At 41.1% G+C, this 72089-nt stretch overlaps 4 protein-coding genes across 5 annotated transcripts in view; 2 read left to right on the forward strand and 2 right to left on the reverse strand.

Moving 5' to 3' along the window:
• The first annotated feature begins 16598 nt into the window (after nt 1–16598).
• LOC110514668 (hepatocyte nuclear factor 6-like) lies at nt 16599–28426 on the forward strand. The gene is made up of 3 exons (XM_021593955.2): nt 16599–16941; nt 17367–18750; nt 24163–28426. Exons 2-3 carry the CDS (start codon nt 17715–17717, stop codon nt 24471–24473), a joined length of 1347 nt encoding a protein of 448 aa, XP_021449630.2. The 5' UTR covers nt 16599–16941; nt 17367–17714; the 3' UTR covers nt 24474–28426.
• Nucleotides 28427–28578: 152 nt separating this feature from the next.
• On the reverse strand, nt 28579–36689 carry LOC100136261 (cathepsin S). The gene is made up of 8 exons (XM_021593956.2): nt 36588–36689; nt 35645–35769; nt 35050–35172; nt 34162–34314; nt 31602–31826; nt 31275–31440; nt 30947–31049; nt 28579–29027 (listed from the first exon to the last, which is right to left on the reverse strand). Exons 2-8 carry the CDS (start codon nt 35765–35767, stop codon nt 28928–28930), a joined length of 993 nt encoding a protein of 330 aa, XP_021449631.2. The 5' UTR covers nt 35768–35769; nt 36588–36689; the 3' UTR covers nt 28579–28927.
• An 828-nt stretch (nt 36690–37517) lies between these two features.
• On the reverse strand, nt 37518–46101 carry LOC110514697 (cathepsin K). 2 transcript variants are annotated; one of them, XM_021593963.2, is made up of 8 exons: nt 45954–46101; nt 43405–43531; nt 42478–42600; nt 41381–41533; nt 40366–40584; nt 38507–38672; nt 38253–38361; nt 37518–38117 (listed from the first exon to the last, which is right to left on the reverse strand). In XM_021593963.2, the coding sequence occupies exons 2-8, from the start codon at nt 43528–43530 to the stop codon at nt 38018–38020; spliced, it is 996 nt and encodes a 331-aa protein (XP_021449638.1). In that variant the 5' UTR covers nt 43531; nt 45954–46101; the 3' UTR covers nt 37518–38017. The 2 variants fall into 2 exon arrangements, with proteins under 2 accessions (XP_021449638.1, XP_036828496.1); XM_036972601.1 differs by lacking the exon at nt 45954–46101 and adding an exon at nt 44691–44977.
• A 17342-nt stretch (nt 46102–63443) lies between these two features.
• LOC110514708 (leucine-rich repeat and immunoglobulin-like domain-containing nogo receptor-interacting protein 1) overlaps nt 63444–72089 on the forward strand; it is a 19723-nt gene continuing 11077 nt past the window's right edge. The window contains exon 1 of the mRNA XM_021593968.2: nt 63444–63710. The gene's annotated coding sequence lies outside the window, so the exon portion shown is untranslated. The remainder of the gene's footprint in view (nt 63711–72089) is intronic.

A 72089-nucleotide genomic window follows, 5' to 3' on the forward strand; every position in this document is an offset into this window, starting at 1 on the left:
GACACCATATGTGAATTGATTGCCCCCATCTATTGTCAGAGTTCGTACTGTTAGGTGACCTAAACTGGGATATGCTTACCACCCCGTCCGTCCTGCAATCTAAACTAGATTCCCTATATCTCACACAAATTATCAAGGAACCTACCAGGTACAACCCTAAATCCGTAACCATGGGCACCCTCATAGATATCATCCTGACCAACTTGCCCTCTAAATACACCTCTGCTGTTTCCAACCCAACAAATCAGCTGGGCTAGACAATCTGGACCTACTTTTCCTAAAATTATCCGCCGCCATTGTTGCAACCCCTATCAACCTCTCTTTCGTATCGTCTGAGATTCCCAAAGATTGGAAAGCGGCCGCAGTCATCCTCCTCTTCAAAGGGGGAGACACTCTAGACCCAAACTATTACAGACCTATATCCATCCTGCCCTGCCTTTCTAAAGTCTTCGAAAGCCAAGGGAACAAGCAGATCACTGACCATTTCCAATCTCACCGTACCTTCTCCGCTATGCAATCCGGTTTCCCAGCTCGTCACGAGTGCTCCTCAGCCACGCTCAAGGTCCTAAACGATATCATAACCGCCATCGATAAAAGACAGTACTGTGACAGGCTTTCGACTTTGTCAATCACCGCATTTTTATCGACAGAATCAACAGCCTTGGTTTCTCTAATGACTGCCTCGCCTGGTTCACTAACTACTTCTCAGATAGAGTTCAGTGTGTCAAATTGGGGGGCCTGTTGTCCAGACCTCTGGCAGTCTCTATGGGGGTGCCACAGGGTTCAATTCTCGGGCTGACTCTTCTCTCTGTACATATCAATGATGTCGCTCTTGCTGCGGGGGATTCTTTGATCCACCTCTACGCAGGCGACACCATTCTGTATACATCTGGCCCTTCTTTGGAGACTGTGTTAACAAACCTCCAAACAAGCTTCAATGCCATACAACACTCCTTCTGTGGCCTCCAACGGCTCTTAAAACCTAGTAAAATTAAATGCACGCTCTTCAACCGATCACTGCACGCACCTGTCCGCCGGACTAGCATCACTACTCTGGACGGTTCTGACTTAGAATATGTGGACAACTATAAATACCTAGGCATCTGGCTAGACTGTAAACTCTCCTTCCAGACTCATATTAAGCATCTCCAATCCAAAATTAAATCTAGAATCAGCTTCCTATTTTGCAACAAAGCCTCCTTCACTCATGCTGCCAAACATACCCTCGTAAAACTGACTATCATTTACAAAATAGCCTCCAACACTCTACTCAGCAAATAGGATGCAGTCTATCACAGTGCCATCCGTTTTGTCACCAAAGCCCCATATACTACCCACCACTGTGACCTGTATGCTCTCGTTGGCTGGTCCTCGCTACATATTCATCCTCAAACCCACTGGCTCCAGGTCATCTACAAGTCTTTGCTCAGTAAAGCTCCGCCTTATCTCAGCTCACTGGTCACCATAGCAACACCCACCCATAGCACGCTCTCCAGCAGGTATATTTTACTAGTCATCCCCAAAGCCAACAACTCTTTTGGCCGCCTTTCCTTCCAGTTCTCTGCTGCCAATGAACGAATTGCAAGAATCACTGAAGTTGGAGACTTATATCTCCCTCACTAACTTTAAGCATCAGGTGTCAGAGCAGCTTACCGATCGCTGCAGCTGTACACAGACCATCTGTAAATAGCCCATCCAACCAACTACCTACCTCATCCCATATTTGTTTTTGTATTTCTGTTCTTTTGCACACCAGTATTTCTACTTGCACATCCTCATCTGCACATCTATCACTCCAGTGTTAATTGCTCAATTGTAATTATGGCCTATTTATTGCCTTACCTCCTTACTTCATTTGCACACACTGTATACAGATGTTTCTATTGTGTTATTGACTGTACGTTTGTTCATCCCATGTGTAACTCTTTGGTGTTGTTTTTGTCGCACTGCTTTGCTTTATCTTGGCCAGGTTGTAGTTGTAAATGAGAACTTGTTCTCAACTGGCCTACCTGGTTAAATAAAGGTGAAATAAAAAAAATTAAAAAACAGAGGGTTCTGTGAAGAACCCTACATAGAGGGTTATAAGTAGAACCCTCTGCAAAGGGTTCTACCTAGGACCAAAAAGGGTTCCCCTATGGGGACAAACCGAAGAACCCTAAATGGTTCTACTTAACTCCTTTTTTCTAAGATATGGCTTTGCCACAAAGGTTCTGTCTAGACAATATATGGGGCATACAGTCCAATCTAACCATTACAATTGACCCCATAACATGTGGCACAACTACAACTAAATTGTGGCTGAATTATTGATACAATAGTATATACAGCATTAAGAGGGGGCATGAAAGGAACCAACATGGGAATGGTCAGCTAATTTCATATGGGAGCCTGAGGGCGCATTCCACCCAGTGAAGACCAAACATATTGACATCTCTGTGTGGGGAGAGACTGTATATATATCAGGTTGGTACTGGACAAGAAAAAATAAGCAGCACCAGTCCACTTACAAACTTACAAACCACCGACAGCCCGCTTCTATGAATTCTATGTTCCCTTTTTTTTTGTAAACATTGACATCCATAACCTACTTTGACTGACTACATGACATGCTGGAAGTAAAAAAGGCCATATTATTTTACTATATTTTTCAAAACCTAATACCACATCTGTCTGTTTATTAGCAGCCTCACACTGAATGAAACTGACACTACAATAATAATTTGCCCCCCCATCTCAATAGGTCATGAAAAAATGTTGGTTTGGAGACCAGATGAATTGTGAAACAGTACAAGCCTATAGTGTATTGGTAAGGACAAGGTGTTTTTATTGAAGGTGGTTGACCATCACCAAGCTCATTGGCTAACATTTCTAGAAGTGTCCAAAAGCCTTTGTCCACTCTGCACTTCCATTTCCACCTATCTAGGAATTGTGATGACCGTGCCTCGGGGCGACAGAGACACCTTGAGGAGCGCCCACCTTTAAATCCGATGCTCCATGACTTCAACCATGACCCCTAGCTGGGGGGATCCCTCAGGCAGGATTTAAACGAGCTCCCCCAGGTCCGCTGCGGCTCCTCTCACACCATTACGTTTACAAGAGATGAATAGACTTTTATTTAGCAGTTGGTTAAATATACTCATTCGACTATAGAGAGACGATTTGGGTAAATGGCTACAAATTTGGGTGAATGCACCCTGACTGTAGGCTATGCGTAAATATTGAGACTAAAGGAAATGGGTGTTTATGGAGTGGCTGTGACAGAATGTTGAGGGCTGTGAGAACATTATTCTGCCCCCGAAAACAAACACATTTTTGGATAAAATGCATTTCAATGCTCGTTTTAATGTACATTAAAGCATTTCAGTTGATCATTAGAGTTTTCTAGAAATAGTATCTCTGACATTGTCCAATTATTTGTTCTATCTTTTGCTATTATGGAGGACGGAAGGCGAGAAAAGCATACAATATTGGGATATTGATCCACGCCCATCACTGCAGAAAAAAAGTCGGTTCAGAGGGCTACACAATTCAGACTGGACACCCAATCGATAAGATACTCTATCAGCCGTTTCCATGGAAACTCGCAGAGCAAGGACAGAGACTGCCATGTATTTATTTACACCTGCCTATTTCATATACCTATGGTGATAATGAAAGTGTCCGGGAAATTAATGCAACGATGTTGGAATTTATATATATTCCACTTTTAAATAAATGATACAATGTGTAATAACTTTGAGTAGGCCGAAATAAAAAAAATAGTCATGGGACAGATATTTAACGATAGGGGTTTCATGTGGCAATAGAAAAAAACGAAAATACATTTTATTGTTTCAGAAAAGCTAATAATGCACATAGTACTGTTGAAATCAGCAGTTGTTTCCTGACATTGGAGAGGGCTTCTTTCGTCGTTGACCTCAATTTGGAGGTCGAGCAAGCATGATCAATGTGCTGGCCATTAGCTCACCATGAGCAAAAATAGGGGCAAGGCCAGAGAGCAGAGAGAAATAGGATGAGAGAGAGGGAGGGAGTGGTTGAGGGATTGCCTACGCTTTCCTCTTGGTCAGCACTGAAGATCAAAACGCTGCAACAGAGCCAGACAGAATGTCAAGAGAACTTGACACCAGACATACTCTTGTCTGTCTGTAGTGTGCATTGAACTTATCACACTTTAAACAAGGGACTCATTGGCTCCTGGTGCTCCACTGGTCCGCCCTAAGTGAGGGGGATGGATATCATGATCTGGCCTGTGTTGATCATGTGTTGTTGTATTGATTGGCAATCGAAGCTACTGCTGAAAATGCAGGAGGAGAAGGGAATTGGTTGTGGGGACTTGCTACAGTGGATCTGGTGTACAATGCTGCGGTCATGGACATTGAGTCGGAGGAAACAGTGGTGGAAAACCATGTACTGTATTTTGAGGGCCTTTTTTAAAGATTTTTCCTTCAATCTAGTTTGGTTTAAGTTCATGCAGCTTTCTGTTAATGAAACTTTTATCAAATTAAATCACATGCAAATTCCTAAATGATGATGTATTTCCTGACACTATTACATGATCTATTTCGGTGAAAACAACTACAATGTAACATTATATGCTACATTTGTATTGTACAGTGCCAGGTAGTCAAGTAGTGGGTCAGAGTGCACCATTGCATTGTATTGCTGAGATGGAGGGAGGGAGCAGGGTAGGAGAGGCTGTTCCTGTTTTGTAAGCTGTGACATAGTGGTGTTGATGGGCACGTGGCTCTGCAGAGTTGTTCAGGGGCTACTGGCCACTGCCTTGACCTTTGACCCAGGCCTTCATTGTGGGGGTCGGGTTCTCGACTCCTCGTACTTCCCATCCCAACACCTCGGTTCAGCCCCTCAAGCCTTCTCTCCTCCGCTACACCTTATTCCGATCAATGACAGTTTCATGTGGCTTCTCAGGCCTGCAGTGACGTGTGTCCTATTGATTTATCGACATTACTCCAGGCAACCAAACCCAAAAGCTTTCTCTCAGTAGGCAGCCAGGCTCCAGCTCAGTAGAGCTACCACCCCCTGTACAGGATGGGCCCATGCCAAGTCATCGAACTAGAAACAGCACTGGTCGTAAGAGCATCACATTAGCAGCAGACACATCCAAAAGGAATGTGTCGCTTAGCCAATGCCTTTTCCAGAGCTCCTCCATCCATTCTGTATCATCCACCATTCTATCCTCAACTGGACATTGAACAGGGACAATGGGAGCCGCACTCTCACACAAACACATACTGTCTCACCAGTTTCCAGAGGCGTCTCCTCAGTTTTATGGTTTAAAGGTTATTTTCTCTTCTCTTGTCATGCCCATGCTTCATCCTTGTGGCTGTTGCTTTCATCTGCCTCTCCTGTGGGACCCCACCCCCTCAGGCTCTATGGTGTCCAGTGAAAGGCCGGGGAGTGGGGTGCAGCTGGACACTCCCTGTGGCCTGGCCTCTGAGGGGGAGGGGTTCACCATTAGCATGGCCCGCTGGCAGCTGGCTCAAAAGGAAGGGATTGGAGATCAGTGACCTGTCCACAGTGTCCAGCTGGGGGGTCATTTCACGGCCCACCTCCGGCCACGCGCTGGACAGCCATCTGTGTGTATGCGGCATCCTCTTATCGGGATGACCAACAAAAGTTACGAAATCTGTTTGCCTAATCTGTGGAGAACCTCCAAAAGATGGCTACTGCCACAGCTGCCTCGGTGTGTGCATCTGCAGTCTAATACAATGCTTTGTTGCTTTCAGCATTACAACTATTACTGTGCTCCATCTGCACGTAATGACTGTGAATACTCTGTCCTATGAAGATAGTTTCTGTTTGTCACACATGTATTCCACATGTGAGACATAGATATGATCAGAACCATATTAAAATGTTCAACATCGGCTGCAGTGATTTTAGGGTGAAATCTCTGAATCGTGAAATAATTTGTACAGGGATGGGAAAAATGGTGTTCCTCTTTTTAGTGTGGAAGACAATGGAGGTAAATCATCACAGATGGACTACCAGATCTACTTTACTCTCCCCATTCAGTTTGATGGCTCTGATCAGGGAACAGATTAGCACTGGTTTGTTACCCCTCCTCCCTCCTCCTCCTCCTACTCCTCTGCCCTCCCCCAACCTTTCATCATCCTCTCCTTCTCTGCCCTTCTGTCTTAAACTGTTTAAGGTGATCGAATTTTGCCCATCCTCCCAGTATGGTCGGAGGGGATCAAAGGTGACTGACCCTTGCCTGAATATAAAGGTTGGGGACCTTCATAATAAATAGGGATCCTGCAAAACAGATCTGGGTTGCTAGATAACACTAGCTATATGCCTAAACCTCAGCTTCACCTTTATTTCCGAATCCAACATCCTATTAGTATTTATTCATTCTGCTTTATTGGTGTGTTCATATCAGAGAGTTGTTTAATACGATTTCATGAATCGAACAGAAAAGAAATGTGAAAAAAATGTGCTTTCTTTGTCCCTTGGATGAAGGGACAGATACATAGATAAGCATCCTCGTTGAAGGCCGTTGGCAAGCAGAGCCATTTCTTGTCCTGTAACAGGATATCCTCACAAATAGAGGTGTAGAAAAGTGAGAACTGCCTCGTCTCATTTGGCCATAATAAGGGGGGGAAGGGGATGAGCCGAGTTTGGCTGAGGAGTATCGATTAATTTCCCAATAGCCTCTGGTCCATGAGCCGCGAACCCTGGCCTCCGTTGCTAGGTGACCACACCATCCAAGATGGAGCACAAGATGATGAAGGGTGACAGCAGAGCTGAGGGTCACTGGGGCCAGTGGTCATTCTGAGCCCCTGTGGGAGGCTTCGGACATGCAGATAATGCAATGAAACAGGATTTAGGCTATATGGGCTATAGAGGTATCCTGCAAAGCATGAATTTGTGTTATAAGTCGTTTAATGCCTTAGATGTGATATCTCCCAGTGATATTCACAGCTTTCTGTACATTAGGCTCAAATCAATTGAATACGCATTGCAGTGTTTATGCAGCATAGGTTTTCCACCCTGGTCTAATACCTTTGCAGAATGGGTTAGGGTACATCAATACAACATGGACTCCCCCCTCTCAAGTAGATGCTTCCAGTTTTCTGAATCAGACATGAATGTGCAGGTTGTTTGTAAGCAAGGATATTGCATAAACATGGCTGAGGCAGGTTTGATACCTACCCATTGCCTGGATTCTGTTGATCAGCCATTTACCTGGAAACTGTTGATATAAGAACAATTCCCCAAATGTACACGCAACCAGAAGGTAGCTATTTACTAGACATTTAGTAATGTTCTCTTCAGCCTTTTAAGGTTTCAAACATGCATGTTTCAAATACAATATAAGTGCATTTCTATCCAGACTAAACAGTGGCCACTGTTTATTAGAAATGCACTTAAAATGTCTCAACATTATGGGGACATTATTAGGCTTCAGTTTCCTTTGTGGTGTTTCTAAACCAATGTAATAACAATCACCCTCCATCCACATAACACCACAATCTGGAGTGGGAATTTAAAATACCTCAATTCTGTTCTAAAATGGTCAAAAAAACGAATAAGACGAGACCCTTATGACAGGTTATTTAATCATTTAAAACTCTAAGCTCTAAAATACATTGTCCGGTACAAATATATTTTACCCAACTAAAAATAGAGTTATTATCTTGACTCAATGATAATAAAAAATATTTACAATAGATTCAGAACACATTGTCAGTTCTAATTCATACAATAGGTACCATTGCAGCCTTTTTCTTATTGATTGCACACCGTGAGGGGGTAAAATGATACGGGGGGGGGGAAGGGAAACATTTCAACTCACAGACAGATGTAAAAGGATCTACACCATTCTGGCCTCGGCAGTGAAGTTACCAGAAGGCAAAACCACATTGGGTTAAGGTCAGGGGGATAAGCCCATACTGTCAGCCATAAAAGGCCACCTTGTATTGTAGAGTTGCCAATGTAGCATTGCCTCCTCCCTGCATGAATCCTTTCCCTTTATCTTCTGCCATGTCTCTCATGTGAGCCTCAGTAGTTGCAGAGACATGTTTTATTTCTGTGTTTGAGTCCATATCCTGAGGACGGTTTGGAAGTTTTTCTTTCTATTAATAGAATTGGGGGGTGGGAATGTGGTTATGCATTTTGCTTTGGTACAAGGCAGGATGTTCTTTACTCTTTTTTTAAAAGCCCTGAGCTGTATGAGTAGATTTTCTCTTAAACATTTGTATCCCTTCTGAGACCAACCTTTTTCTGCCCTGAGGATTCTGTAGGCCTCCCTGCCCGAATAACTGAAACAACACTACAGTACCAGCCTACAAAAAAAAGGAAGAATATGGGCAGTTAAGAGCTACAGTACGGACATCCAAATGTGAAGTTCACTGATAGGGAAGAGAAAAAAAGAAACAGTGAGAAAGAAAAGTCAGCCTTTCACTCTGTGTAATTAGATTGATGTGATAAATTTGCCCCAAACAGTTGGAAAATGATCATTTATTATAATTACCACAGAGAGCCCCTGTTGCAAGAGTGCTTGAACTCTTGTGTGTTTGTGTGTGTGTGTTTGGCTGGGGAGAGTGAGGGGGGTGTTTGAGATAGTATCAATCGCCAGGCCAGGCCATTGAATGTATTGATTAGTTACCTTTCTTATTAACATGCTGATTAAAGAGAGAAGGGAGAGAACCGGTAGGCAGGAGAGAGACGCACATATGCAGCTGGGACACAGAAGAGCCCTGCCGCAAGCAGGGAGACAGAGCTCAGGCAGAGGATGCAGAATGGATTAAAAAAACAGGACAAGGAACGGAAAGCAGGGGATAATTTGAGGAGAGGAGAGCTCCGGAGCAGGCTGCGGAACGGAGGATGGGAGAGGAGGGGAAAATGGATGCAGGTGCTGACCTGACAGGCAAACAGACGAGAGAGACGCTGATGGCTTGAAACCCTAAACAGCACCGACTGGACAACACTGAGCTAACCTGCAAAGACTCATACACTCTTGGCTGTAAGAGACACACACTCTCATGCTGACAGGCCTAGGCAAGCATCATAATGATAGAAAATAGAACAGTACGTATGATGTTAATCTACATGTAAATGTTTCATAAGTGGTATCTCTAATGCACAGTGGCAAATGGTCATACATTGTTAAGCAGTTATGATTAGGGCATTCATAAGATGGTTATGAATGTTTCTGAGAAATGGGTTTTTATTCCAAGCGGGACTGAAAGGTGTGGAGGGCATCTAAGGAGGGAGATGATAGAACGGCAGGGTTTGTTTGTGTGAATGTGTGTGTGTGTGTGTGTGTGTGTGTGTGGGGGGGGGGGGGGGGGGGGATAGAGCATGAGAGAGAGACAGAGAGAGAATTGAATTGAGAGAGAGAGGGACAGAGAGAGAAGAGAGAGGGATAGAGAGAGAAGAGAGAGGGATAGAGAGAGAAGATACGCGAGAGAAGGAGGGGGGTCAGGAAGAAAGAGGGGGAGAGGGGGTGTTCATGTGAGTTTGCTTTGGAATCAAATCTGTTTAACTATAGGTAGAATAGAAAATAAAATAGAACATGCAAGATCCAAAAGATATCGCATCAACATGGTCATAGGTATCACAAGACAATCAAAAGGCAATAAAACGTGTGGTGTTGCGCAATCAGAATATTTTCTGATATTCTATTAGATTTGTTGTAGAAGAATCATAAATAGGTATTTTTTAAATAATTTCAGTAGGTACCATGCATGGATTCTTTAAAACTATATTCTGGGATTTGAAAAATAAACAAAGTGGGGTCCCTGACACTTGTTTTGGTATACAGCTGAGGGATGGGGCTAGGGAAATGTAACCCCTCTCAAATTCAAACAGCGCTCAAGACACAAGAACTGTGACAGAGTGGGATTATGGGCTTTCCATGGTGACGTCATACATTGGTTTACAGACAAATAATAATAGATAATAGACAAATAAGAAAGAGAGTTCCAAACCTCTCTGCCAATAACAGCTAGTTTTCAGTTTTCCCCTCCCCACTCAGACCACTCCCAGACAGACCTAGCTAAATTCTTGCTTGAGAAATATTTTTTTGCTAAAAAAGCTTTGCCCATTTTAATATATTACAGTAAGGTACTTAATTGTTAATCAGATTTTTTTAGATTGATACGAAAACGGCTGCATTAGGCCTTTAAGCTCATTAAATGACTGGTGAACAGCTTCCCAAATCCCAGACTGTGGCTTTAAAGTTATGCAACTAAAAGATGCCTCTAAATATTTTATTGACCAGGAGGAATACGGTGAGATTGTAACCATGACCTAAAGGCAATATTTATATCACATTACCTTTGACAAGATACATTTTTCTTCATACAACTTTGGGGGTTTTAGTTACACAAGACCAATTTGACTGTGTTTAATGCTACTGCACTCATTTGTTCCTGTAGGCCTATGTTGCCAGCTGCAGAAACTGCACAAGGAAAGTCAGTTGTTGAGTAGCCTAATGCTATTGTTCAAACTTGACAGAACTCCTACAAAGTTAGTTTAAGATGTGTACCAGAGCCTATGGAGTAAAACAAAGCGCAACTATATCGACCCTTCTAACCCGTCGAGTAGAATGTTGCATATTAAAACATTTTTCCCTCTTTCGGGAAGCAAACATTAGCAATAAGATAATGTCATTAACATAAAGAATGGATGCCTGTAATTATTCTAACTATAATAGCGTTGTGATTTTAAGGTCTACATTTATAAATATGCAAGACTCCTATATTGATTAGGCTAAACATCAACAAATATGCACACACGCACGAACACACACACGCACGCACACGCACACACACACACACACACACACACACACACACACACTGAACTAAGCTAAATGAACTAAGCTAAAACAACTCCAAAATGTTGTTTTATCGAAGACCCTTGTGTTGATAACATTTATGCCATAACTTTAGCCAACAGCTGCACCTGGCTGCACACGTGTGTTTTAATCTGAAAACTCCATGCATCGAAAAGTCGATACTCTTCAATTGTTAGCCTAGGCTAGGGCAAAATCTATCTGCGATGTATTATAATATATTGCTTTAATTGAATTGAGACCAGTGTGAACAGAAGTACAGTAATTTAGGCTAATTGTTTATCTTATTGGGCGTTTGAATCTAAATGTTTTTTAATTGTTTGACTGGTTACAAATAGCCTACGTGCAACATATTCTATTGCCTATAGGCCGTCCAAGTGTAATATTAAACTGTCAAATAATTCAAAACTAAAGTCAAATGACTAGAAAATTGTGTAAGCCATAAAAGCATAAGTGCACAAAGTGGTTCTGACCCTGACATTTAGGATGTCATTACTTGCATTCGTAGGCTAATGACTGAATAAAGTTAATGTAAGATATGCTGCTATACTTTTAGAATAAAATAAAAAATATTAGGACACAAAAAGATTCATTTCTAAATGGGTAAGTATCTTATATACGCGCTCTTTTGGCACCTAAGTGAACCCCTGGGCTACATGTTGAGCCTCTGTTGATGTCAGCCTGTCATTCAACGCAGTTGATATGTTTTTTGGACCTCATCAAAATATTGGATCAAAATTGGATCGCAAATATGAGTTTGCTTTCCAAAATGACACATTTATTAGGGAAGTATGGGTTTTATTGACAGGACTTCAGCAAACATAGGCCCAATGCGCGGTTAATGACGTTTCGCACACAATGCGTTTGATTGAATTCTAAAGTATGCGTTATCCACAACTAAAAGTACATCCACAATTGATTATCAAGTTATATGACTATCGGATTTATTGGCTCGCTCATGTATTGACTCACTAAAAACACCTGTACTGTCTTAAGTTGTAAGTTACATGAATATGATCCAGACTTTTCATTGATGAATAGATCAATAGCCTAGAATTTTATTTTCTGAAGTTAGAAATCTAATCCAGTCAAATTAATTAAATTATTGATTATTCTCTTGCATCAAGCGTCATGGTAGTAATTTATTTATTGATTGGCTGATGGGTGTGTTTTCATTTTAAGAATTAATATATAGGCCTAATGAAATAAAAACAATAAAATGAAACATCATACAGTTTCGGGGAGAAAAAGACCAAGAAAATATATATTTTTTAGAGACAAATTAGTAATTTCTAGGTATTACTTTTAAAAATGTTGCTTGAGGTAGGCCTAATCATTTGATAAATAATTTGAATAGATAATTGCTTTCAAATTATTCTGCGGTTTAAAAAACACTCAGCACCATGGTTACAATGAAGGCTATTTCGTAATACCTTTTTAGTCAGCTATCTTTATTTACATTTTCTCTTGAAACTGACAAACAAATTGCACACCGATACAAATAAATATCTCCAATTTACAAGTTGGCCTGTCACCTCTTTAGCCTAACATTTGTCTATTTATGGCATTAGGCGTTTATACTTTTCCAATAGGCCTATTGTCTACCATTTATAGGCCAAATGCACCACCATATGTGACCAAATATAAGATAATTTATGATATAGTTGGAATAAACACATTGTGAAAGGAACAGATAGCTTACAATATGTTACGCAAATCCCAAACTCAACCCCAAATGCCATCCATACACCTCAATGTCACCGCACAATGCCTAAACAGACCAACAAACTGGCGACATTTTCTTGATTTAAAGCCAACTATTGAAACTATTTCAACTTTTGACATGCTCTGCACGCCTATTTCAAGTAACAGACATGTTAATGACCTTATATAAAGTGGAAATGCTGAAGTTCGCGTAACTGGGATTGGTGTAATGAAAATGACATTTCAGTAAGAGAATAGACAAAAGGAAAAATATTGTTTTGTGCCTATCAAAATATATATCAAATGGACTGAACAATGAACGTTTGGAATAGCTTTTATAATGCAAAAATGTCAAGATCTTTCAGTTTATTAGCATATGGTTTGTTAACTCATTAAAATACAAGTTGGTGTGTCCTATGCATATGGTGAGATAGGCCGACATAAGCCTATACTGACACAACGAAATTGGAAAGTAACTTCTGGTTGCAAGGTTTTGTTACAGGAGAGCAAGCTGTTACAGGAGAGCAAGCTGTTACAAGAGAGCATGCTGTTACAGGAGAGCACGCTGTTACAGGAGAGCAAGCTGTTACAGGAGAGCACGTGACGTTTGTATGGTTTGGTTACATTTACGAATAAACATAAAGTAGGCATGCATAAATAATGAGGAAATAAATACTGTTCATAATACAGAGTAAAACGTTAATAAATGTAATAATCTCGAATGTGTTCGTTTTTATGTTTCTCTTACAGGAATAGGCTTAACCCGAGTGTTTAGTGATCGGCAGAAGTATAGGGCAAGGTCTTGTGTTTTATTCTTGTTTTATGATTTGCCTGTAAGTTATTCGACTTAACTAATCTATTCAGTACATAAATATGGTCAATTATGTTTTCTCAATTAAGAAACAAAGGGAATCTGATAACTCTGAGACAATATGCCTACAGATCACATGTTCCGCGTTAACATATTCCACATAACATCTTCACTGTCTGTGTAGGAAACTTGAGGTTAGCTTAAAAGTAGATGTGAAAATGCAAGCCGTGTGTGTGTGTACATGTGTGTGTGTTTGTGTGTGTGAGATTTCATTTTCATGCATTTGCCTAAAGCTTACTAGGAAGCGTTAGTCTGGTAGTAAGGAGCCTTGGACTATATGCTTAATGGCTAAAGCAGAGGAAACATACATGGTCTCAAAGCCCTGTCGCTTATGGGCTAGAAGGTAAACAACCAAGGCACTGGACACGGTTTCGCTTTCAGGTTTCACGTGTTCCATCATTTGCGCAGAGAAATGCCTCTGTTTTCAAGTGAAATCATGCCGGATTTAATAATGCATGAGGGTTCTCAAGATGAAATCACCATCAAATCAGATCATAATGCCACAATCCCCAAAACTCATCTCAAACTCAGTAGGCTATTGTGTAACATATCCTCTGCTTCAAACAATTATTTGAAAACATTTGCCGGATATGTTGACTAGCCTACATTAGGAAATATAAATGAATATAACGGAAACTCTCCCTGGGTAGGCTTATGTCTTTTCCTGGTGGCTATGCATCATATAGTCCTTACTAAAAATAACATGTAAAGCAAAAACTGATTCGTATGAAGGTCTAGAGCGATTTGAAGCTAGTATTAAGATTGAAAATGAATTTACAGATATAGATTACCAAGGGAGTTGTGGCCTACTTTTCCTTCCTCGTAGATTCCATGCGTCCATTGAGGTCAACTTGAAATCTCTCATACAATGGCAATGTATAAGCTTATGATAAGAGTAAACTTTTTTTTATTTTTTATTGTGTATCTGTGCCTCAACATAGCCTGATTAAACTCATCATATCTTTGCGTCAGGTATGATATTTGATATTTTAATGTTCTACAAATATAATACAGTGACATCTTTTCCTCACGTTTATTATTGTCATCATTATGGTTGTCATTGTTGGTATTATAATGGAAATAGGCATATGTAGAAGGGAATAGGTCTGTGTAGCCTACAATAGGCCTATAACATAATATCTTGTCTTAGATAAATGGCTAAATGTTGTATGATTGTGTGCTATCTGAGGTGAAAGTGGCCTCCAGTTTGATAGGCCTTCAAAGCTAGAGCTCAGTCCGTGAAACCTATCGGCTTTGTGATTATTATGATAATAAAATGTAGGTAAGGACAGTGGGTAGATTTGGATAAAAATCTATGAATTAAGCATTTTATGTGAGCATTAGCCTTTACAAACTAAAATCATTAAAGAAGATGACATTAGGCTGGTGTTTTAGTCCTATAGCAGCGTAGGTCAAAAACAAAATAATGTCCACATGACGATATATAGGCTATTGATTTGCATCTTGGCAAAGAGAGAAATAACCGGACAGTCTCTTTTTCGAGTCGAGAATAGCCTGGTGTTGTTTTGTAGTACCTTAATCAACGTGCGGATTTGACAACAATGAAAACAGTAGCCTACTGTTTGTCTTTCTGTCAATTACATATATTGTTATACGGATATAAAGCGAAGTTGAGGGCCACATACTCCAGGCCAGCGTCTGAGTGCTGAAGCTCGGGTGTCAGCATGCCTACTCAGAGTTTTCCAGCCACAGAAGGTGATCTTTCACCCTGACCTCCTAAAATACCTTTTAATTTTCGTTATGTAGCTGCTGACCATTTTACCTCCAGCTACTTGCTATCCATACATGTATCTCACCATCCAGGCTTTCTCGGCGCGGATCGATAGGGCAGCATCTGCTCCAGGAAGGCATCGGTCCCACCGCACACGGATTTTTTTCAACGCCAGAATTGCTCATCTCTGAAAATTAAACTGACAGTTAGATATGATTAGTATGCCTAGTATCAACCACATCTCCTTCTCTCAACTCCCAAATCTCTCGATCTGACACACACACACACACACACACACACACACACACACACACACACACACACACACACACACACACACACACACACACACGCACACACACACACACACACACACACACACACGCACACGCACACGTACACGCGCGCACACACACACGGACAGACTGACACACAGTGGACTCACCAAATATGTGCTGTGTTAAATGAAAAGCCAGAGCAATATCTGCTATAGGTCGAGTATCTTATGTAAAAAGGTCGCATTTAAACGAATGGCCTCATTGATTTTGTTTAGAACTACAGATTGAAGTGTGCAGTCTGGTGTCAATGGGCCTGCTCAACCGTGGTTTGAGTGCTGATTAAGAGGTTCCCTAAATGAATCAGCTACAAGCGTGTCACTTGACAACGTTTAGGTGTAAAGAGGTTGGATTTACATTTCCCTCAAATCTCCAAAATAAGAAAAAAAAGAAGCTTTAAAGCAGGAGGACATTATAATATAATTCAGATGAGCTCTATGGAGAGATACCGATTGAAGTATTCCAAAATGGGTGGTAAGAGTCTACACCACGTAGTCAATATAAATAGTTTTTCAATAGTCAATAAGACAGTAATGCGATTCTTATAATTGCATATGCATGACTAATAACATTTGTTATTATTAATAGACCACTGTGACTAATAATAATAGTAACAGGGTAATGTTATAATAATCACACAATAATAAGAATACAACCACCACTACTACTACTACTGCTACTACTATTAGTAATAATAATAATCAAAATAAAGGAAAATATGGACAAAAACAATTGTTTACAGTTAAATCTGCAGTCCGGCATCAGGTTAAAGATAATAATATGGTTGTATAGCATGGATGGACACAAAAGCACAACACAGTAGGTTATCTCAGTGAGCTACAGTAGACAAGCCGTTGCAGTCCAGGATCAGGTGAATTAAATAGCTGAACCATGGTCAGGATGTTCGCATAACTCATAAACTCTGCATGCTATTAGATACAAAGGCTTAACTTTGGGGTTGTGAGAAAGGGTTCGTCTTCACCTAGTTGGTAAAACCCTGTCCCCTCCCTGGAGACGTTGGCCGAAGCGAAAGGGTTAATTGGAGTTGGAATTTCATTGCACATCTGTCAGATTTTTAAGACTGTGACGTAGCCTACTGAAAGGAGCGAGTGTGAGCGGGGGAGGAAGAGAAGCGAAAGAGTTGGTGGGGCTGAAATCGATGAAGTAGCAGGCTGAGGGAAGAGGAGGAGGAAAATCTCACGAGATAATGAAAGAAAAAGAGGAGAGCTGCTAGGTAGAGAAGAGCAAGGCTACATATGGACGTTTGACTTTAAAAAAGACCAAAAGGACAGGGAAAGGACGTATACCTAACCGCCAATTGTTTGGCCTCTGTTTTATTGTATGTAGCATCCCTCGGTGCATCTGACCAATTGTGTGAATCTGCGCGGACAGGCTGGAAGACAAGAGACAAGCGACACAATCGGAGAGATGCAGAGGACCGACAACAGACGCGGATGCGCTCATATAACAGAATAAGGTAGGAATAATACAATTGAGGTCACATATCTGTTAATTTTGGGTGTCGTTATATCTCAAAACAACTTAAATGCTCAGACATTTCCTAAACAGAACATATGACCACCATTCGTTGTCCGAATTGTGTTGAGAAATATGCAAGAACGTTAATGTCCAAAGAATCGTGTGCGCGCTCATCGAGTATTTAGAACTTTGCTTGAGAGGCAATAATGTGATTTGTAAGAGTGGATTTGCCTGTGAAGACATCGCGATGTCATTTATTTGTGTTACACATGCATTGATCGGCTCTCGTAGGAATGAAAAAAATTACACTTAATGTGTGAAATGCTTGTGACTGTGGTTATAGTCTACAATAGCCTAGACGTCACTATTGCATGAGCAGGCTATAACTAAAATACAGACAAGTAAACATTTGATCTCCCGCAGGCAAAAGAGCGACGATTCTGCGGTGGAACACAGTTGAAGCCCAAAGAAAGGATAAGAAGAGTGTTGTAGCACAAATCCAAATAATGTGATAGTTAATCTTACTGACGCTGCTTCACACTTGATTTCCTGGAGTTTGAAGGAGTTTAAAGAGATTACTTAAGTTGTTATCAGATAATTAATTGGACAGTATAGAAGCACATAAATCAATCCATTCAGAAATCAATAAATCCATAGTATTGTGCAACAGGAGAAGGGCCATCCAGACTGTTAGTCTACTGTTAAACAACAACTAGGCTACTGAAACAACACCATAAAGATAGAAAAAAAGGGAAATTCACTAAATTCAAAATGGATGGAAGTCTAGGGGAGATGTCTGTCCAAATCCACTCTGAGCTCCATAGTCAGGATGGCAGAGCGATGCTGCATTCACGGGACCTTTCAGCTGCTTTCCCCAGGCCCTCCCTTGGGGGGCACTCCATGTCCCTGGAGCCTGAGCACCGACCTCCAGGTTTCGACCACTCCATGTCAGCACTGGGCTATGGAGGAGATGCTCCATCTAGCTGTGGCAGCACGTACACCACACTAACCCCCCTGCAGCCTTTTGATGACAAATTTCACCACCACCATCACCACCACCATCCCTGCCTGCCGGTCAGCAATGTCATCGGGAGCTTTACTCTCATGCGCGAGGACAGAGGCCTGGGTGGCAACTTCTACAACCCTTACGGCAAAGATCTGGGGATGACACAGAACCTTTCACCACCTTCTACAGGCTCTGGCTTGGGGACACCCATGCATGGTTACGGGACACTGGGAAACAGCCCCAACGGCAATGGTGGCCAGATGCTTCCAAGTGGTTACGAGGTCCACGGGGGCAACATCTTCTGCAGGACGGCAGACTTCGGCAGGGAGATGTCCCCTCCAGGGCTGGGCGGCGACTCGTCAGTCAGCCATCAGCTGAACAAGATGGAGGCTCACCAACACGCGCCCAGCCACCATCCTCACATCTACAGTCAGCACTACCAACACCACCACCCCAGCCAACAGTCCTCAAAGGCCGGGGAGCTCCCCCACTCCTCGTCCTCTTTGCCCAGCAGTGAGGGCATGCTGCCCAGCTCCCAGGGTGGTGGAGGTGGAGGGGCTGGAGAGGAGATCGACACCAGGGACGTGGCCCAGAGGATCATCACTGAGCTGAAGAGGTACAGCATTCCCCAGGCCATCTTTGCAGAGAGGGTGCTGTGTAGGTCACAGGGCACTCTGTCTGACCTCCTGAGAAACCCCAAGCCCTGGGGCAAGCTCAAGTCTGGCCGCGAGACCTTCAAGAGGATGTCCCGCTGGCTGCAGGAGCCCGAGTTTCAAAGGATGGCCTCACTGCGTCTGGAGGGTAAGATTTCTTTCCATTTCTCTCCACATCTGTCTTTCTCTCCATGTTTTTCTCCAAAAAATCCAACAAGATCTGTATGCTGATCAGAGGAATGAAAAATGAGTTGTGCCTTTCCTATGTTCCTAAAGGATATATTTGAATGACAGGACCATAGTTTGTACGGTTACAGAGTATTCAAGGAGCAGGGTACACAATGTATTGTGATCTAGTTAAACCATTAGAGTGGACATTTTTCCTTCATAAATGAACCATGGAGATCATAATTACAAGGACTATTGTTGGTGAAACCACCATAAAATACGATTTGTTTGTGCATGCCTGACGTTAAGAGTTGGGGAGATAGTTAGGAAATGTTGTTTCTTTTGTGGAAAGATACACTTGTTTTTTTCACCCACACTTCATATGCAATCCCCATATCTAATAAATAATATAGGTGAAATGGGAGTACAAGATATAACAACATTATGAAAAAAATAGATTTTTAAAAGGCAGTACATGATTTGTTGGTTGACATCGGATATTCTTTAGGGATATGCACTAAAGAAGATAGCACACTATACAGTGCAGTGTTACTGCGTTGTCACTCCATAGGGACTGAGAACCCATCTGAAACACGAAGCACAGAAAGAGATCCAAGTGAACACAGTAATATGATATGGGCTGAGAGGAGTGTGCATATGTCGGCAGGGGTCTGTGAGCTGTGCAAGCAAGCACAGTTGATCACAGCTTTTCGCTATCTGTCAGCAGCACAACTGATTAAGCCCAAAAGCACAATAGGGCTCATAAGTAATGATTGTGCACTCTTGCAATCCTCTCACAATTATTGATCTTTGATTGTGTAGCTCTCTGAACACATGTGTACATCCTCAGTTCGAGAAAATGTTACAATTATCATACTCAACCCAGTTACAGGTGATTCTCTTTTAGATTTCCAGAGTTTCTGTTATGTGACAGCTTTGTTGTCTACAGTATATATTCAATGCATCCAATCTTTACTTGAAGCAGTGTTATTGTGCAAGGAAGGAAACGTTTTCCCCCTGCCGCTGAGGTGTGCCATCTGTAAACTTTAGCATTTTTTGCATTCTGAGAAAACACTACCTTTTTATCATAGATGACACAACCATTTGGATTGTCTTGCAGTATTCTTGTCATTTTACCACAATGCTCATAGATTTTTTTTCTCACAACTCACTGCTCAAAATTCAAGGAGCAGATCAATCCTAGTCATAAAAAATGAAGGAGCTTACATGGGGGATGTATTGCAAGCGTACTAACATTTGACAATGCTTCTCCCCCACACAATCTAAACTTGCATATTTAGTTATTGGCAAAGGCACAATTTGGACAGCTTTGCACTTTTCTACATAACCTACTTTCTGAGAGGGTTGTTTTTCCCTTCCCAGCCAACCCCCTTTTGTTTAATTACAAGCCTCTATTGATTTCCATGGGAAAGAGCAGCACGCCATGCCCACACATACCTCGACCGCATCAGCAGATCGAGACAGGAATTAGAATGCACAGTGCCCTGTGCTCCCTAGTCTGAAGATAGCTCAAGTGTTCTTTGCTTCACGCCTCAAGTTTTAAGATGATCCACCTTAATGCAGCACTCCCTTTAAATACCCACCAGCTCCTTCAGCATCTCAGTGTCTCAGCCAGCTCTCCATGTTTATTGTTATCATGCCAGTTATCTTCCCTCGACATCATGTTTCATTATGCAAAGCTTTAGGATAAATGGTGGACCTGATTATGTAATGTCATCGTCTTTTAATATTCCTCTTTATGTGGAGACATTCTGAAGCGCTTACATGGAGAAGGTTATTTTATTTTCTCCTGTTTAGTGGTTATGCTCTCTGGATTACTGCACTGCATATTAGATGCATCTTCAGGCCAACCTCAGGCTGTGGAGGAGGCAATCAGGCTTTAGTCAGAGAAGAAGGCAGGGTGCAGCTAAAGACCACGCAGTGGTGCTTGAACACTTTAAGTCGCGAGGGATCAGGGAACCTAACTTTAAAGATGATGGCTGAAGCCCTTGACTGAAGGTCTAAATGAATAAGAAAGGTCAATGCGGTTTATGTCTCAGGTCCAGTGGCTGCGCCATCCCCCAGTAATGAAAGCCATGAAGCCAATCCACTGTATGTACGCTACTATATTCAGTTCAGTTATCCTAGCTCAAAGGTCACAAGGGAAACATTTGCATATCAAAAATGAGTAACATTCCAGTATGGTTTTAACAGCCCAGTCTCCCAAACAAACAATGTTGTTTTTATTGGGTTGTTGCAGCTCCCCATTCTGGCGCTGAAGGGGTTAACTAGCCTCTATGGGTCGAGGAGTCTGAGCTGCACAGATTTAATCAATAATTTCTATCAGCCCCTGGCCCAAGAAATCAGCAGGGGGTGGGCTGGGGCTGGAGGGGGGACAGGGAGGGGGTCGGCTAGGAGGGGGTGGAGGTTCAGACGCCGGGGGGTAGGGAAAGGGCTTTCGATCACGTTTCAGCAACACGAGACAAGGGCATACATCATGATCAGGGGCTGTTCCCACGATCATAAGAAGCCTATAGGGGAATATTTATGTCTCCAGGAGTAGCCCCAGTGCCAGGGATTTATAACATGGTAATTGCAAGCCTTTTACACATGATTACAGCATAAGGAAGCATTTACTTAATGGCTGGCGTTATGATCGCCAGCCAGGGAGGGAGAAAAGGATGGGATGGAGGGGCAGAGGAAAAAGGGAGGTGTAGGACACCCTGACTCCTCCAACAACCCATAATTCCACAGTACAAGCAAGCTAACCACTACTTTCATGTCATTGCTTTCATTACCATGTGTTTCTGAACACAGGATAGTATGGGTTCTATAGCTGCAGTCTTCGTATTGACACGGTAGGAATATATAATGGCAGTAAAACATGTAGCAGTTGGGAAAACCTATTTCTTTTAGTTGTGGTAATATTGACATGCTTTAGGAATTTCAGGCCGTTCAGATTTGAATGAGAAATGGTTCGATAACTCTCAGAAATGTAAATGAGCTGTAGATGCCTAAAAGGTAACAGGCCCTGTAATCTCAAGTTGACAAGAGGTTAGACATCCCAGAGTCTAACATTTCCTTCAGATAATGTTTCAGAGTAAATATACAGTGGGAATTACAGCACAATGTATTAAGGCACAACATTCACATTTGCTAAACTAGACCTCAGCTATAGGCTAGTACATTTGAAATGTTGTCGTTATGGTGGCACAGCTAATAAATGTCCTAATGATAAAATATCTTTCAGCTGTCTTTGAGTTGCCATTTAAACCCATTTACCGTGGGTTTACAGCAAATATCAGGCCTATCAACCCTCAGTGTGTGAGATGATTTTCAATGGGGAGATATACAGTAAGCCAATCTATCTATTGAACATCTCAGCGCCTTTCTTGGAGACTGGGGGCAACCTCGCTGTGTGTGTGTGTGGTGTGTCACTGCTTACGCTTTAAAAAGACCTTCACCATCAGCAAAAAAGCAATGCAACCACACGCTGCTGATTGAGGTCTTAAAAGTGTGCATTTAGGTAATTACAAGAGTCACCCAAATATGTTTTAGTCTACATAGGGCTTCTGAACACTCGGAGCAGTGCAGACTCTGCTTGTTTCAATCCTCTCTGACGTAACCTATTTAATAGAAAATAAATTAGTTCTCCCTAAAGTGATTATCACTCACTCTCTCCGCCTCATGTAAATGACTTTTATGAGAAACTAATGATGTTGGAGTGTCCACTAAGACAAGTCAGCGGGGAAGAGGAGGGAAAAGGAAGAAGAAGGAAGGGGGGGGGGGGGGGCTGTCTTCGTTTATGAAGACAACAGTGGGTGTAGTGTTTCCAGTACATACAGTATCTATTGTAGGCCTACTTGTGTATGTGGTCAAATGTTTAGTTGTGGGCAGAGTAGCCCATACACCTTGTATTGTCTAATCCTCATATGGATGCACTGCAGACACAGCCCATAGCCTCTACCATTTTCTCTCAACACTCTAATTAGGCCACATGTAAACATTGAACAATATACCATTTTAAGTGGGTAATTTCAAATGACTGAATTTTCTCTCAGAGACATGATGTTCTTTTACCTTGCGAGGACTGCACTGGCTGCTCTATACTATGATCCTGGACTGCAATTGTGTGTGCAATTGCCTACGGAGCATAAACACTTTTCACCCTCCTGTGAATGATGCACAGACTTGCACATACTGTAAGTAATTTACCATCCTAATGCAAAAAGCCTTTAGGGACCTTAATGTAAAAATTCCTTGCAGGCTACTTATAGTCTACATTTGGGTGCTATTTGGTTGGCATGGCAAATTTGACCAACCTCAAGTTGGCTTCTCTTTTCTGCCTTGGAAAACGTCTGTTATTCCTGTAGAATGGTAGCCTCTGCCCCCATTGCTACATCTCCGTCCTCTGTCCTGGATAACTGTAAACGGAAAACAACCACTTGGAATTTAGTCAAACTGAAATTCCAAATGAAAGCGAGGTTAAATTGTAGCCGAGTCTTACCAGTAAATGTGTAAAAATGTTTAGGTAAAAATGTAACACTAATTATTAAACAAAACTTTGATAATCAATAATAACAACAACATAAGCCAGAACTGCAGGTAGGCCGATTGAAGTAGCCAATGTTGTTGTGCAAGAGGTAACATTTACATTTGATTCCATGCTCTAGTCTAGCGTAGGCTAATTCTGAAAACTCTCCACTTGCTCATGTACATGCTCTGTGTTAGTCTCATTTTCCCACCACACACAGGTCAGGTGTCACACAGGCGCACTGACTTGTCACAGGTCTGCACATGCCAACAGAAAACAGAGCAGGCTAGCCCAGTGACGTGCACACTGCATTTGCCTTTCGTTAACTAACACTCACCCTTTACTTTCCCCCCCGCTACTAGCACTGACTTTGCTGATAGCTACTTTATTGAGGAAAAATATACTTACTATGAGTGAGATATGTGCTTGTCCCACCTAGCTATCTGAAGATGAATGCACTAACTAATCTGGATAAGAGTGTCTGCTAAATGACTCAAATGTCAATGTCAAAATTCATTAAAAAACTAAATGCATGCCAAGAGGAACTTGTTAATTTGTTATTTATCTGTAGCCTACTTTTTTGCTGGTCTAGTTGTCTAGTCAGCATTTATCCAAGTTGAGTGGCCTACTTGTATGTAATAGTGTGACAGCCTAATGTCTTGATTTCTGGTGGATTAGGTTTATTTGGCCAACTGTGCAGTGAAACAAGTTGCTGATTCATCTCTTTTAGCAAATCAAACTTGCTTAGCTAATCTGTTTTCCTTCAACAAATCCACTTTCTCTCAGCTAATCCATTTGTCCTAGTTAGCTAGCCCGTCTGTATTAGCTAAACCATTTTTCTACTTCTTCTGCCTACAGCTTGCAAGCGGAAGGAGGAGGAGCAGAGTAAACTGGAGCGCAACCAGGGTCCCAAGCGCACCAGACTGGTGTTCACGGACCTCCAGAGGCGTACCCTATTGGCCATCTTCCGGGAGAACCACCGGCCAGCCAAGGACCTCCAGGTCACCATCTCCCAGCAGCTGGGCCTGGAGCTCTCCACTGTCAGCAACTTCTTCATGAACGCCAGGCGCCGCAATGTCAACAAGTGGGCGGAAGAGGGCCGCCCCTCCTCCACAGGCTCCTCGGGCTCCAGCGTGTCCTCCTCCGCCGTGTCCTGCAGCACGGCCTGATGGAATAGAGGTGGGCTGGGTGGGCGTCGTGGCAGCAGAGGGCACATAGGCTGGTCTAGGTAGAGATCAGGCGTAATAATGTACTCCTCATTATCAGAGGGAGTGATGGAGTTGGCGTAGTTTAGTTTTTTATGAAGAATTATCACAGAGCATTTCAGACCAAAGTTGATCTCTCCTTGATATTGAAGCGGTGATACCCAGAATAATATGAGCACTTGTATGAGACAAGTTCCTATAATTTGAATGGTCGTGGGTGAATAGTTTATTTGAATTTTAAGAGGGTAACAGTGAGCATCCTTGATTTCTATAATTTTATCACATTCAATTTTAATATGATAGGTTATGAAATCAAATCAAATTTCATTTGCCACATGCTTTGTTAACAACAGGTGTAGACTAACAGTGAAATGCTTACTTACGGGTCCTTTTCCAACAATCCAGAGTTAAAAGATGAAAAGTTATTTTTTTTAATAAAAAAAATGGCACAAGGAATAGTATGGTTATGAGGTTATTAATAATCAGGAGGAGCCATACTTTTGTTTGCCCTTAGGGCTAATTTCATCTCCCTTACTAGAAACAGAAATCAAGAGGCATCGCTGCGTTGCATAACACCCCTAATTCAAATTTTCACCACCCGTTACATCGACAGATCTCCATCATATGTCCTTTGTTTCTCTGAGGAGTCAAGATGAAGGTCACAGAGAATAACATGGGGATTGTGACAAAATCAGAGCTCCATCACGTTTTCTAAAGAATGCGGCATGTGTTCCCATATAACATGGTTCGCAGGACTGCAGAACTCTCTGGATGATCAGGAGGTTATTTCTCACTCCACGATTCTCAGTTTTCGATCATTACCTGTCACGAGAACCTTGACTTGTCTTTTACACTTCTTGACAACGGTACCAGCTTGAATGAATCACAGTTTTCAAGGAGCAACCTTGGTGTGTCTCATTTTAAATCGGGACAGAATCTGTAAACAAGGGCAGAATTTCAAGGGATGCCAAGTCAGAGACGTTTTGATGCAACCCTCCAGCTTTAAGACATTGACTGACCTACCAAACAAACGCTCTGTAGCCATTTTGACTCAACCAAAACACTTTGAACACGACGGTCGCAAAGGAAGAAGTACTTGTAACACAATGTATAGTAGTAGTGTAGTATTTTTTCCACTCATGTTTCAAAACACTTAACTGAACAAACCTCGGCTCCATTGCAAATCTTTTTTTTTTTTTTTTTACAGACGCCTAGAAAATGGAGGAATGTGATTCTTTTAGCCCTTTTGTACAGATTTCAAGCACATTGCTCTATTTATAGAAATCCAATGGAAGTATGAGTTGTTGTTGTTCCAGTCCTGCTACGTACACCAAGGTCATTTTAGTTCCTCGAGGAACGGTTTTAACATGCCTCTTTATAACCAGTTTCATTGGAGCAAGAATTTAAAATGCCATTGCTGAACTGATCAATGTATTTATTACTGCATTTGTGTATTTATTGTTTTTCTTTTGTTTTCTCTCTATTTATTTGGTTATTTATTTATGCTATCTATATACTGTAAGTATTTATTTAATAATGCTTTGTATGTCTGTGTGAAACTGACTTTTTTTTCTGATGGGCACTTTTAGTTGTAGAATCCCATCGTAATACCAAAGATTAAGATTGTCCTCCCTGAATGTATGGCCTAAACCCCTTTCCTCTCCCCCTCGACTCCCAGTGATGTTACGTATCTCTCTCTTTAAGGCCTTTTTTTTATAGAATAATGGGGATTTCTTTACTATTGGCAAATGTCTCTGTGGTCAGGTCTTATGCCGAGGCTAAGCTTGTTTGAATGTTGTGGTAATGTGACATCTCATAGGCTCACAGGTTGCTTGTAAAATTGTGTTCAAACATCATTCGGCAGAGTGTCTGGAGTGTCCAGGGTTGCACTTACAGAGCATTTCAGGCTCTTAAGTGTGAATCCTTTGAGACCCCATGGAAACATGCATGCTGTGCATCTTCCTGGGGTTTGCATAGCAGGGACTCCCCTTGCTGCATTTCACACACTCCTGTCTATGTCCTGCTCAATGTGATTTCACCATCCTCCAGACTCATCCCTTCTGCCAGTCTTCTCAGTTCCACAGGCTCCTCTAGCATTTTCTCATTTTTGCTTTGGCGGGTAGTGGGGAGGGATAGCTTGTCCACCAGCTAACGTGCGCTTCTCCTGTCTTTAACCTTGGGAGGGGCGTGTTGTCGGGGCCCCTTCACAGCGTGCACTTGAAAGACGGGCGGTCATGAAAGAGGCCATCGACTTTTGCAGACTTCAAAGGGAGCCTTTTTATCCGTCTCCTCTCTGCGTATCTGGTTTAAGGGTCCGCTCCTGGCCAGACCCGTGGGCTTAGGGGCATTCAAAGGGGGCGGGGAGATCAGAAGGGTGGCTGAATCACCCCTGAACAGGGTGCAATGTTTTGGGAGAGGGGGTGGAAAGGCACAATAGAGTAGAATTAAAGTTTAATGAGCAACAATTGTAAGCATGCTGGGACCAAGGGAGGGGGCCAGTCTGGTGCAGGGAACATGAAAACCCCTACCAGTTTTGATGTTCCTTTTTTTCAAGCTTGTCATATGGTGTTCTATCAAAGACAATAGGTCCCCATGACACCTTTATTTTTTTTTACACGGACCATATTTTAGAATAGAGTCTGCCCTCAAATGGGGAGAGACTTTTCAGTCATTGTCTGCTCTGTCTTAACTGAGGAGAGAACTCCCCTTTGTACGGAGAGTTGATAGAGTATTGCAGGTGTCATCAGTTTACGCCTGTTGCACCCCCTAGTGGAGTGTAAAGAAATGTCTCTCTAGATTAAAGGACATTTTAGGCGAGGATGTTTTCAAGCTCTTCTGGGGCTTAAAAACACAGGTACATTATATACTAAAGTATAGCTGAATATGCATGGATACCCTCTGATATTGTTTTTGTACTATAAGTGGGGTTATCATTCCATCTTAATTAATACACCAGAAATCCAAAGATAGTGAAGTCCAGTGAGATGTGTTAAGTAACACAGTATTTTTAGGTTCAGCATTTGAAGTTGGAACTGAGAGATTGACATGAAGTTGTGACTGTAGAGGAAGTATTTTGACTCCGTAACCCCAGTGTTCCCTTTGTCCCCCTGTGTACATGAATACTTACCCATCTACCTCAACTGTGTGAGATGTTGTGTGGCAAAGAAGTTTCTTAACCAAAGATTCCATCCTTTCAGGGTGTCTGTCTATCTGTCTGTCCATCTGTCTCTCATGCTTTTTCAAAACCAAATGTGCTGGAATCAATCTGTTACAGGAGCAACCAAGCCCCATCCAGCCAAAGCGTAGTCCAGTGTACTACAGAAGTCATATTTACCAATAATCTGTATATAATCATTTTCAAGACCAAAAAAGTAGGTGACAATCCAAGCAAGGAGGATCTTGCTGTAATCAACGTTGCCTATTCCTTGTACCAAACTAGAATCATGTGACTTACTGTAACAGTTATGAAAGCCCAAGAATCAAGAGTTCAACCAAAAACAAAAGGTCAAGAGGAGACTAAAGCTATTTTTTCACATTTGTAAAACCATTATTCCTTTTCCAATATGTTAGTGTATTTGAAATACTGTTTGATCCCACTGTTGGGAGCAGGAATACATGACTCCATTCAAAAGCTTAAACGAGGCCAAATTGGGGGAAATATTGTATTTGACATGGGTTTGTGTCTGGGTTCCTGAACTAGGACACCCACCATACTTATCGTGCCATTCTCGTCCATGTGTTAGACTAACTAATGAACGCGGCTAACCAACCAAAGGCTTAAAACACAACACTTTACATGTCAATCATGGTGGGACATTTTGTAACAACAACTAAAGAGAATCCCTTTGAATACCTCATGTGAAATTGTTTGTTGTGATGTTGCACCAAAAAATTAAAATGACTCATTTGTAACCCAATTTAGTGTGTTGGTCTGCTGACTTCATTCACGCTGCATGGCAACACACAGGATGTAGGTCTACATACACTGTGACTGAGGAAATGGAAATAAACACGCATTGCAATTTACAGTCACTACAGTTTGGAGGTAGAAGTATTCATTCAATTCAAATTGTTCTTTAAAAGTTATTTTTATTTGATGACAAAATATACTTTGATTTAAATAAGTATGTAGCCTTGCACGAGCCTTGGCATGCATCTCCTGTTTCTGTAGCGTGAGGCAGCTTGATGTACAAGTACACCCCCTGGATGCTAGCTACGGTGATAATGTAGATAATCACATTGGACTTATATATGATTTGTAAAAACACTTCTAAAGAAGTACTGTCTATATAGACATGAAGTGATAGAAAGTGAAATGGTAAAAACAACACTAAAACAATGGAGGAAGTAAAAATGAATTACATTAAATTAATAAAAGGGCTCAGCTTTTCCAGTTAGACCCCTTTGATTGGCAGGAGTTACATGACAGGGTAGCAGCCGTACAAGGCGATGCCACACTGGTTGTCCTTGTTGCGTGACATCCGTATATATCCCTGGTCTCCCCACGATAAGCCCCAGCTAGACAGAAGGTGAGGAAGATTGAAACATATTTCCAATGAACATCAATACTTAATAAACCAGGAGTCTTCAAGCTTTTCTTGCCCAGGCACAAGGCAAACCGGCGACCCAGGGCCCCCCATCATATGTTAGTTACAAAATAAATCACCTGTTCTTGTCTTATCATCAGGTGAAACATAATGGAATAGATTTGGTAGATTGTTTTTCAGTATTTTGACCTCCCCACATTATAATTGTAAGAGGAAATGTAAACTCTAACATTGCCTATTAGCTAGAAAGGTAACTCTAAACACATTTAGAGAGACGTGTTTAGAGATTATGATTATGAGCAGCTATTTAGCTGGTTAAACAAAGGTTAGCCAGCATTGTATGTCCAAGTCAAGAAAGTTTACCAGCAGCTAGCTGACTAAACTCAACTCCATGGTAAAGGACGATTCTGAAAAACTCCACCAACGGAGTTGAGCAGAGACCAGGCTTTGTGAAATTCAGCTCCAATTACATTGATTTGCTCCAGGTCAATACTTTAAAAAAAGTAAATTATGAAACGCTTACCTTGTACCTATGTTCGGCCTCTGTAGTTGCGGGACTTCCTTTTTCAATGAATGTTAATCAAATACAACCACCGACTGTTTGCTCGTTTCTGTTTCTCGAAGATGGCAACTCAGCTTGAATGTGCATGTGCCAATTGAATCTCTGATGATGTTGGCCTAGATTGTGCAATTGGATTGGAAATGAGCATTTGGAGACCTAGGCCTAATTCATCTGAGATTCAACTGGCACATGCGCATTCACGCTAAGTTGCCATCTTCGAGAAAACAGTCAGTGGTTGTATGTGATTAACATTTACAGAATAAAATATGGATTTCATCAAACAAAGAAAGACACGCAACTACAGAGGACAAACATAGGTAAGCGTTACAATTTTGAAGTATTGACCTTGGGCAAATAGATGTAGTCAGAGTTTACAGATGTAGTCAGAGCTTAAATTCCCCATAGCTTGTTCTCTGCTCAACTCCGTTGGTGGTGTTAATCAGAAACCTCCACCATGGAGTTGAGTTTAGTCAGCTAACCATCAGCCAGCGGCACTTGCCGTACTGTTAGCCTATTCGCGGGAGCTTTTTCAAAGCCTATGTTCGATACTCCAGTGAGTGTAATTGGCTCCAATCAGTGTAATTTGCTCAATATTAGAAGTTAAGAGATAAAGTTGACATTATTACATTAAACAAAAATACAAGAGAAATGGTGGTCACACCAGATACAGACGGATTTCCATGCCCCTACTTTTTTTTTTAAAGGTATCTGTGACCAACAGATGCATATCGGCATTCCTAGTCATTTGAAATTCATAGATCAGGTCCTAAGGAATTGATTTAAATTGACTGATTTCCTTATATGAATTGTAACTCAGTAAAACCTTTAAAATTGTTGCATGTTTCGTTTTTATTTTTGTTCAGTGTAGAAATAAGATTTTCTCCTCTTTTCTACATTCGGTATGTTGTTTATTCTGTTGTTGCTAGAGAAATTCATAAAAACATTGATATTAAAATTATTATTTTGGCGGACCCCCTGCAGTACCCCTAAGGGGCCGCAAACCCCCGGTTGAATAACCCCACAATAAACAATCGCATTAACTCCCAAACGACCAAGGTTCATTTGTCTAAAGCCTAATTTGAGTTTTACGTTCTCTTTCCACTTCCCTTTTTACCCTTCACCATGGTCCTGTTTGTTGGAATGAAACAAAGGAGCAGATGGAGGTTTGAAAAGGGGAATAAAGTTGGATACTAAGTCCACTTGGAGGATCTTTTCATCTCAGCTCTGAACAGTAGCCCTGTTTGACTAAATATCTAGATACAGAACAACAGAAGAGCAGATGGAGCTTTGAAGATGGAAACTCTGAGTGAAGTTCTAAATCCCCTTACCTGTTCTTCACCAGCCAGTAATCCTGCCCGCCCAGGGTACCGTACCCCACAGCAAGGACAGCATGGTTTATCTTCTTTGTGCAAGTTGGATCATTGTAAACTCCTACAATGATACATGGGTTGGACAATGACAAGTCAATCCTCAATATATATGCATTTCTCCACAAGTCAAAGCCCAGCAGTTGACCATAAAGTGGACAATTACTCAATAAAAGCCACATTGTTTCAGATTTAGATATACATGACCAATGACAAGACCATACTATCCTTAAAATGTAAAAATAAAAATAAAAATGACCCAAGAAGTTGAAATGAAGTTTTTCCGTACCACTGCGGTAGAAGGTAAAATGAGGTCGGGTGGCATCAATGGCAACAGAGATGGGTCCGATGGTGGCCAGGGCTTCTTTCAGTGCCCCCTCATCCCCCTCAGGTAGAAAGCTGTACTTGGAACAGTTTGCAGCACGCTGAGCAGGGTTGTAGCTGCACTGTTGTTGCTAACAGGGGATACAAGACAACAAAAGGGTCAGATAGTGCTGCACAAGGCTAATGTGGCATGGGAAATAAGCTACAACCAGCTAGTTACTGCAGCTACTTACCAAGGGCAGCTGACCCCAGCTACACACTATTAATGCTGTTAATACTAGTTTATACTCACCACTCCCTTGTAGGGGTAGGATTGGTCAGAGTCAATGCCCTGGTTGTCGATGACATACTGGAAGGCCTGGCTCATGAAGCCACCATTGCAGCCCTTGTTGCCGTATTTGGAGGAGCAGTCCACCAGGTTCTGGGAGCTGATGTCTATCAGTTTACCTGTGGTCTTCATCAGCTGGCCCTCCAGGGCTCCAACAGAGCTGAATGCCCAGCAGGAGCCACAGGAGCCCTATGGACGAGACAGAAGCAATCCCCATCTAATACCTGGATAAAGTTCATTTGAGAGTCCTATTAGTAATACCTTATTTTACAGTACTGTTTCATTATTATTGAATCTACAAGAAATGATGTGGTAGCAATGTTTTCTGAAACGTGCAATATAATCAAAAGGAAAAGGTGCAATATAATTCACAACTTGGTGTCAAATAGTGCCTTGTGGTGCTTGATTCAGTTCTCACAGTACCCCAAAATAAATTATTTTACTATGTAATACAGAAACATTTTACTGGAACAATAAAGTGTAACTGAAATGTTCATGTTATGCTGTGCTGTGCTTGTGCTTGTCATTCAGTGGTTTTAAACTTGCACACCCTAGCACTTAGGCCAACGACTACCTCACAAAAAAAGGAACTGATTCAACAACTGAGAACAAGGAAGAGGCCTACAGTAGACTAACAGAGGAAGTAAGACCTGAAAAGAGACAGCGCTGTGTTGAACATCCTGATATCAGTTATTATCCTGTAGCAACAACTTTCATTAATCCCAAGGATATTTGCCAGTAGTTAAAAAGATAATACATATAATTTATGATATACATACAACAGTACACATGTACACAAATGTTATTTTATATATTTATTAGGATCCCCTTTAGCCGACGCCAATGACGACAGCTAGTCTTACTGCTGTCCAACACAGATGAAAGACTTTACAATTTGCCAGTCAAAAGTTTGGACACAGGTCCTCATTCCAGGGTTTTTCTTTATTTTTACTATTTTCCATATTGTAGAATAATAGTGAAGACATCAAAACTATGAAATAACACATATGGAATCATATAGTAACCCAAAAAGTGTTAAACAAATCTAAATATATTTGATATTTGAGATTCTTCAAAGTAGCCACCCTTCGCCTTGATGACAGCTTTACACACTCTTGGCAATCTCTCAACCAGCTTCATGAGGTTGTTACCTGGAATGCATTTCAATTAACAGGTGGCATTTATTTCCTTCTTAATGCGTTTGAGCCAATCAGTTGTGTTGTGACAAGGTACCATAGTAGTGATATACAGAAGATAGCCATATTCGGTAAAATACCAAGTCCATATTATGGCAAGAACAGCTCAAATAAGCAAGGAGAAACGACAGCCCATCATTACTTTAAAACATGAAGGTCAGTCAATACGGAAAATGTCAAGAACATTTAAAGTTTCTTCAAGTGCAGTCGCAAAAACCATCAAGCGCTGTGATGAAACTGGCTCTCATGAGGACCGCCACAGGAAAGGAAGACCCAGAGATACCCTCAGAAATTGCAGCCCAAATAAATGCTTCACAGAGTTCAAGTAAGAGACACATCTCAACAGACTGTGTAAATCAGGCCTTAATAATCAAATTTCTGCAATGAAACCACTACTAAAGGACACCAACAAGAAGAAGAGACTTGCTTGGGCCAAGAAACACGAGTAATGGACATTAGACCAGTGGAAATCTGTCCTTTGGTCTGATGAGTCCAAATTCAATATGTTTGGTTCCAACCGCCATGTCTTTGTGAGACGTAGAGCATGTGCATGATCTCTGCATGCGTGGTTCCCACCGTGAAGAAGGTAGGTGTGATGTTGTGGGAGTGCTTTGCTGGTTACACTGTCAATGATCTATTTGTAATTCAAAGCACACTTAACCAGCATGGCTACCACAGTATTCTGCAGCGATACGCCATCCCATCTGGTTTGCGCTTAGTCTGACTATCATTTGTTTAGGATAATGACCCAACACACCTCCAGGCTGTGTAAGGGCTATTTGACCAAGAAGGAGAGTGATGGAGTGCTGCATCAGATGACCTGGCCTCCACAATCACCCAACCTAAACCCAATTGAGATGGTTTGGGATGAGTTGGACCGCAGTGAAGGAAAAGCAGCCAACAAGTGCTCAGCATATGTGGGAACTCCTTAAAGACTGTTGGAAAGTCATTCCAGGTAAAGCTGGTTGAGAGAATGCCAAGAGTGTGGAAAGCTGTCATCAAGGCAAAGGGTGGCTACCTTGAAGAATCTAAAAAGTAACACTTTTCTGGTTACTACATGATTAGATATGTGTTATTTCATAGTTTTGATGTCTTCAATACTATTTTACAAATGAGAAAATAGTAAAAATAAAGAAAACCTTGAATGAGTAGGTGTGTCCAAACTTTTGACTGGTACTGTATATTTAAAAACATTACCATGCAGTGTGTGTGTGTGTGTGTGTGTGTCTGCATCTATCAGTTACACATACATGTCAGTACATAAAGGAGCAGCATACAAACCGCACTGACTGCATCTGTTTACACAAACCGCAGCTGTTCGTCATTACCTGCATTTTGACTTTAGTGACGTAGCCCTTCTTTCTCCAGTCAAAGGTATCAGGTATGGGGGCACCGGAGGATCCTACAAATGCAGAGGGCTCCCTCTTGAGGTCAGCAGGAACACGCAATGAGGCATAAGACTGGGCAATCTCTTCTTGGGTCTGAAAATGTTTGACAAGAGGCAACACGTTGACCAGACTGAGCATTTAATTTAAAGAGCACTTACTGTAATCAGCATAATAAATCCATCCCATGAACCCAATGCTACATCAACTGGAGGAAGATACACATTGAATCAGGATCACAAATACATTTAAAGGCACATACTGTAGTGCAATGGAATGATACTTTTACTTGTGTATTTACAGAAAACAAATCAGATGCGTACTCATGAAAGGGTACATCCACTTGTTATACATACTAGAGGCATAATGAAGTATATTTGCAGTCATGCTCATTAATCACTAAGATTAGGAATGAATGCACACACTGTCTTGTCTTCAGGAAACCAGTTTAGCAACATTTCAACACCTATTGGCCAAGAAAATCGAACGCCGGAAAAAAATGACAAAGGAACTCAACAAAATTAATAGTCATGTAGGTCAAAATCTAAATGTCTGACTCTTCCTTCATGTATACCAGGCCTGACTGCAATACCTACTGAAAGCATACCATATTCTGCATGCCAATACCTACTGAAAGCATACCATATTCTGCATGCCGATACCTACTGAAAGCATACCATATTCTGCATGCCTTTTTTGGTATCATATTCCATACACACACTATCAAACTTTTATGGAATCAGGCCAAGGTAGGTACTAAGTTTACCTACAATTTCAGATATCAGAGTTCCAAAATGGCCCTTGGCATTGTCAGTGACCTGAGGCCCTCACCATGTCCCCCATGTGATTCATGCCCAGGTCATAGGTGTGCATGTCCATGGACGCCTCCAGGTTGTGGAGGCTGATCAGCTGAAGATTCCTCTCCCAGACCTCCCTTCGGCCCAGCTCCTCAACCTACACAGTATCCACACACACAGGGGTAGAAAAATCTCAGTCAATGACTTGTAAAACAGTACACTTTCAAATATGTAAACCACACAGGTTGAATCACAATGCATTCAGTGTTAGCTAGTTAGATGTAAGAAATGGTGTGGCAGGTAGCCTAGTGGTTAGCACGTTGGACTAGTAACCCGAAAGGTTGTAAGATTGAATCCCCGAGCTGACAAGGTAAAAATCTGTCATTCTACCCCTGAACAAGGCAGTTAACCCACTGTTCCTGGGCTGTCATTGAAAATAAGAATTTGCTCTTAACTGACTTGACAAGTTAAATAAAGGTTAAAACACTTTTTTTTTAAAATGTATGTGATAAAGGTGGTGGTGGTACTTTCAACCTATACAGCAAATATAATCTGTCTAAATGCCACTATAGTAGCAGCTTTGCCTTATCCTAGCCAAAACATATTGTAGTGATGCTGGTTCATCTCACCTCAGTCTGGTAGTTCTTGCCATGTGTCTTCTTCCACATCTGCCAGTGCTGTTCCAGCATTGGGTCAAACAGGGCAAATGCTGTGCCACATAGTGCAGCGAGCAGCAGGCTCCACAACATCATGCCTGCACAGAAAATAGACAAGTATTATTCAACCAGGAGGCAATTCTATTGTACTGTTTCATTGTGTATCCAAATAAGGAAGTTCTAGTGTGTGACTCAATTAAGTTTAAGTTGCGCAAATACGTTTACTGCGACAGGAACTACTGTAGCCTATACACAATGAGTCAGTTTGTCACAAGACCAACCATGAACGGGTATTGAAACTGTTGCGCAAACAAACTGTTGACCAAGAGTCTTTAACACTGATAAAATAAATAATTACATCACTCAGATTCTACAAAAACGTTGTATATAGAAAAATGTTTATGGCCTATTCAATAGGAAGCTTCAGTGTTCAAGATTACGCTATCGGACGTACCGGTGTTGTTAACCCATCTCTACTGCGAAAAAGAAAGCCCCCAAACGGGTAAAATTATATAATTTCATAGAGATTAAGCAATTTGTGTCGTTGTGTAGGCTTATTTTTTAGTTAAATAAGTATCTCAGTAGGTTTGCCACTAGGTTAGCAGTAGAAATATCTTAGTTTATGAAAATGTACAATTCATTAATGTTGATGTTGTACAAAAGTTACAAAACAGGTTGTAATGAAAAGAGGAATTCGACAATTTCACAGAAGGAAGAAAACATAAATATATGAATGGTTATAAGCAAATAATGTTGCACTGACATATTAAAAACGAAAGTAAAACGAATGCTGTATGAAAATGTTTTTAAATAAGGTCAAGTTAAAACCAAATTCCTAATTAAACGAGTCTAGCTAACTACATTATGAACTGGAAATAGCCTATCTGCCTCCACTGAAAACGGAGAAAGGTTTTACCTTGTAAAACTCGGAGTGCACCTGATGCCTTCAGAGGAGAGCAAGGCGCGTCAATTGATTTCAGTGGGATCTGTTTTCCTGCTTTATATTTATTTGTGAAGGTCATGTGGTAGAACTTCCTCATTGACCATTTATATTGTGTCATCTATAAATGTCTATGTTCACCATGCTAAAATACTATTTCTCATTGCATTTAAAAACAATGCTATAGACCCCTTAATTAGAATGTATATGACTTCTTGAAGGATAGGGGGGAAATATAAAAATATATAGTCAGATATCATACTGACTAGTAGCCAGCCCACTGTTCTTAAATATATAAACAATTAGGGTTAAGTGACTTGCTTGAGGGCACATCTACAGATGTTTCACCTAGTTGGCTTAGGGATTCAAACCAGCAACCTTTTGGTTACTGGCCCATTGCTCTTAACAGTAGGCTACCTGCCAATCTCTTTTTTAAACATTGCAATCAGTGTATTTATAAACATTACATTTAATCAACGCTACATTAACTATTCAGGAGAATTCATCTGATTTTAAGACTAGATCACAGGAAGTCTGTTGTTTGAGGGGGTGAGTCTGAGGCAGGAAGAGGCGTTACTGGTATGAAACTGTTATGTGACATTTTCACCTGTTTATTCTGTCATTGTCTCTCTATCTCAGGACCTCAAGAAGGCTTCTAATCTATACTGTATTCATCATCATCAGATTTAACAGTCAACACAAATACATGTATAATTCTTACATATTGTTGTGTATGTATACATACAGCACTGCAATAGGGTATACTGAGTGGTAGTTGATTTGAGATACTTAATATAGCTGAAGAACCTCAGAAACCTTAATCTTCCTTTTTTAGTTTGTCTTTCTTTCTTTCACTTCTCTTCCCTTCAATGGGGAAATGTACAGGCACACACACACACACTCACATTTCAAATGAATCAACTTTTATTCCATTTAATAGAAAACAATGTTACAATTCAATCAACAGAATTTGGTGTAAAAGTGCTGAACAATAAAATAAAAGTCAACATCATCAAAAAACCCACCAGGAGCAATCTTGATCAACAAGCCCTTTTTGCATTGACAGGAAAGTGAGACAAAACTCCCATTGCACAGCAATGTTACCTGACCTGACACACTGAATACAACCTATGTAAAGTGCTGTGCACTACGCACATCCTTCATCACAATCATAGTTGTTCCACTGTAGATCAGACTACAATTGAAGTCTGGCAGTTTGAAGATATAACAGTAAGACTTGATGTAGGGCGTTTAAAAGTGCTTGCAAAAGAACTCTGGGATACTCAAACCTCCAGACTATATGAATGTGCTATTCCAGAAACATAGTGTTATTTTCTGTATTGGGTGTAGTCATTGATTGGTGGTTTAGCTTCCCTGCTTCCATGGTGCCCTCTGCCGCTTGGTGTTCACATGATGGGGTAACTGGCCAGGTTGGCAATGCCACACGCATTCCCGCGGTTACGTGCCATCATGATGTAGCCCTGTTTGCCCCAGCTCTCGCTCCAGCTGTTAGAGAGGGGGGAGAGCAAGAGAGAGAGGATAAAGATAATTAATGGTGATTTAGAAAAAATACATTTAAAGTCAACAGTGTGAAACGTGTTACCTGATGCCATTGAATAAGCCCAGTGCATTGTGACCCACCTGTTCTTGACGATCCAGAATTTCTCGCCCTTGGCAGTTTGTCCATAGCCCACTGCAAGCACGGCGTGGTTGATGTCATCCTTGTTGCAGTTGGGGTCGTAGTACACACCTGAGTAAATGACAGTGTAAAGGAATGAGCTTCAATAAGCTTTAAGATAAGCGCTTTAGGAGTCTACTGGCATGTGTCGTGTGTTAAACCACTACAAGTGGTTGATTCTTCTATCCATGGTTCTTGGAGGCAGAATGTCACTCACCTCGCTGGTAGAATTGGAAGGTGGAGAGGGTGGCATCGATGCCCACAGCCACAGGCCCCACTTTGGCTACAGCCTTGGTCAGTGCCTGCTCGTCTCCCTCAGGGATCTCCTTGAACCCGCGACACTGAGCACCCATGCCAGACGCGTTGTAGACACACTGCTCATCCTGTAGACAGAGTGGTACACATGGATTGGTTTATTTATGATTCAGATTCTGAATAGTCACATGTATAGGGTTGCAGGTGTGGTTGCAAGGTAAAGTGAAAATCTTAGGCTGTGAGCTCCAACATGCAGGACTAGTGAAATAAAATAATGAAAATGGTAATAAAAACATTAGAAATAGCACTATATACATAATAACAACCGTGGCAGTGATGGAGAAATAAATGTCCATTGGGGTGGAGGCAGAGTAAAGACTGTTGGGGGTGGGGTTGTGTGGGGGGGGGGGGGGGGGGGGTAGAATGACCACAGCGGGAGCAGCATTATGATCATTGGGGGAAATGAAAACCCAAAAGTTATAATATACATATTAACAACTGCAACAGTGATGAATGTCGTTGGGGTGGGGGCAGAGTTAAATCCGTTAGGGGGGGGGAGCAGCAGGAGGGTGTGGGGGGATGTCCATGGGGGGAGTAGCAGGTAAGGTAAGTGAGAGTTGAGGGTGTGGGGGGATGTCCATGGGGGGAGTAACAGGGGTGAGGGAGCAGGTAGCTGACCAGTAGTGGTGGCTATTCAGCAGCCTGATGCTATTGGCCAGTCTTTCAGTTTTTGCCATGATGCTTCTGTACTGTCTGCGTCTGAGTGATTGAAGCGGGGAGAACAGGGCATGGCTTTGATGGCTGGGGTCCCTGATGATCTTCTTGGCCTTCCTGAGACACCTGGTGTTGTAGGTGTCCTGTAGGGCAGGCAGTGAGCACCCAGTGGTGCGTTTGGCTGCATGTATCACCCTCTGAAGAGCCTTGTGGTCCGGGGTGGTGGAGTTGCCATACCAGGCTGTGATGCAGCCCGACAGTATGCTCTCGATGGTGCTTCTGTAGAACACTGTGAACTTCTTCGGTATCCTGAGGTTGAAGAGTCGCTGCCTTCTTCACTACGGTGTTCGTGTGGTTAGACCATTTCAGGTTCTCTGAGATGACCGTCTCCACGGCAGACCGTCGCCATGGCGGCCCTGTAATGAGGATGGTGGCTTGTCCAGCCTGGTTTATCTTGAAGTCCACAATCAGCTCCTTTGTTTTGCCAACGTTGAGAGAGAGGTTGTTTAAATGGCACCACGCCGTAAGAATACCTACATCCTCCCTGTAGGCTGTCTCGTCGTTGTTGGTGATCAGGCCTACTGACTTTCCACTATAGCTGGTCTTGGTGCTATGTTACTACTGTACATTGCTAGCAAATGACAAATGACTTTCATAGCACCTTGGTAGTGGTGTGTTCTATATATCATAGGAAAATGTGGACAACTACAGAAGTGGTAAAGAAAGAATTGCCTGAGTGTTATGTTTTTTACATGCAAGCAAATTACAAAACAATATGGAAGTGAGTATTTGTGTTGTTTGTAGTTAGGCCATTGGAGAATACATAAGACCATGGACGTCACCACTTCCCGGAATTGACCCAAAAAATACATTTTAGCACTTTATGGTTAACCGCATGTGATTATTAGCTTGTTTTGGTTAAAGAGCATGTGATGTGACAGCTCAATCAGAAACTGCAAACGTCATCCAGCATATTCCAACTCACCTGACGTGTTGTAAGAAAACGTTGACTGAAAATGTAATTTCAACAAACTAAAACAGCTGTTTGGCAAACCACTAAAATGACAGTCACATTCTTTTTCAATGTCAGCCAAACCATGCCCCTACCTGGCCAAGGTAAGGGTAAGCCTCCTCTGTGTCGATGCCTCCGTTTTCCTCAACGTATTCGAAGGCGTTGGTCATGTAGCCTCCACCACAGCCATTGTTCTCAGTAACACAGTCCACCAGGTTCTGGGGGCTGAGGTCTATCAGTTTGCCTGTGGTCTTTGCCAGCTGGCCCTCCAGGGCCCCAGCAGAGCTGAAGGCCCAGCAGGAGCCACAGGAGAGCTGAGAAAGAGAGGACATAAAACATTTACAGAGCTGCCTTCTCCAATTTGTCCATAAGGTGGTACACTTTGACAGAGAGTCAAAGGCCCTGATTGAAAAAAAGCTTTCAGAGGGTTTGAGCAAATGTTTTTTTCGTCTTGCCTCAGAACTTCTGTAGTTATCTTATTCACCACTAGAGGGTAGACATACTGCACTTACGCCTCACTATCAATCACATCCCCCCTGAACCTGACAGCTCTTTGGTGATACCACAGACTATTAGTGCTCATGTAAAGTGACCTAATGTTCATTAGATGAATGGTATAAATCTAGGGCTAATCTCCTAGTGTTCCCTGGTAGCAAAGATGTACTCCACATTTCAGCCTGGGTACTTAATGTACCACTTAACTAAATTCCATGTTTACATAAATAATAAATAATGCCTTAGTGTCCAATTAGATCATAATGAGTAATTACCTTTCATAATCAAACATTCTTTACTTGTCTAAGTCAATTAGACAAACCATGGGTTTTTATTGTCCTAGACAGGTTACGTGACTGTACTGTAACTGTGATCATTTTCTACCTCACTGAAAGCAAAGAGGAATATGAAATCTGTTCTTTATAACCCTGTGTTTCCCCTAAAAATGTTCAGATGGCACCCTGCCTAGATTGTTGCTCTCTACCTAAAACCATTATTTTGGCCTCAATTAAGCTTGATTGAACATTTTGGTGCAACAAATCTAGGAAATAAGAAATACATCTAGGGGAAACACTGGACTTGAGTGACAGCTCTTTGTTGTTCGCTTCCTCTAACCTGGTTCTTGACTGGGGTCACCATGCCCTTCTTGCGGTAGTCGATGGACCTGGGGAGGTTCACCACATTGTTGCCAGGGATCCAGGTGTTGCTACGGTCCCTGTTCATGGGCACCTGAAGGCCAGTCAGCTTTGCAACTATCTCCTCTGACGTCTGGGGAGAGGAGAGGGATGAGGGAATTATGCATGCATAGCAATAGACTATGAACCTTTTACCCACTATAAGTAGAGATAAGTGTTTCCATGTTTATAGTCCAGCAGTTATCACATAGATCAATGGCTTATTAATCCCATTGGAGATCATGAAATACATATATGTTTTTAAACAGACACATTTTACATAATTCTAAACCCACCATGCCCTGACACGAGTACGAGTGCAGAAACATGTTAGGTTACTGCTAGTCTCTGTAAAACTGGAAGTACTATACATCCTTATTTTATTTACAGCGTATCTCAACATAGAAGTGAAACTGACATTCAGATGAACAGATCTCTGGGTCCTCCGATGGATAATAAATGGACAAAGCATTAATGAGTGGCATAGAAGCCAAGCAGTAAAAGCCAAGCAGCTATATATCAGGTTGCTTTTCCCTACCATTTTAATCTACAGCCCGTTCAAGTTCAAGTCTCCCGCTAACACAGTCATCACTCATGACCAGACCTGACATGCATGTCACAGCTAGGGGTAGATTTAATGGTCACTAACCTAACACCCTCCCTTTTAATCAGTAGGCCATTGCACGAGTAAAAACACAGATGACTGTGCTCTATCTGCATCAGATAAAAGTCACTACTCTGTCCTGTGCTTGATTTTGTTTGTGAAATAAAACTATAAATAAAACCTTTGGGACATTCTCCTATTTGAAACACATACCCAAAATGATAAGTCGTGGACAGTAGGGAGACACTGATTAGAAAGTATAACCGAGGACAGCAAACACAAAATAGTTTCCCTCTGACATATCATTCCAGACGTATGTTTCCACATGGAGTTACTTAGACCCTTTTTAGACCCTCCCTTTTTGGTGTGCTTTTTCTCCATGTATGCACACAACAACAAAAATCACCCATAGAGGATGTGGCTCACTAACTCACCATGTCTCCCAGGTGGTTCATGCCCAGCTCGTACGAGTGAATGCCCAGAGCGGCCTCCTCATTGTGGGCTTCGATCAGACGCATGTTCTTCTCCCAGATGGTTCTACGGATCGCCTCCTCCCCCTACCATGAAAACATCAACAAAACACAACTGTCAATCATACAGCTGGCCATTCGTGTGTTCTTTGGTCCCTATGCTCACAGTCTCCACAGTGCAACTGAACTGGTTCATATAGACACAAAATGGTGGAGGTGAAAGGTAGTTAGGAAAATATTTATTGTCAACTCTTTACAGAGCCTTCGATCAGTCATTACAGTGTGTGAGGAATGATGCTTCAAAGCTGGATGTAGTAGGGGAAAAAGTGCTGTTCTGTGTTTTCGGCTGACTGCTGAGGAATGTGCTGACTGCAAATTGTGGGACACACACATCCCGAAGCAGTGAGGCCCAAACATAGTCTTATAAAATCAAGTTATCTTGTAGCACTGAAATACTTGAGTTTCTAACAGCTTGGCTGATAACTCTTTACTGTAAAAACAAGGAAGTTGAAATTCTGAACGGAGGATTGGTTCTCATGTTTCCTGCTTTTCTTGCTTGCAAGGTATCATAACAAAACATTTCAAGGGAGAACAACACATACAGAAGTTTTCCACAATAGTTTGTAAACTATTGACTTAAAGATCACATTGTTCTTATAAGTGACACACTATATAATAACTAATTTCATAATGATGAATGGCTTTGATATTCAAAAGCATTTTTCACCATCAAAGCAAATAAGAAACATCATGAATATTTGCTATCCAAGGTTGAGGTAATCGTTCTGTATTTGCTAACCTTAGGAGGAGGAACGGGTAGAACTTAAACAAAAAGCACTGCATAAATGTGAGTAGTTAGCCAGGCAGCCAGAAAGACAGACAGACACTCACCAGGCCGTTGTACTCTCTCAGGTGGGTGGTCTTCCAGGAGTCCCACTGTGCGTCCAGTGACATCTCATTCAGAGGATGGGCTAGGACTGAGCCCAAGAGCAACAGCACACAACCACACAGCAGCATTCTGGGAAAAGACATAAGGGCTGCTTTCGTCATTGATGTATAATACATATGACATTGATAAAGAAAATTAGATAATTGCATTATATTTCTACATTTACATATTGCGGCAGCACCTAATTGTCTAGACCAGGGGTTCTTAAACTTTTTCAGCCTGGGACCCAAATGAGAAATTCTGTGTTTTCCTGGGACCCAAGCTTAGGAAAATATGCAACTATACATAAATATTGGTACATTTCATTGAAATTATGCCTAAAACAAATGCAATATAGACAAAAACAAATATCAATGGAATTAAATATCAATATATATTCATGTTTATTTTCCTCCATTAAAAACACTCTTACATATCTGTCTAGGTTGGAACTGTTGCTGCTAAAATACAATAAGTAATTTGAATTCTAACTGGAATAAACTGATTGATCACATCACACAGATGAATAATAGAACACACACACACACACACAGGCTCAGTTTTTGATAGTGCAACCCTAAGTAACAGTACAGATGAAAAATAATCTGGCCTACTGTACATTTTACTGTAGAAATCGTACAATACATGTTTTTATTCTCAACTGGAATAAACCGATTGATCACATCACACAGATATAGACCGGAAAACACACACACACAGTCCTAATGAGAGCATGTCTTGACAGTGTAACACTGAGGTCATGCTCAGCCTTGAAACTGTTTCTGTACTTGTTTTTGAAGTATGTCACAGTTGAGAACCCTGACTGACATAGGTATGTGGTGCCAAACTGGACCAGAACATCTACTGCTTTCTCAGTCAGGCAGGAGACCGCTTCCTGTTGTAGATGAACAACGCATAACTGTGAGTGTGTTTGCCTCAAAAAGCATCTAGTTTCAATCAGTTTGTTCCAGTTAAGAATACAAATTATTATTGTATTTTAACAGCAACAGTTCCAACCTAGACTAGTTTTCAACAATCATTTCTACAGTAAGATGTACATTAGGCCTGATCATTTTTCATCTTCATCTGCACTGCTACTAGGGTTGCACTATCAGTAGCTAGCTTGCTTTGGCTAATGTTAGCTATTAGCTGTGTACAAGTCCAGGGGATTGTTTGAAAGAGAAACTCACATCTACTACTATGATATACCTGTTATAAAATGACAACAATGCCTTGCTAGCTGACTTACTTTTCCACTGTCGAATCACTGTTTCCTGAATCATTCTGTCCTGTTCTGAAAGAACTCCCTGGGTTTACCATCATGCTGTGGATGTTTGGTCAGGACGTGTCGTTTTATTAATTTGTTCGTTATGAGAGACTCATTACTAAGCGCTTCCACACACAAAACACATTGTGGGCGTTCCTCGTTATAAATTTGTATGAAAGAGAGAGAAACTCATCGCTGTATATGCGTTTCATGACAATTGAGCTCGGTCAGAACTTGTGGCTGGCATGACTCCATTTGATGATAGCGGTGAATGATGGCGAGTGGGAATGACAAATCAGTGGCTGACAGCGCATCATCTGCTGCTGAACGACAGCGCTGCATCGTGTGTGTCGCGAAGTGATCTTCAAGAAAACTGCAGAAAAAAATACCCAGTAATCCACGAAGCACACGCAGATGCACTTGGCCAAATCAATTCCAGTAATTAATGAAATAATTATAAATATACTCTGACACGTCGCGACCCACTATTAACAGGTCCGCGACCCACTTCGGGTCACGACCCATACTTTAAGAAAGGCTGGTCTAGGAAATCCCAAAGATGGACACTAATTACAGTACAAATACAGAAATGGATGTTGACTTTAATACTGACAACATAACATCCATAAGAGAGCTGAAGTACATTGAGTTTCAGTTCATATTTTTCTGGCTCCGCCTCATTATTAAGTGGTTAAGTAATTAAGTAACATAACAAAAGACAGTACCTCTATGTTTTATGGAAATTCCTCAGATCATTCATAGGGAACTTCATGTTACTGTATAAACCTTTGCCGCACAGTAATAATGCTAGCAATTTATGGTTTACTCAATGTCTAATATTCCAATTGTTTCATGGTGCTATAAATTATTGTAGGCTATAAAGGTTTCATAATTAACTTGAGAACAGTTTAATTTCTATGATAACTGTTTGGCTACACCATGACCAAAGTGCATTCTTTGTTGCAAACAGCATATATTAAGTACACTTATAATCACATCACAGCTCTATAAAAAACGAATCCTACTATTTGTCAAAACGCAGTGTTTATCAAAGTTATTTGGAATTAACTTAATTAAATTTGGTAAATTGTTTTATGGAAACATAAAATCCCAAGTGAAACTGAAAGTTCTAATGAACACAGTTCAACAAAATGACAGTGTAAAAAATCATGTAGGTATAAAGACAACATCAAAAGTTTGCCGATTTAAGAAATTAAAAAAAAATGTGAAGTTGGCAAATTCTACCTTGGTTGTAGACTTGGAGAGAAGGTGTCGGATGAATTCCTTTGACCAGTTGTTTCCCTGCGATGAAGTAGGTCGCCGTGTGAGTAGTTATATAGTCTGGAGTTTGAGGAAGTGCGACGGGAGTTTAGGAGGGGGAAAAGTTTCAGTAAAGGGGAATTACATCTGGAATCGCTCATCTAAAGGGGCCAGCCAGATGATGTCAGGTGTCAAATTACAGGAGCGTCTCTAACTTCAAAGTCAATATTTAACATTGCAATAGGCCTTTATTCATTGTGCACATTCATCTCAGTCGCATTTGTTTATAACAAGCGTATGACGATTATTTGAATTAAAAGATGTAGGCAAGCAGTATCCTCTTACTGTTTATTTAGAAGATTCAGAAAATAAAGAAAAGGAATGATTGTATATCAAACAACTAAATATTTGTATAATATTTCTTATTTCAGAATGAGCCTACGTTGTAAATTACTCAATGGAGTAATGCAAAATAATTCTAGGCATGCTGTAAATCAGAGGTAAAATTGAATGTGGTGAGTGGGGTGGTGTTGTCTGGTGGTGGTGGGGGTGGGGGGGGGGGGTATGCCATTTGGATAACTTTGGACCTTCACTTTGGATAGCTGAAACAAAGTAGAATTTTTCCATGTGACTCAAGTCAGGGTTACTTATAATACATACAAAAGTTTCACAGTGGCCTCTCTATATAGAATATTAAATACTGTCTGTGGCAAATCCCAACAATTCTATGCTATGGTCCCCCCTTCTGCATATAATCACGATTCCTCTGTTTTTGGAGTGGGTACTTCCCTGTGTTAGTCAACCCCCTATGGTCCTGAGCCAATGTGTCAGGACTGTGTATATATGAAGACTGTCTCATGATGTTTAGGTACATGGAGTCAGACATGACTCTACATGCTTAAATCACCCCTTAAAAAAGAATGCATCTCGTGACATACACTCAACAATGATAACAACCCACTAAGCTGCATGTTGATTACTCACACTTTTTTCATGTAAAATGGGGCCCTATTCAACCCAAACTATTCTTCCTGTGCTGAATTCATGTTTGAGTGGATTTTCTGTCACGACTTCCGCCGAAGTTGGTCCCTCTCCTTGTTCGGGCGGCGTTCAAAGTCACCGACCTTCTAGCCATCGCTGATCCACTTTTCATTTTCCATTGGTTTTGTCTTGTCTTCCATCACACCTGGTTCCAATTCCATCAATTACATGTTGTGTATTTAACCCTCTGTCCCCCCCCCCCCCCCCCCCCCCCCCCCCCCCCCCCCCTTGTCCATAATTGTTTCTTGTAGTGCTTGTGTATGGTATGCTGGTATTACCGGGTTTTGTTTGACCCATTTATTGTAGTGTTCTGTTGACGGTGGTTTATGGATATTAAACGACACCGTTGTAAATCAGTTTTCGCTCGCTCTCCTGCGTCTGACTTCTCTGCCGCCAGTACGCACCTCACTACATTTCCTAATGTTTTTGCATCTCAAGAACATGCTTCTTGGTCTTATCCACCAAATCTATTTACCATTTTTGATAAGACATTATCATTATTTCAACATAAAACACTAGATAACAGAATAAAGATGTTTAGTTCTCTCTGTTTCAAAAGTAGAAGTGTAATGTTTAAGGTCAAACCATGTGGAGTCTCGAGTATGAGAGTCATTCATGTGCAAGGGAGCTAGTCTGGCACTCATCAATGACCATTTGTAATCTGTCTGATCTCTGGCATAGACTGGGGCACCTGGAGCATATGCACATGGCCCTCCAGAGCTCACTGGCCAGCAGAATGAGACTTAAGCTCCTTTAAGACTCTTTCAGGTACTGTTTGATTGGGCCAGCCACTCTAGATAATGAGACCAAGACTGTCTCCATTGATCAACCAGCAGTTCCCCTCAGACCGAGAACATGTCATGGCGATGTGGGGATGTGTATGTGCTTGCATGTGTGTGTGTGTGTGTGTGTGTGTGTGTGTGTGCGCGTGCGCATGTTGGTGTGTTTGTGGAGTGGGTGGCGTTGGTCTTTTACTCAGTATTTTCTGATTTACCATGTTAATGTGACAGCGTCAATACTTGAATTAACTGGAATTCCAATGGAGTGTTCATTTTGAACGAAGACCTGCCCAGTTTATATCGAAATTGCTAAGCAAACAAATTAGATGTGAGAAATATAGCATTCTTTCTAACAAAGATATCTACATACAGTGGGGCAAAAAAGTATTTAGTCAGTCACCAACAGTGCAAGTTCTCCCACTTAAAAAGATGAGAGGACTGTAGTTATCATAGGTACACTTAAACTATGACAGACAAATGAGAGAAGAAAAATCCAGAAAATCACATTGTAGGATTTTAAATTAATTTATTTGCAAATTATGGTGGAAAATAAGTATTTGGTCAATGACAAAAGTTTCTCAATACTATGTTATATACCCCTTGTTGGCAATGACAGAGGTCAAATGTTTTCTGTAAGTCTTCACAAGGTTTTCACACACTGTTGCTGGTATTTTGGTCCATTCCTGCATGCAGATCTCCTCTAGAGCAGTGATGTTGTCAACACCCTTTCAACTCCCTCCAAAGATTTTCTATGGGGTTGAGATCTGGAGACTGGCTAGGCCACTCCAGGACCTTGAAATGCTTCTTACGAAGCCACTCCTTCGTTGCCCGGGCGATGTGTTTGGGATCATTGTCATGCTGAAAGACCCAGCCAAGTTTCATCTTCAATGCCCTTGCTGATGGAAGGAGGTTTTCACTCAAAATCTCACGATACATGGCCCCATTCATTCTTTCCTTTACACGGATCAGTCGTCCTGGTCCCTTTGCAGAAAAACAGCCCCAAAGCATGATGTTTCCACCCCCATGATTCACAGTAGGTATGGTGTTCTTTGGATGCAACTCAGCATTCTTTATCCTCCAAACACGACTAGTTGTGTTTTTACCAAAAAGTTATATTTTGGTTTCATCTGACCATATGACATTCTCCCAATCTTCTTCTGGATCATCCAAATGCTCTCTAGCAAACTTCAGACGGGCCTGGATATGTACTGGCTTAAGCAGGGGGACACGTCTGGCACTGCAGGATTTGAGTCCCTGGCAGCGTAGTGTGTTACTGATGGTAGGCTTTGTTACTTTGGTCCCAGCTCTCTGCAGGTCATTCACTAGGTCCCCCTGTGTGGTTCTGGGATTTTTGCTCACTGTTCTTGTGATCATTTTGACCCCTCGGGGTGAGATCTTGCATGGAGCCCCAGATCGAGGGAGATTATCAGTGGTCTTGTATGTCTTCCATTTCCTAATAATTGCTCCCACAGTTGATTTCTTCAAACCAAGCTGCTTACCTATTGCAGATTCAGTCTTCCCAGCCTGGTGCAGGTCTACAATTTTGTTTCTGGTGTCCTTTGACAGCTCTTTGGTCTTGGCCATAGTGGAGTTTGGAGTGTGACTGTTTTAGGTTGTGGACAGGTGTCTTTATACTGATAACAAGTTCAAAGAGGTGCCATTAATACAGGTAACGAGTGGAGGACAGAGGAGCCTCTTGAAGAAGTTACAAGTCTGTGAGAGCCAGAAATCTTGCTTGTTTGTAGGTGACCAAATATTTATTGTCCACCATAATTTGCAAATAAATTAATTAAAAATCCTACAATGTGATTTTCTGGATTTTTTTTCTCATTTTGTCTGTACCTATGATGAAAATTACAGGCCTCTTATCTTTTTAAGTGGGAGAACTTGCACTGTTGGTGGCTGACTAAATACTTTTTTGTTCCACTGTATATACACATATACAGTACCAGTCACACCTACTCAGTTTGAACACACCTACTCTATTCTCTTTCTTTGTACTATTTTCTACATTGTAGAATAGTGAATACATCAAAATTATGAACTAACACATATGGAATCATGTAGTAACCAAAAAAGTGGTGTTGAACAAATCAATATATATTTTATATTTGAGATTCTTCAAAGTAGCCACCCTTTGTCTTGATGACAGCTTTGCACACTCGTGGCAGCCTCTCCAACATTATCCAGGTAGACTCAGGAATTCCTCAGGGCAGCTGTCTAGGCCACTTACTTTTTTCAACCTTTACTAACAACATGCTACTGGCTTTGAGTAAAGCCAGTGTGTCTATGTATGCAGATTACTCAACACTATACACGTCAGCTACTACAGCGACTGAAATGACTGCATTACTTAACAAAGAGCTGCAGTTAGTTTCAGAAAGGGAGGCAAGGAATAAGTTAGTCCTAAATATTTCTAAAACTAAAAGCATTGTATTTTGGGACAAATCATTCACTAAACCCTAAACCTCAAACTAAATCTTGCAATGAATAATGTGGAAATTAAGCAAGTTGAGATGACTAAACTCATATTGATACAATAGTAGCTAAGATGGGGAGAAGCCTGTCCATAATAAAGTGCAGCTCTGCCTTAAAATGTCTTTGGGACAGGGGGGCAGTATTGAGTAGCTTGGATAAAAAGGTGCCCAGAATAAACTGCCTGCTACTCAGTTCTAAAAGTTAGAATATGCATATAATTAGTAGATTTGGATAGAAAACACTCTGAAGTTTCAAAAACTGATTGAATGATGTCTGTGAGTATAACAGAACTCATATGGCAGGCAAAAACCTGAGAAAAAATTGAGAAAAAATGGATTTGTTTACCAAACGCCATATCAAAAGAAGGTATTTGGACATAAATGATGGATTTTATGGAACAAATCAAACATTTATTGTGGAACGGGGATTCCGTGGAGTGCATTCTGTTGAAGATCCTCAAAGGTAAGTGAATATTTATAATGCTATTTCTGACTTAGTTGACTCCACAACATGGCGGGTATCTGTTTGGCTTGCTTGGGCTCTGAGCGCTGTACTCTGATTATTGCATGGAGTGCTTTTTTGGTAAATCTTTTTTGAAATCTGACACAGCGGTTGCATTAAGGAGAAGTTTATCTAAAGTTCCATGCATAACACTTGTATTTTCATCAATATTTATGATGAGTGTTTCTGTAAATTGATGTGGCTCTCTGCAAACTCACCGGATGTTTTGGAAGCTAAACATTACTGAACGTAACACATCAATGTAAACTGAGATTTTTGGATATAAATATGAACTTTATCGAACAAAACATACATGTATTGTGTAATATTAAGTCCTATGAGTGTCATCTGATGAAGATCAAAGGTTAGTGATTAATTTAATCTCTATTTATGCTTTTGTGACTCCTCTCTTTAGCTGGACAAATGGCTGTGCTTTTCTGTGACCATATATTGACCTAACAATCGTTTGGTGTGCTTTCGTCGTAAAGCCTTTTTGAAATCTGGTGTATTGCATCTGTGATTTAATGAAAGTTTACATTTTATTGTAATTTATTTGAATTTGGCGCTCTGCATTTTCACTGGATGTTGGCCATGCGGGACGCTAGCGTCCCACATATCCCAGAGAGGTTAATTAACAACACTTTCAACAAGGTCCTACAGGTCCTAGTTTGTCGCACCTGGACTACTGTTCAGTTGTGTGTTCAGGTGCCACAAAGATAAAATTGCAATCGGCTCAGAACAGGGCAGCAAGGCTGGCCCTTAGATGTACACAGACAGCTAACATTAATAATTTGGATGTCAATCTCCCCTGGCTCAAAGTGGAGGAGAGATTGACTTCATCACTACTTGCATTTGTGAGAGGTATTGACATGTTGAATGCACCGAGTTGTCTGTTTGAACTACTGGCACACAGCTCGGACACCCATGCATACCCCACAAAACATGCCACCAGAGGTCTCTTCACAGTCCCCAAGTCCAGAACAGACTATGGGAGGCGCACAGTATCACAGAGCCATGTTACATGGAATTCTATTCCACAACAAGTAATTGATGCAAGCAATATAATCAGATTTACAAAACAGATTAAAAAAAATACACCTTATGGAACAGCGGGGACTGTGGAGACACAAACACAGGCACAGACACATGCATACACACACACAATAACATACGCACTGTACACACACGTACATATGGATTTTGTGTTGTAGATATGTGGTAATAGAGTAGTGGCCCGAGGGCACACACTTAATGTGTTGTGAAATCTGTTGTGAATGTATTGTAATGTTTAAAAATGGTATGTAACAGCCTAAAATTTGCTGGACCCCAGGAAGAGTACCTGCTGCCTTGGCAGCAGGTAATGGGGATCCATAATAAATACAAATACAAACTCAGCTGAAGAAGGAATTTTTCATAATTTTAACTTGACTAATCACACAAATGCGAGGTGTCTTCAAAAGGGGGCAGGAAATGTCTGGGACCAGGGATGTTGTTTCAATGTGGAAATTTGTAGGCAAGTTCCATTTTGACTATGTTAGCCCACACAGCTGAGTATGAGCTTTCATGCCATGTTTAGGACCTCATATTGTAGCTTATAGAGACCCCAACTGATGTATAAAACTGTCTTAAAACAATCTACTTTGGTTTAGATACAAGCATCATGAAACCTATAACACAATACATCTATTTGACTTTGTGTGTCACGGTCGTCCTCCTCTTCATCTGAAAAGGAGAGGCGAGATGGATCGGAGGACCAAAATGCGGCATGGTAGGTGTTCATCATTTATTTTAATACAGAAAACACTGAAACCCTATACAAAAACAATAAACGAACTAACAACCGTGAAGCTAATGCAAACTGCGCTAAAACAAGCAATCAACATAGACAATCACCCACAAACAAACAGTGCAACCCAGGCTACCTAAGTATGATTCTCAATCAGAGACAACTAATGACACCTGCCTCTGATTGAGAACCATACTAGGCCGAAACATAGAATTCCCCAAAGCATAGAAAAACAAACATAGACTGCCCACCCCAACTCACGCCCTGACCATACTAAATAATGACAAAACAAAGGAAATAAAGGTCAGAACGTGACATTGTGAAAATCATTTTTTTGGACCTACCAATTTTTCCATGTTGTCTCTTCCTTCACAGATTCCATGAAAAGATGACATATTCCCAAATATTTGCTTACATGATTCACTTTGTGTATGGTATCCTAGCAACAAGGTGTGGCTCAACTAACCCTTTGGCATGACTTACTCCACTCTCACCTACAGTTCCTTAAATGGTATGGTCATTGTGTTACTAGAGAGCTTTCTGTTCTGTCCAAAATCCTGGTACCGTTACATTAAACAGATTTCATGTTCTATTTACTTGAATTTACGTGCAATATTCAGTGAGACCTGAGAGAGCTGTTGGAGAGGAGGCCACATCTGTTTCCTGTTTCTGTGCATACCATTGAGCCCACCACAAAACTGGAAACAGATCACCTCCCAGGATCCTCTGCTCTGATCATATGACCAATCCCGTGACTGAGTCATGGGATGGGATCTCCAGCTTGACTAAGCTGGTCTGGTACTATAATAATAAGTAATCTGACATCATTGTGTTGTTCTATAAAATCAACAAAATGATCATAAACAACCATATATAGAGCAAGTTTATATATACACTCATCATAAGACCCCTCCTATACCATATTTTGTAACAGAATTTACAGCAATTCCACAGTAGAAGCTTTGGAATTTACAACCAACCCATATATTTTGTTAGGAGAATTATACATATTTGTTGTTTATTCCCTGTCCAGTATCAGTATGTGGAGTAACATTCATTCAGATTTTTTCCAATCTACTGAAATGTGTATGCGTGGGTTTGAATTCAGATGTGAAATGTGTGCACTTGTCACTGACCAATTCAGACAAATGCATTTAAACTGGAGGGTTTCAAAATATGTTTGACAGATTCAAGTATAGTCTATATTTCATTCAATTCTAGTACATTTCTTTTTAAATTGAATGTTTATAATATTCTGTATTGTCTCTAATGAATGATCCATGAGAAACCAGGAGGGTAGGCAGGATTGTTTGATTTGAATGTCCCGCAACTCTGGAACGTCCAGATGTGTTGAAAATAACCACTTGTACCATTATAGCTGGGCATTCTTTCACCATTTGAAAGGGTTAGAGAATCAGACTAGATAATGAATAACTGCAGTTTTGTAGATTGTTCATTCAGGTGGAGCATGGGGTTGCAGGTTCCCACATGGGTTACATGTACCAATAGGCCTACTGTATGTGTTGACTTGAAGTCACTCTAGATAAAAGCATCTGGTGAATGCCTGAGCCTGTCCTGAATAAGTCAATCAGTGTTCAGAGAATTAGAAACACATTGTACTACAACAAAGATTTGAGGCTCTGGATGAGAAATCTATCATTGCTTAGAATGCATCAAACCACATTTTGATCTTAGTGCTGGTAGACCTTAGTACAGTGCCTTGCGAAAGTATTCGGCCCCCTTGAACTTTGCGACCTTTTGCCACATGTCAGGCTTCAAACAAAGATATAAAACTGTATTTTTTTTGTGAAGAATCAACAACAAGTGGGACACAATCATGAAGTGGAACGACATTTATTGGATATTTCAAACTTTAACAAATCAAAAACTGAAAAATTGGGCGTGCAAAATTATTCAGCCCCTTTACTTTCAGTGCAGCAAACTCTCCAGAAGTTCAGTGAGGATCTCTGAATGATCCAATGTTGACCTAAATGACTAATGATGATAAATACAATCCACCTGTGTGTAATCAAGTCTCCGTATAAATGCACCTGCACTGTGATAGTCTCAGAGGTCCGTCAAAAGCGCAGAGAGCATCATGAACAACAAGGAACACACCAGGCAGGTCCGAGATACTGTTGTGAAGAAGTTTAAAGCCGGATTTGGATACAAAAATATTTCCCAAGCTTTAAACATCCCAAGGAGCACTGTGCAAGCGATAATATTGAAATGGAAGGAGTATCAGACCACTGCAAATCTACCAAGACCTGGCCGTCCCTCTAAACTTTCAGCTCATACAAGGAGAAGACTGATCAGAGATGCAGCCAAGAGGCCCATGATCACTCTGGATGAACTGCAGAGATCTACAGCTGAGGTGGGAGACTCTGTCCATAGGACAATTTTTTTTTGCACAAATCTGGCATTTATGGAAGAGTGGCAAGAAGAAAGCCATTTCTTAAAGATATCCATAAAAAGTGTCGTTTAAAGTTTGCCACAAGCCACCTGGGAGACACACCAAACATGTGGAAGAAGGTGCTCTGGTCAGATGAAACCAAAATTGAACTTTTTGGCAACAATGCAAAACGTTATGTTTGGCGTAAAAGCAACACAGCTGAACACATCGTCCCCACTGTCAAACATGGTGGTGGCAGCATCATGGTTTGGGCCTGCTTTTCTTCAGCAGGGACAGGGAAAATGGTTAAAATTAATGGGAAGATGGATGGAGCCAAATACAGGACCATTCTGGAAGAAAACCTGATGGAGTCTGCAAAAGACCTGAGACTGGGACGGAGATTTGTCTTCCAACAAGACAATGATCCAAAACAAAGCAAAATCTACAATGGAATGGTTCAAAAATAAACATATCCAGGTGTTAGAATGGCCAAGTCAAAGTCCAGACCTGAATCCAATCGAGAATCTGTGGAAAGAACTGAAAACTGCTGTTCACAAATGCTCTCCATCCAACTTCACTGAGCTCGAGCTGTTTTGCAAGGAGGAATGGGAAAAATGTCAGTCTCTCGATGTGCAAAACGGATAGAGACATACCCCAAGCGACTTACAGCTGTAATCGCAGCAAAAGATGGCGCTACAAAGTATTAACTTAAGGGGGCTGAATAATTTTGCACGCCCAATTTTTCAGTTTTTGATTTGTTAAAAAAGTTTGAAATATCCAATAAATGTCGTTCCACTTCTTGATTGTGTCCCACTTGTTGTTGATTCTTCACAAAAAAATACAGTTTTATATCTTTATGTTTGAAGCCTGAAATGTGGCAAAAGGTCGCAAAGTTCAAGGGGGCCGAATACTTTCGCAAGGCACTGTATGTACTGAAATACCATCAGTGACATTGGCACAAAATCCACGTGACAGTTGTTAGTTTTGGGGTAACTAGTTCAACCGTAAGGCTTGGAATGTAATGTCACTTAGGGGCTTCCTCCTTTGGCTTTCCACATGAGGAGGAATGTCACTGCAATGTATAATTTCGTGCGTTCTTTTGCGCTGATCTTAATTATATTTATTTTTTACATATTGTTTGAAATATAATTTCCTATGACCGGAAAGAGCTTCTTGGACATCAGAACAGCGATAACTAACCTTGATTTGGAGGTGGATTTCTACTCCAATGAGTCGGAGGCGCTGGACACACTGCTCAGCCTGGACCAGGCCCTAATCCTCGACACTCTGAAAAGAAAGAGACTTGATAAAGAGGCCGACGTGCAGGCACCCTGATGAAACTATGGCGGCAAGTAAATAAACCGCTTCTACCCTCTGTTCTAGTGGCGAATGCACAATCACGGGAGAACAAACTGGACGAGCGCTGTTCGAGACTATCTTATCAATGGGACCTGAAGAACTGTAATATTCTATGCTTCTCGGAGTTGTGACTGAAGTACATGAATAATATACATCTAGCTGTTTTTCTATGCATCAGAAGGACACAATTTCAGTGTCGGGTAAGCTCAAAGGGTGTGTGTCTCTTTGTTAACAACAGCTGGTCCGCGATCTCTAATATTAAGAAAGTCTTAAAGTTCGGCTCGCCTGAGTTAGAATACTTCACGATAAGCTCTCAACCATACTATTTACCAAAATAGTTTTTATCTATATTATTTGTGGCTATGCTAGCACTAAGACCACACTCAACGAACTGTATAGGGCCATAAGCAAACAAGAAAATGCTCATCCAGAGGCGTCGCTCCTAGTGGCAAGTGATTTTAATGCAGGAAAACTGAAATCTGTTTTACCTCATTTCTACCAGCATGTCACCTGTGCAACTAGAGGTGAAAAAACTCTGGATCACCTTTACTCCACACACAGAGACGCCCTCCATTTGGCAAATCTGACCATAACTCTATCCTCCTGATTCCCGCTTATTACAAGCAAAAACTCTAACAGGAAGTACCAGTGATGTGCTCAATATGGAAGTGGTCCAATGAAGCGGATGTTAAGCTACAGGACTGTGTCGCTAGCACAGACTGGAATATGTTCTGGGATTCAACCGAGGGCATTGAGGATTTTACCACATCAGTCACCGGCTTCATTAATAAGTTTGTTGACGAAGTTGTCCCACAAGTGACCGTACAATGGATTACAGACAACATCCACACTGAGCTAAAGGCTAGAGCTGCTGCTGGACGCATGTAAGAAATCCTGAAGAACCATCAAACAGGCAAAGCATCAATACAGGACTCGAATCCTACTACACCGGCTCTGATGCTCGGCGGATGTGGCAGGGTTTGCAAACTATCATGGATTACAAAGGGAAAACCAGCCGCGAGATGCCCAGTGAGATGTACCTATCAGACAAGCTAAATGCATTCGAGGCTAGCAACACTGAACCATGCGTGAGAGCTCCAGCTGTTCTGGACGACTGTGTGATCACGCTCTCCATAGCCAATGTGAGTAAGACCTTTAAACAAGTTAACATTCAGGCCGCAGGAACAGATGGATTACCAGGACACGTACTCAGAGCATGCGCTGACCAGCTGGCAAGTGTCTTCACTGACATTTTTAACCTCTCCCTGACCCACTGTAATACCTACAGTTGAAGTCGGAAGTTACATACAGTTAGGTTGGAGTCATTAAAACTCATTTTACAACCACTCCACAAATCTCTTATTATCAAATTATAGGTTTGCCAAGTCGGTTAGGACATCTACTTTGTGCATGACACAAGTCATTTTTCCAACAATTGTTTACAGACAGATTATTTCACTTATAATTCACTGTATCACAATTCCAGCGGGTCAGAAGTTTACATACACTAAGTTGACTGTGACTTTAAACAGCTTGGAAAATTCCAGAAAATTATGTCATGCTTTAGAAGCTTCTGATAGGCTAATTGACATCATTTGAGTCAATTGGAGATGTACCTGTGGATGTATTTCAAGGCCTACCTTCAAACTCAGTGCGTCTTTGCTTGACATCATGGGAAAATCAAAAGAAATCAGCCAAGACCTCAGAAAAAGAATTGTAGACCTCCACAAGTCTGGTTCATCCTTGGGAGAAATTTCCAAACGCCTGAAGGTACCGTGTTCATCTGTACAAACAATAGTACGCAAGCTTAAACACAATGTGTAACGGCTTTCTACGGCTGAAGGAGAGTCGGACCAAAATGCGGCATGTAGATTGCGATCCATGTTTATTAAACTGAAGCAACACGAATCTCAATACAAACACTCCAAAACAATAAACGTAACGAAAACCGAAACAGCCTAATACTCGTGCACATAAACACGGACATCAGGACACTAAGGACAATCACCCACAAAACACTCAAAGAATATGGCTGCCTAAATATGGTTCCCAATCAGAGACAACGATAAACACCTGCCTCTGATTGAGAACCACTTCAGACAGCCATAGACTTAACTAGAACACCCCACTAAGCTACAATCCCAATACCAACACACCACATACAAAAACCCATGCCACACCCTGGCCTGACCAAATAAATGAAGATAAACACAAAATACTTCGACCAGGGGTGTGACACAATGGGACCATGCAGCCGTCATACCGCTCAGGAAGGAGATGTGTTCTGTCTCCTAGAGACGAGTGTACTTTGGTGCGAAAAGTGAAAATCAATTCCAGAACAACAGCAAAGGACCTTGTGAAGATGCTGGAGGAAACATGTACAAAAGTATCTATATCCACAGTAAAATGTGTCCTATATCAACATAACGTGAAAGGCCGCTTAGCAAGGATGAAGCCACCGCTCCAAAACTGCCATAAAAAAGCCATACTATGGTTTGCAACTGCACATGGGGACAAAGATCATACTTTTTGGAGAAATTTCATCTGGTCTGATGAAACAAAAATATAACTGTTTGGCCACAATGACCATTGTTATGTTTGGAGGAAAAAGGGGGAGACTTGTAAGCTGAAGAACACTTTGCTTTGCTGCAGGAGGGACTGATGCACTTCACAAAATAGATAGCATCATGAGGGAGGAAAATTACGTGGATATATTGAAGCAACATCTCAAGACATCAGTCAGGAAGTTAAAGCTTGGTCGTAAATGGGTCTTCTAAATGGACAATGACCCCAAGCATACTTCCAAAGTTGTGGCAAAATGGCTTAAGGACAACAAAGTCAAGGTATTGGAGTGACCATCACAAAGCCCTGACCTCAATCCTATAGAACATTTGTGGGCGTAACTGAATAACTGTGTGCGAGCAAGGAGGCCTACAAACCTGACTCAGTTACACCAGCTCTGCCAGGAGGAATGGGCCAAAATTCACTCAGGACAACAACCTCTACCTCAACGTCAGCAAGACATTGGAGATAATCGTGGACTAGAGGAAACGGAGGGCTGAGCACGCCCCCAATCATATCGACGGGGCTGGGTGGAGCCGGTTGAGAACTTCATGTTTCTCGGTGTCCACATCACTAAGGATCTATCATGGTCCAAACACACCATCACAGTTGGGAAGAGGGCATGACAATGCTTCTTCCCCCTCAGGAGGCTGAAAAGATTTGGCATGGGCTCTCAGATCCTCAAAAAGTTATATAGCTGCACCATTGAGAGCATCTTGACTGGATGCAAGGTATGGAAAATGCTTGGCTTCCAACTGCAAGGCGCTATAGAGGGTAGTGTTCTGGGGCCGAGCTCCCTGCCATCCAGGACCTCTATACCAGGCGATGTCAGATGAAGGCCCTAAAAATTGTCAAAGACTCCAGCCACCCAAGTCATAGATTGTTCTCTTTGCTACCACACAGCAAGCAGTACTGTTGCACCAAGTCTGGAGCCAACAGGACTCTGAACCGCTTCTACCCCTAAGCCATAAGGCTGCTAAATATTTAGTTAAATAGTTAACCAAATAGCAATCCTGACTTTGTTCATTCACCCCTTTTTGTACTCATTACATACGCTGCTGCTACTGTTTACTATCTGTCACTTTATTCCTAGTTATATGTACATATTTACCTCAATTACCTGGTACCCCTGCACATTGACTCGGTACTGGTACCCCTTGCATATAGCAAAGTTATTGCTACTCATTGTGTATACAGTTTATTATTATGTGTTTTACTACTCTATTATTTCTCTATTTTCTTTCTCTCTGCATTGTTGAAAAGGGCCCGTCAGTAAACATTTCACTGTTAGTTCACACCTGTTGTTTACAAAGCATGAGACAAATACAATTTGATTTGATTTGACATGTGCAGATGTGGAAATTATCACAGGGTACTATCATATCTGGCAATGAAACAAAGCCATTCATGATTCCTAATAACTAATGATATTAACTGGGATCATTGTGCAGGCGTCTGTTATTTTTGTTGACGTGCACATGTTCCCTTTACTGTTTATGGGATTAAAGTTCATGCAGAGCAGAAATGGCTAACCTCCACATCACACAGACAGAATGAAAAGCCAATTACAATGCCACAGACTGCAAGCTCATTCACTATTTTATTTAAAAATTGGTAGATCTCATCTGCCCCGTGCTGCTCCATCTCCAAGTTTGCTCTTTAGGGATTAGTAGTCCGAGACAAAATGTAGTTAAAGTGGTTACGTGCCTCATGCTTCGGCCTCCAAAGCATATTTTTAGACCAGGGTCAAACACTCACTGTGCAGAAGAGAAAATGAAATGAGCTGGGAGACTGTAGCTAAGTGATGTTCACTTTATAGCGGTGCCAATATTTTAAAGAATACTTGAGCACTCTGCATTATGGGCCTGTTCATTAGTGGAGCCAAGCAGAGCCACAAGAGACAGCAGCTGAGGCCTCACTGTGGGATTAAAAGCTGATAGGTCTATTTGGAGTTCCATGCTTTGATCCACAGAATAGTATTAGGATGACCTTTGACATCATATGAAATTCCATGCACCACAGTTACTAATGTGTGTGTGTGTGTGTGTGTGTGTATGTGTGTGTTTGTTTACTTGGTTAGTTGGTTGGTTTGGTCTATTATAGACTTTAAACTCAAATCTCAAATTTAAATGGTGGTCAAACTGTCATAACAGAGAAAAGCAATTTTCACAAATTCCCAGTATCCCAGAATCTATTATCCGCATCAACCAAGCAGCATTACCAACACATGATTCTGTTTTGCAAAAACATTTAACGAAGTCATCACAACAATGTTTTACTAATTACATGTTTGTCTGAGATTAGCATTTACATGTAATTAATTTATTGAGTCTTGCTTTGGAGCAGGGAGTGTGCTTTGTTTTTGTTTTCCCCTTGTTTTCATTATATAAAAACATTTAAGGATGGATCAGAGCCACCCAAAACAAATAATCCCAATGTAATCTTCTTGGTTACAAAACAAAGTGCTGGCCGCTAACCAAGCAGAGCCTGTTAGCAGGTCTTTGACCAGCTGTCTGTGGCAGCCGCTACAAAAAGTAAAAACCCTCAAGAAAGAGCTCATCCTTAATTTCAGGCTCCTTCCTACGCAGAGAAAAACACAACGATTATTCATATTGTACAGATTATGATCCTTTATGGTATCATTCTGATGAAACACAACATTATCTTTCTGTTATTCTGTACATGTTTTGTTTTTTGGCTCGAAATATTTATCTACATTAATCAACAATGTTGATCTAAATATTTTGACAATGATGCAAATCATTCCTCATCATGTTTTCTCAGATTTCGTTCAGGTCTGATATATGTGAAATGGAGTATGTGACACTAATGTAGTCCACTAGATTGTTTTGTTGTACTACTGTAATTCAGATTAAAGTAAGTGAACTCCATTCGGTGGTAAAGGTGAACCTGGTTAATTATAGAGAACCGGCTCCATCTCCCTTTGTTCATTTTAGACATTCTCCCCCCAGTGGCCAAACGTAATTAAGGTCCTTTGGGCTTTGCCAAGAGTGCCACTGTCCTCCCAAATCACTAATGGATGGCGCACCAGTTTCAGATACAGAGAAATAAAAGGCTACTCACGATCATTACAGCAAATGTAACATACTGGTCATTAAAATGAATTAAATGACTATCAGCTACATTATGTTGGCAAAGCAACCAATGCCAACTAATGCACCTCAGTGAACAACACTGTCACAGAATGTCATGTGGAGAGTGTGGGACTCCTGTGCAATCAATACATAATGTATCTCTAATGCATTTTTTTTTTACATCAATCCAGGCAGGCAGGTCACCCATGATACAAGTCAGTATTCTAGTATTCTGCTGTCCATCCATGTCCGAGGATGTCAGGAAATGACCTGGAAACCAGCCACTAGGGGCAACAGTGAGCAATGTCACCTTCAAGCATCTGCCTCTAATTCCAAAAGTTGAATGTTTGAATCCAGTGATAGAAAGTAGTTTTCTATATATATTTTTTAAGCCTATCCCAAACCTTAACCCTTACCTTAACAATTGAGAGTTAATGCCTAACCTTAAACATTACCTTAAAAATTTGGAGTTGATGCATAAACTTAACCTTAAACACTTTGACATTTTCCCTTGTGAGGCAGTCTCTCCAAATGAACATGGCCATGAGTGTTGTTAAACGCAATAACCTTCTGCACCTGCCTCAGTTTCAGGGGCACTTTTCCTCTAGCTCCTCATCAGGAACATACCGTCTGGCAGATGCTCCATGTTATGCTCCATAGAGAGGAATCGCAAGTCTGCCCTGCTCCAATCAGAGAACACCAGGTAAACTGATGAGGATTAATTAAAATGGAACTGAGGTTGAGCCCAAATCTACCATTTACTAGTGGGAGCCAAGGCCCAACATCTACCCCATCTGGCTTCTTTCTGCGAAGCAGTCACAGTGTTAGATTAAAACAAAACCCAGAGTAGTTTGCCCGAATCCCATTGATGGGGAGTTGGATTGACTTGTAAAGCTCACAGGGCATTGTCAGGTTGGCCACACTTGAATATGGTGGCGAAATCCCTGTGCTAGACAGAATTCTTCTTGAACATAAATCTCTTGTATAACCTAAAAGGAATGCTCAATTTCAGTTTAGAATCAAACATACCAATATGTTTGTGTGCCAATTAAAATATCAAATAATGTTTTGTGAGGATTAGTGTGGCAAATCCACGAATGATTGCATGCATGTGTATGCACACTTTGAGGCATGGGCTCTCCAACTGAACCCTGAAGGGGATGAATTTAGTCTGTGATTGCCCTATAGTTTTTTATTTCTATATATGTATTTATTTTCTATACAGCTGGTGTCTTGCCTATGGTAGCCTACAATGAACTCGTTCTTACACACTTGGTCGTTGCACTATGTCCTCATGGACAAGGGTTCCATTCATGTAGTTGACTGGTTCGTTGATGTACATCAATAGGCTACTTTCCTCCAGTTCGCTTGAGGTAATTCTGATATTTTTCTGTGGGATGCAATTGCGACTCGAGCAAGAGCGTCACTACCACGCAGAAGAGCACAAGCAGGGCAAGAAGGCGGGCTTTCGATAGCGTCAGAAGAGAATAAAGTAGTCGACCTAAATTATTTTCCGTAGCGTAATTATCCTACCCCAGAGGGTGGTGCAGTAGTCAGAATAAATTAATGAAGGAGGACAAATTAAATTGTGTAAGGTCTCAAGGCATATGTTTTAAATTCTTGTAAAACATGATAAATCAACCAGCAACCGACACGAAAAGCTTAGGCGAGAAGGAACCCGAACGTTTGGAGTTGTGCGTAAAATATGGACATGTTTTACTATCAACGTTTTATTGAAGTCATTAGCTGGTGAGTTTTCGATCATTGTATACAAATTTCAGTGTACATTTTAAATTGTGTAACCCCAATTGATTTTGCAATTGTGTTTTTATATCAGACATTTCATAGGCTACTGATTTACCAATCTGCATTGTTGGCTACTTGTCAATAATATGAACCAAGCACCTGTGGGCAGCAATATTTTGTACAGGAGCGGACTTGTGTTGTCGCCCTTTGGCGTCTATTGATTTATGGGTCAGCCTAATTCAGACCCCATGTAATAGTTTTTATGGTCAACGTGGGCTTCTGGACAGAGATCAGCTCAAACGAGTTCTTGACATGGCTTTCGACTTTAATCCCACAATAAGTGCCAAAATGGTGACTGTGATTTCCATTTTATTCCTTTGACTCAACATTTGAACAGGTCCACAACCTAATATGGAAGTAACAAAAACACAAACGTAATATTAATAAATATACAAAAATACAGTACCTGGGTTGGCTAGGCTATATTGTCAAAGAAGCAAAGTCTAGACACCTGGATTTATCTTCCAATGTAAGTATGCAGAATGCAAAGTTTTTCCGGTCGTGACAATATATATATATATATATATATATATATATATATATATATATATATATATATATATATATATTTAAAGCAATCCTGATTGAGCCTGGTAAATGTTCTTATCATTTAGAATACGTTGGATGAGCCAATTATATAAATATCCATTAAAACGTATAATTAGATAATTAGACGTTTATGATAGATTTTCACCTTCATAATTGATTTTCATCTGCAGCCTGATAAATTAAAATTTCAATTATAATTCATCAAGGGAGAGAGAAAGATACAATAATGTTATCCAGTTTGTAGATTTTTTTTGTACGTTTTTTTTCCCCAGCCAGAGAGAAGGCGCTTATCACAGAAGAAGGAGAATATCACAACAATGAAGTGCGACTGGCAAAGCAGAGTGCCAAAGAGTACCTTTTGGTGACTGGCCAAATAGGCACTTTAATCAGGAGGTGCTTTATGCACAGGAAGTATTTCAGTATCCTTGTTAGGGAAATGATTTATCCTGACTTTTAATTATCAACCTGACCTGATCTGGGTCAAGCAAGAAAATATTTTTCATCAGTGCCTTCTTTGTTTTGCTTGGTCGTCATTACTGAAATGTAAATGGACTTGTTCTTAATTTCAAAGTTATGTGAGGCAGGGCTGTTTATACAGTCCCAACAGTCCAGGGATGAGAATATATTTCGACGGGTTGCTCAGCTGCAGCTTTTAGCTTCATCTGCAGTCCTTAATAGCAGGCTTAGTTAAAAGCATTGGGGCAAGGTCACGCGGTAACGGAGTCACACTCCCACTATAAAAACGGCCATTTCTTTTTAATATGTGTCATGGAGCCATATGGGAGTCTTTAAATGCATACAATTAAGATGTATTATTTCGTTTCTGGGCAGGTGTGACTCCATCAAGCACTAATCAATTTTTTTGCATTAAATATATATTTGAACAATTACTTGTTAGTATTGCACTAACTAGTATGGCACTAAAAAAATGATATATACACACACACACAATTGTTAAAGATACAATATGTAACATTTTGGGTGACCTGACCAAATTCACATAGAAGTGCAGGTTATAGATCTATCATTCACAATGAAAGCAAGTCTAAGAAGCGGTAGATCTGTTCTATATGTGTTTCCCATTCATTAAATTTAGTTTTTGTGTCTTTTACTTTCGGTTTTGTATACCAGCTTCAAACAGCTGAAAATACAATATTTTTGGTTGCTGAAAAGATATCTCACAGAGGTTTAGATGGTACAGTAATTCTCTATATATTACTTGCTTTCTCACATAAACTAAAATAAGGCAAACTATTAAAATTTTAGCAACCAGGAAATGGCAGAACGATTTCTGCATATTGCACCTTTAAGATCTGGCCCCAATTATTTAAAAAAAAATATGCCCATTTTTGTAGTGGGAGTGTGACCCCTCTACCGCATGACCTTGCCCTTTGAACCTGGAAGAATGCGCCACAGATCCTTGCACACTTTCATCCATTCTGCTCCAATTTGACTCTTACAGTCCAGGGGATTAACATCAAGGCAATTCCACTGTAAAATAATGTTGGTGAGATGATATTTCACTTTAATAGTATGCCAAACATAAAACATTGATTTCAAGGTTAAACAAACCACACTACTCGATGCACAAAGACTACTTTCATCAATTTCCACAGAACATTTTACAAAAATACTTTTACTCGAAGAACAGTACAGATGTAAAGTTTGGTAACAGAATGACAGTGAAATCTCCATCAGTGTTTTATGTGACCACGTTGTCCAAAAACGACTCTGAATTAAGATTCAAAGATGTCTGCAGGAATAATGGGTGTCAGCTATGATATACTATATCTACAAAAGTATCTAGACACCCCTTAAAATTTGTGGATTCGGCTATTTCAGCCATACCCGTTGCTGACAGGTGTATATAATAGAGCACACAGCCATTCAATCTCCATATACAAAGATTGGCAGTAGAATGGCCTTACTGAGGCGCTCAGTGACTTTCAACGTGGCACCGTCATAGGATGCCACCTTCGAAACAAGTCAGTTTGTCAAATTTCTGACCTGCTAGAGCTACCTCAGTCTACTGTAAGTGCTTGTTTTGGGGAGTGGAAACGTCTAGGAGCAACAACGGCTCAGCCGCAAAGTGGTAGGCCACACAAGCTCTAGGAACGGGACCACCGAGTGCTGAAGTGCGTAGCGTGTAAAAATTGCCTGTCCTCGGTTGCAAAACCCACAACCAATTTCCAAACTGCCTCTGGAAGCAAAGTTAGCACAATAACTGTTTGTCAGGAGCTTCATGAAATGTGTTTCTATGGGCGAGCAGCCACACACAAGCCTAAGATCACCATGCGCAATGCCAAGCGTTGCCTGGAGTGGTGTAAAGCTTACCGCCATTGGAATCTGGAGCAGTGGAAACGCGTTCTCTGGAGTGATGAATCACGCTTCACCATCTGTCAGTCCGACAGATGAATCTGGGTTTGGCGGATGCCAGGAGAACTCTACCTGTCCCAATGCATAATTCTAACGGGTGGAGTTGGAATAATGGTCTGGGGCTATTTTTAGTGTTTCAGGCTAGGTCCCGTAGTTCTAGTGAAGATAAATCTTAACGCTGCAGCATACAATGATATTCTAGATGATTCTGTGCTTCCAACTTTGTGGCAACAGTTTGGGGAAGGCCCTCTCCTGTTTCAGCATCACAATGCCACCGTGCACAAAGCGCGGTCCATACAGAAATGGTTTGTCGAGATTGGTGTGGAAGAACTTGACTGGCCTGCACAGAGCCCTGACCTCAACCCCACCGAACACCATTGGGATGAATTGGAACACAGACTGCGAGCCAGGCCTAATTGGCCAACATCAGTGCCCAAACTCATTAATGCTCTTGTGGCTGAATGGAAGCAAGTCCCTGAAGCAGTGTTCCAACATCTAGTGGAAAGCCTTCCCAGAAGAGTGGAGGCTGTTATAGCAGCAAAGGTGGGACCAACTCCATATTAATGCCCATGATTTTGAAATGAGATGTTTGACGAGCAGGTGTCCACATACTTTTGGTCATGTAGTGTATGACACCTTGAGTTTGAAAAAACACGTTGTCTGCGGTTGTGAGGCTGGTTGGACGTACTGCCAAATTCTCAAAAATTATGTTGGAGGCGGCTTTTGGTAGAGAAATTAACATTACATTATCTTGCAACAGCTCTGGTGAATATTCCTGCAGTCAGCATGCCATTTGCAAAACCTGAGACATCTGTGACATTGTGTTGTTACAAAACTGCACATTTTAAAGTGGCCTTTTATTGTCCCGAGCACAAGGTGCACCTGTGCTGTAGACAATGCTGTTTAATTAGCTTCTTGATTTGCCACACCTGTCAGGTGAATGGATTATCATGGCAAAGGAGAAATGCCCCCTAACAGGGATGTAAACAAATTTGTGCACAACATTTCAGAGAAATAAGCTTTTTGTACATATGAAACATTTCTGGGATCTTATATTTCAAATCAAATTTGACTTGTCACATGCGCCCCGAATACAACCGGTGTAGACCTTACGGTGAAATGCTTACTTACAAGCCCTTAACCGACAATGCCGTTCAAGAATTACAGTTAATAAAATTTTACCAAAAAATCTAAAATCTAATCAATCAAAAAGTAACATAAGAAATGTACATAACAATAACGAGGCTATATACAGGGGGTACAAAGTCAATGTGTGTGGGGTACAAGGTTAGTCCAGGTAATTTGTAAAGTGACTATGCATAGATAATAAACAATGAGTAGCAGCAGTGTATAAACAATGTCAACTTGTGAAACACGTTGCATTGATATTTTGGTTCAGTGTAGTTTACATGCTGTCAACAATCTAAGCCAACCCCCGTCTGTTTTGCCCCATAGTTGTGCACGTGCCAGTTTTGATTCTAAACAACCAACCATTCTATACAGAATTGCATAATTATGGATGATGTTTACTGAATAGGTACGCAAATTTAGAACATTTTTGTTATTCTACACTGGCTATTATTACCCCCAGTTGGTAAGGGTAGTCAACAACACGTCTGCCACGCTGATCCTCAACACTGGGGCCCCCCATGGGTGTGTACTTAGACCCCTCCTGTACTCCCTGTTCACCCACAACTGTATGGCCAAACACGACTCCAACACCATCATTAAGTTTGCTGATGACACAACAGTAGTAGGCCTGATCACCGACAACAATGAGACAGCCTATAGGGAGGTCAGAGAACTGGCAGTGTGGTGCCAGGACAACAACCTCTCCCTCAATGTGAGAAAGACAAAGGAGCTAATCGTGGACTACAGGAAAAGGCGGGCCGAACAGGCCCCCATTAACATCGATGGGGCTGTAGTGGAGAAGGTTGAGAGTTTCAAGTTCCTTGGTGTCCACATCACCAACGAACCATCATAGTCCAAACACACCAAGACAGTCGTGAAGAGGGCACGACAACACATTTTCCCCCTCAGGAGACTGAAAAGATTTGGCATGGGTCCCCAGATCCTCAAAAAGTTCTACAGCTGCACCATCGAGAGCATCCTGACCGGTTGCATCACTGCCTGGTATGGCAACTGCTCGGCATCTGACCGTAAGGCGCTACAGAGGGTAGTGCATACGGTCCAGGACATCACTGGGGCCAAGCTTCCTGCCATCCAGGACCTATATAATAGGCGGTGTCAGAGGAAAGCCCAAACAATTGTCAGAGACTCCAGTCACCCAAGTCATAGACTATTTTCTCTGCTACGGTAAGCGGTACCGAGTGCCAAGTCTAGGACCAAAAGGCTCCTTAACAGCTTCTACCCCCAAGCCACAAGACAGCTGGACAATTAATCAAATGGCCACCGGACTATTTACATTGACACCCCCCCCTCCATTTGTTTTGTACACAGCTGCTACTCGTTGTTTATTATCTATGCATAGTCACTTCACCCCTACCTACATGTACAAATTACCTCGACCAACCTGTACCCCCACACATTGACTCAGTACCGGTACCCCCTGTATGTGGCCTCGTTATTGTTATTTTTTTTGTTACTTAATTATTATTTTTTTTACTTAAGTTTATTTTGTAAATATTTTCTTAACTCTTCTTGAACTGCGCTGTTATTTAAAACTTCTATGACAACAGCCAGTGAAAGTGCAGGGCACCAAATTCAAAACAACAAATCTCATAATGAAAATTCCTCAAACATACATGCGTCTTATACCGTTTTTAAAGGTAATCTTGTTGTTAATCCCACCACAGTGTCCAATTTCAAATAGGCTTTACAGCGAAAGCACCACAAATGATTCTGTTAGGTCACCACCAAGCCAAAGAAAAACTCTGCCATTTTTCCAGACAAAGAGAGGAGTCACAAAAAGCACAAATAGAGAGAAAATGAATCACTAACCTTTGATGATCTTCATCAGATGACACTCATAGGACTTCATGTTACACAATACGTGTATGTTTTGTTTGATAACATTTATATTTATATAAACAAAATCTGAGTTTACATTGGTGCGATACGTTCACTCGTTCCAAAAACATCTGGTGATTTTGCAGAGATCATTTGACAGAAATACTCATTATACATGTCGATGAAAATTCAAGTGTTAGACATGGATATACACCTCTCCTTAATACAACCGCTGTGTCAGATTTAAAAAAAACTTTACGGAAAAAGCAAACCATACAATAATTTGAGACAGTGCTCAGAAAACAAATAAAAATGTCCCCCCATGTTGGAGTCAACAGAAATCAGAAATTACATTACAAATATTCCCTTACTTTTGATGATCTTCATCAGGATGCACTCCCATGAATTGCAGTTCCAGAATAAATGCTTGATTTGTTCGATAATGTCCATTATTTATGTCCAAGTAGCTACTTTTGTTAGGGCGTTAGGTACACATATCCAAACGCTCGTGCAGGTCAGGCATAACATCGGACAAAAACTTCAAAAAGTTATATTACAGGTCGTTGAAACATTTCAAATTAAGTATAGAATCAATCTTTAGGATTTTTTTTACCATAAATCTTCACTAATGTTCCAACCGGAGAATTGCTTTGTGTGTAGAGAATCCATGGAACGCAGGTCGCTATCATGTGAAATGCGCGCGACCAGGAAATGGCTCTCTGCCAGTAACCTGACTCATTCAGCTCTTATTCAGCCCCACATCACAGTAGAAGCCTCATTCAAGTTTCTAAAGACGGTTGACATCTAGTGGAAGCCCTAGGAAGTGCAACTTCATCCATATCCCACTGTGAATTCAATAGGGGATGGGTTGAAAATCGACCAATCTAAGATTTCTCACTTCCTGTTTGGAGTTCTGTTATACTCACAGACATCATTCAAACAGTTTTAGAAACTTCAGAGTGTTTTCTATCCAATACTAATAATAATATGCATATATTAGTAACTGGGACTGAGGAGCAGGCCGTTTACTCTGGGCACCTTTCATCCAAGCTACTCAATACTGCCCCTGCCGCCATAAGAAGTTTTAAGGGCTTATAAGTAAGCATTTCACAGTAAGGTCTTGTTGTATTCGGCGCATGTGACAAATAAAATTTGATTTGATTCAAAATTTGTGTGTGTGTGTGTGTGTGTGTGCTATTGATAAACAACTCTTGCATTCTCGCCAGTCAATGCATCCATATGACCCATCAAATATTTGGCCTTCCCAGCTAGCACATTTGGTTCCTTGGAAGTTGTGGGAACTACTGTTTTTGGTTTCACATTGGTTGTTGGAATGAAGCCATGTGTTTCCTGACTGGTAAAACATAACTTTAAAAAAAACAACATTTTAATGTTCTGCTAACAGAAGTTAACATTTCGGCTGTTCTAAGAACACTTATTTTACAGTAGGTTACAGGTAGATTCTGAGATTCTGATGTTTTACTCTGGTACCTTGAAAGCTTTCCTGGGTGGTTTTACTGAAGCTCTGTGAACGGCGATTATAGTTCATTTGGAGGTACTTGAATAACTTCTTTAAAACTTTCACAGAATTTTTCAATAAGACTTTTAATAAACTGCTATCTTATTTTAGGTTAGGTTTTTGAACTCCAAGCACAGATTGAACACATTGAACCTATAATCTTCTGTTGTTTTCCATGGAATTAGTCCACTGCGCCACCAGGATGGAGGTAGCATGACATGTTTGTTTATGCAAACAAAACTGTTCATTTTAGTCTATTCAAACAGACCCCATTTCAAAGGAAACAAGCACTTCTTAAGGTGCGCTCATTAAGATCTGGCCACTACGTTGGCACAGCCAATGCACCTGAACACACTTAAAGAGAGAGGATATAGATCATTTTGTTGATGCTGAGAACGGAATGTAAATGTTTTTAAGTTAAATTCTTAGAACATTCTCTAACGTTACTAATGTTTTCTTGTGGTTTTTATGGAAATAACAATTTGAAAACATTCACAATGGACAACCACACTCTCATCAAACTCTAAGAAACATATGGTTCTCAGAACATTATGTGCTAGCTGGGTTTGTACCCACAATGCATCACTATTGACCAGACCAAATCTGTACCAATCATAGACATTTATGTTTCAAGTTTGGACATCACAGTACAGCACAGTGCAGCACATATTAGAATAAAGTACAGTATAGTACAGTACAATAGAGTAAATTATACTGTACTCTACTCTAGTGTGCTCTACTGTACTAAACTATACTGCATTTTACTGACTTCTGTACTGTGCTGCACTGTGCTGTCCAAACTTGTGAAACAGACATATATGATTGGTTCAGATTTGGGCTGACTAAATTTCAACTGCTTTTCAACATCCATGGACGTCCGGTGTCGCTCAGTGCTCAGTGGGTGGGGG

This window comes from Oncorhynchus mykiss, chromosome 3, assembly GCF_013265735.2.
Source record: "Oncorhynchus mykiss isolate Arlee chromosome 3, USDA_OmykA_1.1, whole genome shotgun sequence".
In the NCBI taxonomy this organism is placed as follows: Eukaryota; Metazoa; Chordata; class Actinopteri; order Salmoniformes; family Salmonidae; genus Oncorhynchus; species Oncorhynchus mykiss.

Coding starts and splice junctions, on each gene's coding strand:
- LOC110514668 (XM_021593955.2), top strand. CDS start 17,715: ATGGATGGAAGTCTAGGGGAGATGTCTGTCCAAATCCACTCTGAGCTC. Junction 18,751..24,162: donor GGCCTCACTGCGTCTGGAGG/GTAAGATTTCTT, acceptor TTCTGCCTACAG/CTTGCAAGCGGAAGGAGGAG.
- LOC100136261 (XM_021593956.2), bottom strand. CDS start 35,767: ATGATGTTGTGGAGCCTGCTGCTCGCTGCACTATGTGGCACAGCATTT. Junction 35,173..35,644: donor GCAAGAACTACCAGACTGAG/GTGAGATGAACC, acceptor GATACTGTGTAG/GTTGAGGAGCTGGGCCGAAG. Junction 29,028..30,946: donor TACTGGCTGGTGAAGAACAG/GTAAGGGGATTT, acceptor CCTTCTGTCTAG/CTGGGGCTTATCGTGGGGAG.
- LOC110514697 (XM_036972601.1), bottom strand. CDS start 44,764: ATGATGGTAAACCCAGGGAGTTCTTTCAGAACAGGACAGAATGATTCA. Junction 42,601..43,404: donor TGAGAGAGTACAACGGCCTG/GTGAGTGTCTGT, acceptor TTTTCATGGTAG/GGGGAGGAGGCGATCCGTAG. Junction 40,585..41,380: donor TGACCCCAGTCAAGAACCAG/GTTAGAGGAAGC, acceptor TCTCTTTCTCAG/CTCTCCTGTGGCTCCTGCTG.